Source organism: Hemibagrus wyckioides, linkage group LG14 (genome assembly GCF_019097595.1).
Source record: "Hemibagrus wyckioides isolate EC202008001 linkage group LG14, SWU_Hwy_1.0, whole genome shotgun sequence".
NCBI lineage: Eukaryota > Metazoa > Chordata > Actinopteri > Siluriformes > Bagridae > Hemibagrus > Hemibagrus wyckioides.
Window position 1 is genome coordinate 9,558,206 of NC_080723.1, and position 64,877 is coordinate 9,623,082.

At 39.8% G+C, this 64,877-nt stretch overlaps 1 protein-coding gene and 1 long non-coding RNA gene across 2 annotated transcripts; one reads left to right on the forward strand and one right to left on the reverse strand.

Moving 5' to 3' along the window:
- Nucleotides 1-5,422: 5,422 nt before the first annotated feature.
- Nucleotides 5,423-12,984, reverse strand: pthlha (parathyroid hormone-like hormone a). The gene is made up of 4 exons (XM_058407642.1): nucleotides 12,532-12,984; nucleotides 12,028-12,143; nucleotides 6,692-7,222; nucleotides 5,423-5,653 (listed from the first exon to the last, which is right to left on the reverse strand). The coding sequence occupies exons 2-3, from the start codon at nucleotides 12,132-12,134 to the stop codon at nucleotides 6,715-6,717; spliced, it is 615 nt and encodes a 204-aa protein (XP_058263625.1). The 5' UTR covers nucleotides 12,135-12,143; nucleotides 12,532-12,984; the 3' UTR covers nucleotides 5,423-5,653; nucleotides 6,692-6,714.
- Nucleotides 12,985-20,182: 7,198 nt separating this feature from the next.
- Nucleotides 20,183-29,642, forward strand: LOC131364506 (uncharacterized). The gene is made up of 3 exons (XR_009206483.1): nucleotides 20,183-20,400; nucleotides 23,256-23,403; nucleotides 26,754-29,642. It is a non-coding gene; the product is annotated as an uncharacterized LOC131364506 (long non-coding RNA).
- The last annotated feature ends 35,235 nt before the right edge of the window (nucleotides 29,643-64,877 follow it).

Below are 64,877 nucleotides of genomic sequence, written 5' to 3' on the forward strand. Positions count from 1 at the left end.
TGTGAAACCTCAAACTATATAACCCAGGATACTGTCAGAACTATTTGAAGCGTTAAAAGCTCAATTCCAAAAAGCTCAAATTATTATTTAACCCATTATTGCATTAACTTTTACTTCAGCATTAAGTACTTTATCTGTTATCACTTTCTTAATAAATAGATGCAGATTACACTCGTTACATACCCGAAAAAAGGCGAGGACAGTTTTGAGATACAGTAATGTTATAACTCTCAACCTCACACGTCGGTGTCTTGAAATGTTCTCCTCTGCCTCTAAACATAACAGTCATGAACATCAAAACTGACACACCAGTTTCATAAATCATTTAATTTATGATTATTCCTTTTTTCTCTTCCTCCAAAAGATTTTGTTGACCACAGTGTCAAAATGTTATGTTTACTATAATTATTTAATTATATAAATAATTTATTCTTTTGTTATTGTTGTATTGAGTCCCTGTGTTTTACATGTAAGTATACAGTATATGTCGTTTGTTAAATAGATCCCATTCTGAGATGCTTTTTTGCTCACTACAGTCGTAAAGAGTGATTATTTGAGATCCTATAGACTTCCAGGCAGCTCGGATCAGTCAGCTCATTTCCTCTCATCTCTCTCACCAGTAAAGTGACCACCACCAACAGAACTGTTTTTTGTTTTTCGCACCACTTGTCACAGGAGATCAACAGTTTCTGAAATACTTCATATCATCACATCTGGTACCAACAACCATGGGACATTTAAAGTCACACAGATCAGACATTTTCTTCATTCTAATGATTGATATGTACTTTATCTGAAGTGCTTCACCTGATTTTGACATGACTTTATTCACTGTGCTGCAGCAACATGACTGTCTGATTAGATCAATGAGGAGGTGTTCCTATTAAACAGGATAGTGTGTGTGTGTGTGTGTGTGTAATAAGTGTCATGTGTGTTTAGCCATGCTGTGTGTCAATGTCAAGTGATATGATTTTTAAAAAATTATATTTCTAACCTCTGAGTCTGATTTCAGATATCTGTAGCTCATAATAATTTATGGGTGGATTTTAATTTTATACCGTTTATATATTCATCTATCTTCTTCAAAGAAGAGAAGTGGAATAACTGAGATGTCTAAAATGGATTACTTCCTGCTTATCTTTCCACCTTTTTTTTTTACTCAACAAAAACTGGGCTGTGAAATCACTTATCCTCTCAGTTACCAACAGCATGAATTATTTTAATGTGTCAGAGGGTCTAAACGGTTCTTCTCCCAGAGATGGTGATCATGTGATGAGAGTTCACAGTGGGATTTTAATAATTGTGTGTGTGTGTGTGTGTGTTTTCTGCTGTAGTCAGTTTGCCTGAAGCTGATATGACATCTTGCCAAGCCACCTACATGCTATAAAACTAAAGCTGAATCATTTAGATAACTGGTTAAAAAGATTTGATTAGGTTAATTTTGTATTAATTTTTTGTCCTCTATATTATTTGCTATTCTCAGTGCAGCATGTCTCTGCTATATATTTACCAAATAAATAAATAAACAAACAAACAAACAAACAAACAAATAAATAAATAATTATTTACATTTTTAATTTTAAAAAATAAAATAAAATTAAGTGCAGATTTACCTCCACAATCAGCTGCATCATTCAACAGTCTTAAAGTGTATCTATCTATCTATCTATCTATCTATCTATCTATCTATCTATCTATCTATCTATCTATCTATCTATCTATCTATCTATCTGTCTGTCTGTCTGTCTGTCTGTCTGTCTATCTATTTACTTACTTATATTTTGTAAATAATTTATACATTAAACAATTTAAAAGCGATTGATGTTCTGAAATTCAGGACGATTTGTACTGAATCTATACTGATGTTGCAGTTTGACTAAAATCTACTGCCTGTATCGGGTTTTACTGACCAAACAAATCCATAATGTAATGCTGTATAACATCAGCAGATATCTGCTCATCCAGATGTAATAATAATAATAATAATCATGTGTAAAGCATGGGGTTTACTCAGTTTAAACCAGTCACAATTGTTGACATTTTCTACATTTTGTTCCATCTTTTGTGTGTACACTTTATTTCCCACATCCTACAGATCTCCCTCTGTCTTCCTTGCACCTCAGACAGGGGGCGACGCCTCCCAACACTGCCACTGCTGGTGTAATGAAGTCATGTTTGGTTTTGATGTGAAACTAATTTCGTTTACGTAAACCACATTTCTGACTGACCACATGCTTGTTCCCACTTCTTTACTGCATCTGTTTGGGAAGCTGTGGTCCGAGGAAAGGGTCAGCTATGTTACAACACCTTGGGACAGACCGTAAGAGTTAAGAGCCTTGTTTAGCCTTTTCTATACCAGTATACCAAGTCTGATATAAAATTTGTCAGGACACTATTAGTTTTAGAGACACAGTGTTTCACAGTTTTTTTGATTGATGCAGACAAAAAATATTTGATTTTATTTTTTGTAGAAAACTTGAATTGTTGAAAAAGCAAGCCCAGGATTCTTCTTTTAAACTCCTACCAGTGAAGACAGGTAATATGTAATGACTTTCTATGAGAGCTGTACTTACGTTCCATAGACGTGAACAGTACAGGCTGAATGTGTGTTATGACATGTCTCAACCTGAATCTGCAGAAAATCTGAAACATTCAAGCTCTTACGAATAGTTTGCTTCATTCTGCATTAATTTCAGTGGAGGGACTGAAAAGTCAGAGTGCTTTCAAAAGCTCATAATAATCTATTAATGGTCAGAAGAATCATACACAGATCAGCCATAACATTATGATCACCTGCCTAATATTGTGTTGGTCCCCCTTTTGCTGCCAAAACAGCCCTGACCCACCTAGGCATGGACTCCACTAGATCCCTGAAGGTGTGCTGTGGTATCTGGCACCAAGATGTTAGCAGCAGATCCTTCAAGTCCTGTAAGTTGTGGGTTGGGGCCTCCATGGATCAGACTTGTTTGTTCAACACATCCCACAGATGCTGGATTTGATTCAGATCTGGGGAATTTGGAGGCCAAGTCAACATCTCAAACTTGTTGTTGTGCTCATCAAACCATTCCTGAACCATTTTTGTTTCGTGGCACAGCACATTATGCTGCTATGCAGCCATCAGCGAATACCATTTCCATGAAAGGGTGTACATGGTCTGCAACAATGCTTAGGTAGGTGGTACGTGTCAAAGTAACATCCACATGGATGGCAGAACCCAAGGTTTCCCAGCCGAACATTGTCCAAAGCATGACACTGCCTCCGCCGGCTTGCCTTCTTCCCATAGTGCATCCTGTTGCCATGTGTTCCCCAGGTAAGTGACACACACGAACCCAGCCATCCATGTGATTTAAAAGAAAGTGTGATTCATCAGACCAGGCCACCTTCTTCCATTGCTCCATGGTCCAGTTCTAATGCTCACGTGCTCATTGTTGGAGCTTGTGAACACTCCACAAGAGCTGCAGTTTTGGAGATGCTCTGATCCAGTCGTCTATCCATCACAATTTGGCCCAAACTCGCTCAAATCCTTATGCTTGCCAATTTTTTCTGCGTTTAACACATCAACTTTGAGGACAAATGTTTACTTGCTGCTTAATATATCCCACCCACTAACAGGTGCCATGATGAGGAGATCAGTGTCATTCACTTCACCTGTCAGTGGTCAAAATGTTATGGCTGACCAGTGTATACATTACACTTTATGTCCAAAAGTATGCGCACCCCTGAACATCACACCCATATTCGGTTCTTCCCCAAATTGTTTCCACAAGTTTCAGAAGCACACAATTTCATAGAATGTCTTTGTATTCTTCACTGGAACTAAGAGACTCAAACCTTGTTCCAGCATGACGATGCCCTTGTGCACAAAACACAGAGCTCCATGAAGACATGGAGGTTATGGAGGTTAAGGTTGGAGTGGAAGAACTCAAGCTTCCTGTACAGAGTCCTAACACTGACTCAACCCCACTGAACACTGACTGCACCCCAGACCTCCTTAATCTTACAACATCAGTTTCTGATCCCACTAATGCTCTTAATGATCACAAGCCACAATCTAACATCTAGTGGAAAAGGGGAATAAATCTGGAATGAGATGTACAAGCGCATATGCTTAAGTGCGATGTTCAGGGGTGCAGATACTTTTGGCCATACAGTGTCCATGAGGATCAAATTCTTGTTGTTGTAAATACAGTTGGTGCAATCTTGCAGGAATACGTGTGTATGAGTGAGTGTGGCCAGAGAAAACAGTATAATGCTGCTCTGTGTTGATTGTACACGCCAGTTAATACACCTCCGCTGTTTTCACTGGGTCGTGAGGTCCATTCACCTCACACAAACTTTTCTTTCCACTTCACTTCTCACACACACCCACTTTGCTTTCTCAAGCACATACTTTCATGTGGCTTGAGACAGCGATAGAGACAAGCAGTCTGGAGGTAGGTTGGATGAAAGGCAGGACTGTAACCCAAGCTTGAATCTTCAGTTTGCACTTATCTCTGTTTATTCTTACTCCATATTCTGTTCATTGGTAAGAGTTTTTTTGTGTGTTTAGTAGTTTATCAGTGTTACTCAGATTTCGCATTGTTAGACTTGAAGAATTCATTAAATTATGTAAACTAGGCATTTTTAGCTTTGGAAGTAAGTGTTGTATATATTTCTTACCCACATGTATACACATCAAGTTCTCTCATATACACAGTGTTTTGGTTTCATGCTTTATGTGGATACAAATGATCACATCTGACGGTAAGAATTGTAAATTCCCCTCTAGACACACACACACACACTCACACAGAGGACAGGACTCAGGGCAATGCGTGGTGACTGTCAGATGTTTAATCCATTTAATACAGGATTGTTTAGTCAGTGCAAGTGCCAAGGAACATGAGTTCAGTGAAGAGCATGTGTGCTGTTTATGTACAACTTTTACATGTACTGTGTAAATGAAAATAAATCATATACATTAGTGTTCTTTAGGACTGAATCTGTGGATGACATGTGCGACATCCAGGTCAGCAGCAAAGAAAATGAAACAGTAAATTAATAAAAACAAAAACAAATGAATGCCAAAGCGAGAAGACAAACAACTAAAACAGAGAAATGGCTTTAAAAAAATAAAAGAGGAAGGCTGTTGTTTTCTTCATTCAAATAACCACAAAATAAGTCAATTAATGGCATTACTTGTATATAGATTTATATTTATATATCTAAAGTGCATTATGGTACAAAAATATAAAAGGTCAGCAGCACCTTGATACCTTTACAAAATAAATACACCATTCAAACAAAATAAAAAATAAATTACTGCAAAAATCTGACATTGATAATTGGTATAGTTATATATATATATATATATATATATATATATATATATATATATATATATATATATATATATATATATATATATATATATATACACAAGAGAAAAAGAAAAAAGCGAAGTATTCACAAAGATGAAACTCTATAGCCCCACAGAGCAATGGGATAATGTTTCCCCATTATCTGCATTACTCATTTATCACTAATTGAAAATATTTACACACAATAAATATATATTTTTTTCGCCAGCGACTCTTCTGACTCACAATTACAGTGAATACTGCAACATGAGCATTTTGGCGTCCATGTATAATGTACAATGTCCTTAGGAATTCTGAAAGACAAAACAGAAGGAGAACGATGTCAGCATCAGAGTTTCAGAGCTCTGGAGTGTCGGAGTTTAAGAGAGTTTATTAACCTTACAGATCACTAACACAGTCTGGAATTTGTTTTATGTGTGTATGTGATTGGTATATTGACAAGTTCTAACTTTTCTAAGCAGACTAAGGAGATTTTTCAGGGTGTCAACATCTGTACAGGTGTTTGCAATTATGCAAAGAAAACGCGAAAAGCCTGAGTGATCCCGAACCCTCTAGTCAACATCAAACAGTGTGCAGTTCCTCCGTGCGGAAGCATGGAAATGGAAGAAGAGAACTATTGCCAAACTATTTGTATGTGTGTGTGTGTGTGTGTGTGTATGAATGGATAGACTTGAAAGCCAAAGCCGTAGGATTCTAAGAATCAGAAATCAACAGTGATTCCCAGCAGTATTTACACTTAAATGACCCGTTTTCACTTGATTTTAGAAAATGATTTTAACTGAATGAAATTTACATGCTTGGCATTAAAAAACTTTAAAACTACACAACGTTTGTTATTGTCTGTTTTTTTTCTTTGCTTTTTTTTTTGAAAGTGTAAACAGCAAGGTTTTTTGTGAAACTGAGGAAAAATGATGATTTTAGTCTCTGCCACATGATCCTCGTCTCTTATTTGACACCTGAGCAAGGTCAAATACCTTGAATATTGTAACATTTAGCTAAAATTAGAATTGTAATTGTTGAGTTAGTTCTAGCCACATGCATTACTTTCAAGCTTGAAATAGTTTTCAGATCATTTTGGCAGAACATTTTGCTCCTTTTCTTATTTAGAAAGAAGCAAAATGATCTGTTAAAAGAATAAGAAATAATGTCTAGAAATAAATATAAATATATTTGGTTGGCTGTAATCTAATAATAGAAATACTACCTATTTTTGACATTATTCAAGGTTAGGTTATGTGTATGTTCTCACACACACACACACACACACACACAGTCAGGCCACAACATGCACTCAGTGCTCTTATGATAGTGGTAAGACAAGGTTGCTTTACCGTTGTCAGAGACTGACAGTGTTCTAGTGCACCGCTGCTTGCTGGGCCATGTGTATCCGCTGCTCCAGATGGAAGCCATTGTCCGGTTCGATAGCCGTTGGCCATTTCAGCGAACGGGTTCTCCGTTTCCTCTTCTCTCCTTCCCTCCGCTTTCCTGCTTTTCCTTTCTTCTTCTTCTTCATCCCAGCCTTGGGCACACCATCTTTGTATATCTGTGACTTGTTGGTCTCCTGTGGTAGGTTTGTGCCCTCCTCGTCTTCTGGGCTGAAGCTGATTGGCAGGTTCTTGGTTCCTCCAGCGGGTTTAGGGTTAGCTGTGCCTGGGCTCAGACTGATCCCCATGCCCACTCCCATGGGAACTCCAACACTGATCCCTCCACCTCCACCACTGACTCCACCACGCTGCTGCACTTCACGGAGCTCGGCTGTGTGCACTTCATGCAGCAACTCCTGCAGCCACATCCGCCGCTTGAAGTCCTGCAGCGTTCGGCCTTTGTCATGCATCAGCTGGGCATGCGTCACTGACCGCTTCCTGAGAGTCAGACAGATAGAGAGAGAGAGAGAGAGAGAGAGAGAGAGAGAAGAAGGGGAAATTAAATAATTTCTTACTTTCATCACAAGCACTAACTGTATAAACATTCTCCTGAGGTCAGGTGTGAGTTTCATTAAAAGATAGAAATACCATGACACTTGTTACGCTCAACTGGGTATAAAATTCAATATATTAAATATAGAACATGTAACTAAAGAAACTGAGCCAAGTACTTCATACCATCATTTTACTGCAACATCATTTTACTAACCAGCTTTAAAAAGAGATTTTGACCCGATGTGGTTTTGTTTGCAATTCTACGTGGATTTATTTTGCAGTGATCCATGACATGTAAGCAGATGTTATGTGTGTGTGTGTGTGTGTGTGTCTGGTTTTAATCATTATAATCATAATCCAAACCCCAAATCCAACCCACAACATGATGCATTTTAACTTGAATCCCACAATGAGGACCAACACTGTGCCAAATCGTCTCTCTCTTGGTTCCGGCCCTTGTGAAACTCGGTCCTTGGCCTTGGGCCTTGTTCGGTCTTTCCCCAAAAGACTCAACAGTTCCAGATCCCTTCATCTAACTATAATAAATCACTGAGTGATGATGTGAAACACCTTCAAATTCCATGGTAGGATCTGCTGGGGGTGTGGAGGTTTTTAACTGTTTTGAGACGCCCTGAACATAGTAAACTCTGAATTTTAAACATTGTACATCAGAGCTGTCTCGAGCTACACATTCCTGTGCAATGGCAAAAGCCAATAATCACACTGAAATTTCTTTAGAGGAAACGTGATTGAAAATGTTGACAGGCAGCCTAAACTTGTTTAGCATTAATTCTAATTAACACTCTAATTTGCGCCTCACTTAAAACAGTTCCCAAGTCCAGGTTCCTGTACCTCTGACAATTGCTTCTGCAGTTGAAAAAGCTCTCTGCTATCGTATGCACTTTTGGATACTGGGCACCCTGTCCAAATGTCTTGAAACAATTACACATATCACAGAGCTGGTGCTTTCAATGTGCCAAAGTAAAGCATAATTCGGGGCTATTTCAAAATATTCACTCTTTCGTTTGCGAGAGAACGGCGGTGGGTCCGACACCCGCAGCTCTCCTGCAGCTGTACAGGAGCCGGCAGGCGTGGAGCAGAGTCGCCAGCAGGTGGCAATAAAGTAACAACTGAACTATTACACGGAATGAATGGACTGGTCATATCAGGACAATTTCAGTCATGTCTTAGCACAGTCCAAAAGAAACAAGCACTGTATCCGTCATAGGAACATTCCTCTTTTATACCTGTTCAGCTTTCTTTTTTTTTTTTGTCTTTTTGGTCTCATCACCTTTATATATAACCATCCAACACTTCTGACGATCAGTTGACGGATGAATCCTATGTGGCCCCTTAATGTACTCAAATAGGCCCAGTGTGAAATAATGGCTTATCACATACATACACGACTGAGCACAATGATTTTTCATGAAAAATAGAATAAGAATGGAAATTCTATATTATATACTATATGTATAGTTAAATTTATTTAACTATACACAGGTAGAAAAAAGAAATAAATAGAAAATATTAAAAATATAATATATGAATGTATATGTAAATGGATCTTGTATAGAATTATTCGCCAGGCGTTTTTCAGATGTATATATATATATATATATATATATATATATATATCAGAAATTACAGAGGCATAAATATAGCTTATTTCTCCACCAATCTGTTAAATGGATCTTGTATAGAATTATTCGCCAGGCGTTTTTCAGATGACTTTCCCCTACTTTGGAAAAAAACAGTTTATCATCCCCAACACGTGTCCTAAATAGTTTATGAGAGAGAACTTTCCTGAAAGCATTAAGCACTACTTTAGTGATCTGTAAGCCAAATTCGAGTTGTTCCGTGTGTTTAACTGATGGGAATAAAATGACAAGGATCTAAATGCTGAATCCCAGCGTGCACACACACACAAACACACACACACACACACACACCTTGAAGACCTTGTTTTTGGCTTCATAGGCTTCGAGCACAAGCATGAGAGCACTGCATTAAGCACAAGACCAATGACCTTATGTCACATTTGATGTTTTATTTTTTGTTTTGTTTGCTTGGCATCTAAATTTTTTTTTTTTTTAATTTTGCTTTGTGTCACCTACATAATAAAATTAAATGAAGATCTAAATGAAATGACACCTGTTCTGCTATTAAAAATATCCAACAGTATAAAAGCACCAAGTCAGCAGTCCATGCACAGTTATCATGTCATCATATAGCCTGTGGGATTAGAGAATACATCATCTGTTTATTGAGAATCTGGATCTGAGTCAGCCCAGAGGAGAAATGGCCAAATAAATAAGCTCCACTTCATTATTTCCCAAACATTATTACTTCAGTCCATTAGAAATGTACTTTCAAACAAAAAAAAATTTCTTCTAACATCATTCATACACTCACATTTACATTTACATCATTTATCAGACAGCTTATCTGGAGAAATTCTGAGTTTTTTTACTGAAAGTAATTGCTCAAAGCTTTCTTTGTTCAGCTCTGTGAAGTCTACAGAATAGCTGTAGGTTTGAATAGGTGTGTAAAATAACAGCTAATTCACAATATCAGATTAAGTGACAATAAATGTTTTCAGTACAACAGATTTTTCTCTTTAACCATTTTAAAAAATAAATAAATAGGAGTCTCCCTTCATGAGCTTCTGAGACAAAAAGTCTTCACTTGGAAACTGTCAAGCAGCTTTTTTTGCTCCTCCTGAAGATGTGAAGATATTTATCTGTGTTATTTTAAAAAAAAAAATCAAGCAGTGGTGGGATTGTCCTGTAATTGGCCCTGTAACGTAACGCGTGTTCTTTCAGAAAATCTTTCTGCCGCATGTGTGTTTGATCTTCTCTGGCTGACTTGGGATGAGGCCAGTTTAAACTCCAGTAGGAGGCATTGTGCTCAATGGCAGATTGTCAACTCAGCCGAGCTTGTCAGCATAAGCTTGTTATATACAGTAAACGCCCTTTTGAGTGTTTTTTCGAGCCCCTACAAAGATAAAAGATCTTGAGTGGATCCTGATGAAAGACCTGCGCTATTCAGATCCAGCAGCCTCTACATGATACTTTAATATCCTCCACTCTGGCCAGAGTTTAGTCTATTAGAGATTGTTATCAGGACTAAAATTGAATGAGACTGCATTAGTACATGTTCTGACATTTTGCTTAAAAAAGGTTTTAATTGTCCTGGCTGTGGGCTGTGGATTATTGCTGATTAATAGATCCAAGCAGGAACTGTTTGTGGAGTGTTTCCAGTCAGTGTAGGTGGCGATGAGAAAAGTCTGACTATTAGACTACAAGGTCAAAGGTGAAATGACGCATCACAGTCTTAGGCGAAGAGACACACATCATTAAAGTGAGTCGTGAATGGCCAAGCCCGTCTCATCCAACAAGCAGTCACCACCTTCCACCAGCAACAAACAAACATGCTTGGAACTTGCTTGTATGGGAGTAGAGACCACACACACACACGCACACACACACACACAGACATATGAATCAGCCCAGAGCTCGATCCTGCATCAACACGACAGCTCCAACAGATCCTCCCTGTAATGCTAAAACTATGAAAACGAGCTCAGTCAGAGCGCATGGCGGATTTTAGACAGCAGCAGTTGCACAGTTCGAGCATGTCTCTGCTCCTTCATGCAGAAAGTTGACCATACTATCCCTACAAATATTGAAAGGAAATTTACGTATGTAAATGTACGTTTATTACATTAACACTTGAGCACAACTCAAGAAAACAGGATTGGTGAAGAACTCACGCAAAGACAAACATCCTTCTCTCTCTCTCTCTCTCTCTCTCAGCACACACATTTGATTTTCCACCAAATACATGAATCATGACCTATACCCACTGTCTCTCTCTCTCTCCCTCTCTCTCTCTCACACACACACACACACACACACCCTCATTCTGTTTCTCTCGAATGCTTCATTAAAAGATGATTGGAAGGTTAAGCCACCACAGGCAGGGCCAATAAGTGCATGAGCATTATGGGAGATTAGCCGTCCAAAGCAAATGGCTCTGCAGAACTATGTTTTGCATCCTGGGCCCTGGTCAGGGTTGTGCCGGACATGAAAGCACATTTCCTCGGCTCGGCATAATGTACTCCAGCAGGAGAGTGCGTTTAGCTTGGGTCGCCGCCTAGTCCAGCATCAGCACTCTCAGCAACTCTCTTTCTCTTTTTTGCTCCTCACCTCTGCTGCTCCTTCCTCTCTCTAAGCTCCCTCTCTATCAGACAGCGAGCCCCTTGTGGCGCAGGCTCGAGGAGGGTAGACCTGCCAGAGAAACGGATGGCAGCAGGCAACTGGCATGGTAAGAAATTGAGTCATGGCCCAACAAGCTGAGAAGGGAGTGATCTAAGAAGGCGGGAAAGGTGGAGAGGTGGAGGGTGTCAGAGTGCTCCATCGGAGCGAGCGTTCACCCCCCTCTAAGTAAACACACAGGTGGGCGCTAGCAATAAAAACAACTCCTAGCACGATCTCCAAATGAGCACATTTTCCATCCTGGTACAACCACCCACTTCACACTCCCAGTGTTCGACAGGTGATCGAAGTAAAATAGCACTCACAACGAGTCCCCACAACAACTTTTTTTTCCCATTTGCTTTGCTTTTTCATGGACACCTAAAGACGGAGGTGACTAAAGATCTCTCTCTCTTTCTCTCTCTCACACACACACACACACACACACATACACACACAGCATCAAGTTTTAAAAGGACATTGACTTACATTCTGTTGCTGAGGGCGTCGATGGGCCTGCCGTAGTGCAGCACAGGAGAACACAATAAAAACACAGCCAAAAACCACTGCTGCAGTATCCTCCTTGAACACAACATCCTTGTAATCTACAAAAAAAACCCACAAAACACACAGACACACATGCACATGAGATAAAGATCAGAGCCCACATGCTGAAGGACACATCATTTCTCAGTATCTGAATCATCTGTAAACTTGGCATGGTAAACGGAAATGTAACTTCTGGCCACGGTTGTTCATTGTGTTGCTATATTGGGTGTATAAATGCAAACAGACAATGGAAGAATTTATTTTAAACCACAGAATAAATGTCTGTCCTCTTTTCTTGAAAATGAGTTGAGGAGAAAAGGCTGACAGGCTACAGGACGTGTTTTAACTTAAACCAGTCCTTCAGGCCACAACAAAACTTAGTAAAACCCTCAGCTGAGAGACAATACACACACACATACACACAGACACACACACAGAACTTACTCTCCAACAACGATGTCTTTTTCTCAGACTGGCCTCTTGCTTCTGTCCTCCCAGAAATTAAAGACTGACAAAGTTTCAGTGTCCAAACTGAAATAAAACCAAACAACAGCCAAGCAACATCAATCAGTGACCCCAAGATGCTGACGTCTTCTTTTCCTTTCGTTTAAAAATTTCCCTAAATCAGCTCTGTCACCTCCCTACAAAAAAAAAAAAAAATCCTCGTCTTCTCTCTTCTGATCTCCACCGAACTCATTTAAAGTTTCTGAATCAACCAGAATTGAGGCAAAAGGAAGCCAGAAAAGGCTACGTGATGTGAGATGTGTGAGTGTTCTCCAGGTGATCTGAGCTAGGCAGTGTCTCTTCTTCTTCTGCTGCCTGAGGCTGTGCTCCAGACTGTTATAGAGGAGGCTGTGGACCAGCGCAGTGATGGGAAAGTTTAAGCACAACTGTCTGAGTGCAGGTTGAGGGAGTGAAGGAGGGGAGAGAGAGAGAGAGAGGGAGGGAGGGAAGAGAGACAGAGAGAAAGGGGGGGTGGAAAGGAAGAGAGGAGGAGTGGGAGGGGAGGTTATGACTTGGGGAGCCCTCACAAAGAGTCAATCCTTGTGTAGAAGTGTGTGTGTGTGTTAGGAAGAAGAAGAAGCAGAAAAAGAAGAAAGAGAGGCCAGATGTGGCAAGAAGGTGGCGCCCAAGGAGCGTTTCAGCTAGACATATATGATAAATATGTTTTATGTTTCACACAAGAAGAAGAGACCTATTTCTGTGTGTGTGTGTGTGTGTGTGTGATTACATAGGAAGGCATGAGACGCTGACATATCAGCCAGACGTGCTTGCCGAATTTCTGAAGACACACTTTAAAGGAAATTCACAACATTCTTTACACCCCAAAGAGCCAATTAAGTGCATGTGATAAACGGTGGAAGCAGCCCAGAGACACAGCAGAGCTCATTAGAAACCAGCGTGTTGGGCTTGTTGGGTTGTATTTCTTTACGCATGCCACTGACTTATACGACGGACCAGAGAGCTATTAACTATGTGATATTTCTTTGGCACACATGTTTGAGCCATTTTTTGTTTCTCATTTCAGGAAGAAGTATGAATTAGCAACCTGGAGGAGGAACTGTTACTGAGCACTGGATCACAGAGGAGTACAGATGATCATTTTATACCATTATTTATAGTTTAATATCTTCGACTGGGACACGGGACACAAGGCTGCTGGAATGTTAAACATCTATCTATCTATCTATCTATCTATCTATCTATCTATCTATCTATCTATCTATCTATCTATCTATCTATCTATCTATCTATCTATCTATCTATCTATCTATCTATCTGTCTATCTGTCTGTCAGTCTTGCCCACCTGTTTATCTATCTATCTATCTAACCCCTGAAGCACAAGGAGAAAACTCCACACACACACACACACACATGCACACACAGAAACAAAATTAGCCTGAAATGAGTAAAGAATAAGACAGAAACTAACAGAAAGATTTGATTATATTTATCGTTCCACTCGCTAAGATGCCATTTTTTTTTCCTTTTTCTAAAGTCTTCTTGTGCGTGTCTACAGTTTCAGAAGCAGAAAAGTCTCTGTCTATGTGTATCTCTTCACCAGCAGGTAAAGGTGTAATAGATAAGACTCTGATGTTCTCCGAATCAAAATGTTGTTCCACTAGCATAAGCAGTAAGGATTAACCTGTTCAATTTTTCATTTTTGCTACCAGGAAGTTAGCTTTGTCCAAAACTTCTTAATGCAGCACTACATTTGAATTACCTCAGAAGTGAGAACTCGGAATTACATCATTTTTGACTTCTGTATATCCAAGCTACAAAGCTATGAAGAAACATGGATGCCGGTGTGTTCATTTTTGAAAACCACAAGCTAACTGTACTGGTGTAAAAGGTGTGAAAAAGAAAACGGTGAACGTGTAAAAGGTGCTGCTGTCTTTACTGTTCATGCTGTGAGCAGCCATGTTGATTTGACATCACTTGTTGAAATCCGAGTTCTCGTATAGAAAATTCAGAGATTTGGTTTTCAGTCAGAGGTCAGAAATGACAACCTAAATTGACCACAATGCTCAACATGAGTTGTCAACATAAAAGGCAACAGGGAGAAAAAAAAATCCATTTTTTTTTAAACTTTTGTGTCATCAGAGCAGTCATCCTTGGAAAATTTCATTTATAGCGACCCACACAGCTTCATACGTTTGGCTTTAACTCCCACATAGTAAATTGCTACAGTGAGCTGGACACGCAGCTTTGAATTTGGAGACTGTTTATAGGAAACATTCCTGCTTCTCACTGTAACTCAGCTGGAGAGATACCTAAGTGCTCTCTTAAGGAAATCTGGCTCTTGAACTGTCTTCAATACAGAAAGGGACATTTCAAAGCCCCTAGATGCTATGCAGGAGGGAAGCCTTTCTGTCATTCAGGGCACCAATGATCATTCTTCCCATGATCACACCCACTTCACATGTCATTTCCTGCATTTTGTAGAAAAAAACTCTCAAAAAAACAAACAAAACAAAACAAAACAAAATAATCCAACAAACTGGGGCTATACCCAGCATCCTTCCATTTCGTCGTTTCCCCCCTTATCCTTCTCCAGCTTTAATCAGGAGGGTAGAAATAACCGATCTGACCCACCCATCATCAGGCCGAATAATCCAGTGAACACTCAAGTGCTGAACGCTCATCCAGGATTAGAGCAATGCCTTCTTATGAATGTTTGGCGCATGTTCTGGAGCGCCTCCAGGACTCCGCAAGAGCAAAATATTCCCCAAAACAGCTCTTACGTGCCATGAAAAAACTCCATGTCTGCTGTGTAAAAGCCTTTGCTCAGGGATTTTCATGATTGTTAAGCAGCACTAATGCCCTCTTGCCAACACAAAGTGTTGAAACTGTTTGTTTTTTTTTATTTTACATCTAATTTAAAGGAATTTCCAGTTCATTACACTTCACGAGATGTAAACTTGGTGAGAATGCTATCATAATCATACTCATTGAATTCCGACGATAATTGCATGCCGCTGAGTTAAGCCGATCGAATCGTTATTCAGATCTGACCTATTTTTTCCAGAAATGTGAGACAGTTTGATGTTCTACAGATTGTTAAACCCAAGTCCATTGATTTTTCATGGCGAATGTTTGTGTTAGCATCCCACCCACAGACACATCAAGGGAATTCTAGGAATTCCTCCATGCTGGACTTGCCAGCGCACACAGCAGACATGCTCATTCAGCACTGCCATCGGCGCCTTTAAACCATTAGAGAGGCTTCAGTCACACACTTAGATGCAACTTGACTTCTTGGTAGAAGTGATTTTCGTTTTAGGTGCATGACCTTTAGGTTTGACCTAAGAACCTGATGCTAGATTCACACATGAAGTCTTCAGTCGCTGTACTATGAAGTCACCCGTGAGCATTATTACAACTGGTTGCTATAGTAATGCCACATTGTTTAACAGTGGGTCAGTTTCTAGAGGGAGACTTGTGTTTGTGTATAAAATCCAGCGGTGTTTATTACCTGCATCAAAAAGTTTTTGCTGAAGGAGAAGCATTGCACGCTCTACTGTCTCTTGCTGTACCGAGTTGCTCACTTTATTGCGTCACTGGACACACACACATCTAGCTCCCAACTGTTGCTCTTAGCTTTGTCACTGAGAGTCTCTGTATGTGTGAATGTAACATTAGAGATGGATTCTGTCTTATTTGTAGTATTTTGTGAGTTTATTATATACTTTAAGTCTTGTGCTGTTCTTGTGTTAAGTCTGTGACATTAAATTTCCCTTTGGCATTTAACAAAGTACTCTACTTTAATCTAATATACAATACTTTACCCTACTCTAATCTAATCTATACTACTCTAATCTGATGTACAATACTTTACCCTAATCTACTCTTCTTTACTCTACTCTAATCTAATCTATACCCTAATCTGCTGTATTCAACTCTAATCTACTTTACTTTACTCTAATTTAATCTACTCTAATCTACACTATTCTACTTTACTCTAAGGCAGGAGTCGGCAAGTTTATTTGCCCTCGGGCCATTTTTTTTCTGTCAATAGATAACCAGCCAGAAAATATATGGATTAATGGCCATTAAATATATGACCTATGGATTAATGAAATTAAATTTAAATAGAGGGAGTCCAGTACTGGTATCTTGTGAGCATCCAAATTCAGTAAATAAATACACATATGCACACACAATCTGCAACGTTGTTTACTATTTCATTTTTGAGTGAGGCAAGATTTGAGATGGAGTTAACTGATTTGCAAGCGTCCTTGCAGGTCAGCTCTGCGCTCCGAGGCACAGAGTCTGTGTGCGCATTCTGGCTTGCGTGCTCTGAAGATTATGATACAATCAAGAAGCTCGCTTTCTATGTGCTCACAATGTTTCCTTCTACTAAAATGTGCGAGTCAACTTTCTCGTCAAGGAATGCAATAAAAACGCATGAGAGAAACCGACTGACATAAAAACCTGCAGAATTCCCTGCGCATCAAAGTAACATCTGTAACACTAGGCATCACACTGAGTAGTCATTTACCTTCCTATCAGGATATTTCTGTTACTCAAGCAGTATTTTACTTTGTTGGTTATTTTCATTTTGAGCCACGTCATCTTTTTCTCAAATGAGTTATAGATAAGCTTCATTCTGTTTATAATAAAGAAATTGTGCAAAATATGTGTGCTAAGCTTTTGTATCAGCTCTGTTACCACTGAGAGGCCGAGACAGAGAGGACAGAAAGGAGCTGTGCAGAGTGGCTTGCGTGTCTGAATGAATGTGTGTCAAAGTAAGACTCAGATATTAAATCGCATATAATAAACATTTATAGGTAGAGATTCCCAGCTTTGCATGTATGTTATCAATGTGACTCACAGCCATGTCATTTAAACAGTCAATTTTCAAAATCATCTGGTGGGCCAGAAATTATTGGCTGGGGGCCAGAATTTTCCCGGGGGGCCAGATGTTGCTGACCCCTGCTCTAAGGTACTCTAATCTTCTCTACTCTAATCAACTTGACTGTCCTTTAATCTAATCTAATTTACTCTAAAATAATAATTGTAACTGCACACTCCCTAAAAACATCCCTATTCTCCCTATTCTTAATCATGCTTCAGGCCTTAAAATATGTCGTGAGCTCCAGCTTTTAAGATAATGATTCACATGCACTGGTCCATGTGGAGCCACGTTTTAGCTCCTTACAAACGTATTTTAGGAAATTACAGTCACTAGCTTCTGGACAACATGTGTCCTGTTTATTTATTTATCTATTTTTTTTGCAATGCAACAGACCTGATTTTCTTTTACACACTCGCTCATTAGTGTATAATAGCAAACAGACTGCCTTCCTTACCCAGAAGCTCTTTTAATTAAAGACTCTTTTTCTCTTGATAAACTATTTGCCCCCAAGCAAAGCAGCAGAGTGCAAATTAGTGTGTCTCTGGCATTTTATGACTTCTTTCCCCCCTGTAGCAGGTTTCCTTTAAGATCTTTTGGTGTTGACCTACTTGATCTTCTTAAACTCATCCTGTTACATCCAACCTGTTTCTCTCATCTGGTCCTTTCACTGCTCACTTTTCACATTTGCAGATGGAAAAAAAAACTTATTCGAGGTCAATAAAAAGTCTACATTATTCGCATATAAACAGGTGAAAAAAAGTCTTTCCTGGCAGGTAGAAAGTGGTGGGGAACAAACCAACAAGCAAGGAAAGCTGTTTTAGCTTCATTAAAATTTTCGGCCATTCTGTAACAAACTGGCTTTTAATCCATCTTTTAATACACAGTCTTTTCTACTCTATTAATCCATTTTCATCCTGCTCATTGCAAAGAAAAAAAAGGCATTATGTGAGGGGAAAAATTTCTTAAATATAGTCAAATTTAATTGTTATTGTTATATATAAGCAAATCTAAGATTATTAAACCTATTTCTAGTTTTTTTTTCAAGCTTGAAATAGTTACATTCTGATCATTTTGCAATTTTATTTTTAGAAAGAAGTAAAATTAAAAAAAGAAAAAAAAAACTTAGATCTGACTATCGTCAACATATTTTGTCTCTATAAGATGACAATCAAAACACATGTTACAATAACCATTTCCAAGCCCCTTTTTTGTCTAATTTGTTGCTGTTGTTTTTCATTTTGCTGCTGTAGTTATTTTTGTTATTGCTCCTGTTGTATGTGTTGTAGCTGTTGTTTTTGTTGCTACTGCTCTTGTTGTCATTGTTTATGTTGGTACTGCTCTTGTAGTTGTTCTTATTGTTGTTGTAATTATTGTTGTTGCTGCTGTTGTATTTGTTGTATCTGTTGTTATTATTATTACTGCTGTTGTATTTGTTGCTGTTATTGTTGTGGTTGTTGTTGTTGTTGTTCCTGCTGATGATATTGTTATTATTGTTGTGGCTATTTTATTTTCACTGCATTTTCATACACCTGGAGTCTATCCCAGGAGACTCGCGGCATAAGGTGGTGGACACCCTGGACGGTGTTCCAACCCATCGCAGGACACACACACACACACACACACACGTGTGCTCTGTTTCTAATACATTCATATATTCAAGATATTTTCTTATCCAGAATCCAAATGCAATGAAAACTAGCCTTCTAGCTAAATCCCAACCCCGTTGATCACCTGTGAGGTGCCATGCCTCAAATTTGCTTTATGTTAAGTGAATCATAATACATAACTGTTGGTATTGCAGTTGGTTCTTTTAAAGGAAGCAGTTAAATTTGTTCATCTCAATTTCAGTGACACTGAAATTTCAGTCCAGCCAAAAAAAAAAAAACTTCTTCAGAAATCTTTCTGTCCTAAAGTCTCATACTGAACTAGTCTAAAATAACTATCAATGTTAAATATTTTAATGTAAATGTGTGCCTGGCTGTTGATGCATTCCTCTGGCAGACTTGTCTCACTGAGTGTGGGTTGAGTAACAGACCAGCACAGCCTATAGTATCTGAATCGAACAAACGCACGGCTCTGCACTCAATTAGAGAAAACCGGAGCTGCCTTTCAGCACACACTACATGAGAGGGGAATTTGGTCTGGACTGGAACATGAATAATGGTTTTTTGCTGCTCACTGACATGATGTGAAGCTCCTGTGTGTGATTCAGTAAGCTGTTTGTCTGCTTGGCCTCATCACTGATAGATCAGAGACGGAAGCGTGTTAATTTAGGATCATCACTATCGCAACTGCATTCAAACACGGAACAACAATATCTTCTCAAACTATTGAAACTGGCAGAGAGAGAGAGAGAGAGAGAGAGAGAGAGAGAGAGACAGAGAGAGAGAGAGAGAGAGAGAGAGAGTCGTTATGCCTCCACTCATTGTGGAGTTAAAAGAAATCACAGCTAAAATTTCTTAAACAAAATCACAGCTGAAATCAAATTATTCAGCATTAACACTTTTGAAAAATCCATCTAGCATACCATTTGTTTGTTTGTTTTTTTGGGAAGCAAAGAGATAAGACCTGTGATAAACCCCTTACTCTGAGACTGCACACATCTGAAACACCTCCAGTCTCAAACATAGCTATCTTCTCCTTCATCACATAGCTGATACTGTACGTAATATTTAAGATTGGTAGCCTCTGGGAAGATTCCTAGAACATAGGAAGATTCTTATACTCACTGTAGTGATGAAGAACAGATGCTTCTCCCTGAAAAATGTCTTAGCAATCCAGACGGATAGTTTCGGAGTTCTTTAGAGGAAAAAACCCCGATGGAGTTCTTGTATTTTCTTGTTTCTTGCAGTTGCCGTTCCACAGACGTGTCTTTGTGGTAACTTACAGCCAGATGATGAAGATGTGACAGTTTTAACTTCTACAGAGGATTCTTCCTCCGAGTGCTTCCAAGGTGAATTTTCAATATACGAATATATATACACACACATATACAGGGTTAAACCCCACTGCTGACATCATTAGGAAAGCATCATCATTGAGTCACAGGAAAACAAGCCATGCTAGATATGCAATTAGAGGATGAACACACACACACACACACACATGCACATACACACACACACACACACACAGATGCACATACACACGCATCACACACACACACACACACACAGATGCACATACACACATCACACACACACACACACACATTACTCTGCCTCCACACACACACACAATCATATATTGTGTTTTTTAATGACATAGTAGTAAACATAAAAAAACTAATAATGTAATAAACATTCAAGACATGTTCACACACACACAAACTATTCTGCTTCAATACACACACATACATACACACACACACACACACACTATTCTGCCTCAATACACACACACACACACACACATATATATATATATATTGTGTTGTTTTTTATTTTTTTGTAATCATATAGTAGTAAACATAAAAAGTTAATAATGTAACATTCAAGACATGTTCACATACACACACACACACACACTATTCTGCCTCAATACAAGCACACACTTACACACACTTTTAAATCTTATAGTAATAAACAAAAAAAACATAAATAACATTCATTTACTAAGATGACTTTTTTCTCTTTTAAATATTTTGTCTTTTTCCTATTTTTAAAACAAACAAAGATTGCACACAAATGCACACACACACACACACACAAATGCACACACACACACACACACACACAAATGCACACACACACACAGACACACACACACAATTTTACACACAAATGCACTTTTCCAGTGTAAGTTGTATCTAATGATGTGTCAAATGCAATCTCTTTAATTCAGTAACTGATCTCTTACTTACCCAAATAAAAATATTAAATAGTGAATAATAAAAAATATTTTTAGATGCTTTTTACTTATTTGAAGCTTGACATTTTCCTATTGTACGTTAATCATGATATTTTGCTAAGATGCCTAAGATACAGACAGACAGACACACACACACACACACATGTGTTTTTTACACATGCCAGCTCCACCACATCACCTCCAGTGCTCCAGTGTGAACCCCTGCGGCTTAGACTTGATATTCTACACGACAAATGACTGTTATTACGTGGGCTTGAATACTACACACAACTATTTCAGGGACATTAATATTATCATTTAAAGCCAAATATAAAAACAGGCCGATGAGACAGCGCTTAGTACTTCTGTTTTGTCTGTTGGAGACGTGAAACAGTTGTGCTGCCATGCTGGGAATTAAGAGACAAGCCCACGTGGGAAAGATTTTTTTTTTTTTACTAAGCAGCAGTAAAAGAGCTGGGGGGCTGTGTTACATTCGAAGAAAGAGTGCACTCTGGTTCCTAGTTGAAATTGGCTTCTTACTTGTCTTGTCTGGCCTGGAGTTTGCGCTATGTTTAGCTGTGGACGATGCCGGTGGTTTGGGCTCTACGCTCAGCTGCAGCTCTGGTGCACAGAAGCGCCCACCTTTACCGTGACCGTACTGTCCTTCTGCGTGTGCGTCTCCTGGAGTAACCATTGTTTTGGCCACTTTTAAACATAGGAAAAAAAAAATAAAAAAATAAAAGGACTGAAGCTAAAAATATGCTTTTGCTTCAAAATATCACTGACAAAAAAAAAAAAATCAGTGGTTCAGTATATACAGTATTACAAACATAAACTGGTCATTTTTTATTTATACTCCAAAAATGTAAATGATTAGAATCACTTACATAGGTTCTGTATTAAATTACTTCACGGAATATATATTTAAATTTTAAGATGATTGAAACTGAACCGATCAGAAAAGAAGAGAATCAGGAGCTTGCTGTGGTGCCTTCTGTTTCCTTCCTTCATTCTTTCCCAAAGCTGAAAGCCAGATAGAATTAAAATGAAAAGTCCTCAGGGATTTTTACAATTCCAAATTCCAGGTAAACAGAATCCTGCGTTATCTTGTTTGACATTTCACACTGCTCATACTGTACCTGATAAACAATTAACAAATAATCCTGTTATTCATAATCAATCATTTTTACACTGTACAGAGGAACGAAACACAAAAGAGAGCCTCATCCTCACCTCATGGATGACACCAGAGAGCATGATTATAAATACCACCCTTACTACAGCTGTATTGTCAAGTGGAGTTGTGTAACGAGGACAAAACAAAACAAATTGTGTTGCTGTAACTCATTAAAAAAATAAAATAAAAAAAAAAAACACTCAGCTTTTCAAGAATTTCCCTAATGGGATCAATAAAGTATATCTATCTATCCATATACGGAACCAACGCATGCATTAGAATGAAATACACTGAATTAGAGTTACTGTGTTCCATAGTCATGTTGTTACTGCCATGGAGCAGTGAAGATGATAAATGATGTGCAGAATGAGACACAGGAACAAGAAAGGATTTTCAGATCAACTTTTACAGGCTTTTAATAAATATTTAAATAATAAGTATTTTAATAAACAATTTAATAGAACAGCACAAATATATAGACGTATGGACAAAATTGTTGGTAAACTTCCATTTAGTAAAGAAAAACCCACAATGGTCACTGAAATAACTTGAAACTGATAATAATAAGTAATAATATATTACAAATGTATTGAAATTTGACTAATGAAAACCAGACATTGCTTTTCGATTGTGATTCAACAGAAGAATTTTAAAAAACAAACTAATGAAACTGGCCTGGACAAAAATGATGGTAAAATTAAATTAATATTTTGCTGGACAACCTTGAGGCAATCACTGCAGTCACAATGCAGTCTCACTGAGACTTCTGCACCTGTCCACAGGTATTTTGGCTTGAAAAGCTTGAAGAATATTCAAGTCAGCTTCCAGAAGTGGTTGTCCCAAGTTCAAGTCCCAGGACCACCAAGCTGCCTCTGTTGGGCCCTTGAGCAAGACCCTGAAACTGCTGAGTTGTATAAAATGAGATAAAATGTATGTTTGTTTCTAAATGAGACCGAATATCTTCTTCTTCTTCTTCTTCTTCTTCTTCTTCTTCTCAAACACATTTAAATATGCAGTTCCATCACCTGACAATAGCAACTGTAGGTTAATTTTCTGTAGCGCTTCTCCAGTCTATCTAGTTTTAATGTGAAGCCTCTTTGTTATCAACTGCTCAAGTATGGAGTGCAAAACTGTTTCTAGCAATTACAGTCCTACGGTTATTCATGGAAGGGCTTAAATGCGAAGGGTTCTCTCAGTGTTTGGAATTTGTTAACATATTTGATGCACTTCCAAGATTTGAGTAGAGAGCTCCAAGAGGGAAATGTTTCTCTAATATTTGTATCTTATGTCTGAAAGCAATTGATTGGCAAGCAATAATGGGTATATTTCTAGTTTTCTATTAGTCAGTACAGAAAATTGGCATGGATATAAGATAATATGTTTCTGGTGCCCACGAGCCAGCGACTCTCTCAGTGTGAGCTCAGAGCTGCTTGAGCTCAGTGCTGTGTGGTCCTCATGCAGTGCCAAGCATTCTCCACCTCTGCTTTCACATCAGCTCTCCCTTTAGCTTGGAGCTGCCCATCTCTAAAAACTTCCTACTTTGATCTGAAGTTTTGACGACTTCTTTTGCTTCCTGGCATCCGTTTCCTACTATAAAAAAAGAGATGATTTTGCAGTCTTGCTTCGTGATGATTTTGCAGTCTTGCTGTAAATAAATTCACCTGGCAAAAGTGCATGGATTTTGCAGCCAAGGCATATACAGTGCTCTACACTCACCTGTTTGTTTTACAGATGAAGACCTGAGAGCGATTTTGACCTGCAGGTCATTTGAATGTCTGAGACCTTTTTTCCTACTCGGTGGTAAATGACTGCGGTTTCTCTAGTGCGCAGGTATTTTTCTACTCATACCAGTCGTCGTACCTCAAACACGTTGTGCCTCTTTGAAGGGCTTAAAAAAGAAGATGGATGGCATGAGGTCAGCCTGGTGCCTGGCCTCACATATTCCGCTTCTCAGTTGTCCAACAGAAACGCTGGACACTCTGCACTCGTCCCTATAAATCATCCAGTTACAGGAAAATTGTGTGTGTGTGTTGTGGGTTTGCTTTGGCTTCCAACATATGACACCCAACTTAAGCTTTCTTTAGGGATAATCTGGCACTATTCGCACCCTCTTGTTTTTTGTTTTTTTTCTGTTTTAACACTTAATTGAACACCATCGCTCACAACATTGCAAATGTGTGTGCAGGTTACCATGGCGATCTGTAGGTGTAAGGAGTTTTGGTTGGTGGCATTCAGGAGTGTTGTAAGCTATTCCGTCAGACACAAAGCAGACCCGGCTCGCGTTTATGCGATTACATAATCATGTTGAAAGACTGAGTGAGTGACAGAATATATGAAGAGAACGTTAATCAGAGGCGTGAGAGACGTTTGCAGTGCTGTGTGGTGAGTTACCTCCGGTTGGGTTGTTTACAAGAGACAGATTCTATAAATTAAAAAGTAAGGAAGATATCTGGGTAGAAGTTGTCTGTGTGTGTGTGTGTGTCAGTATTAGCAGGGAGGGGTCATGGAGACCACCTGGTGTGGGCCTATTGGATGTGACTCCCCTCAGGCTGGCCAGCAGCTGTGTGTTGTTCCAGTTTCCTTTTCTCCAGATTAATGTTAGACTCCATGTTACTGAGGTTCCCTTGTTCAGTCGGCGCTGAGGCGCTGGGTGGGTCTACTCCCTCTGCCAATCTATGAGTATGACAGGGAAACTACAGCAATAATAAAAACATATTGACCTAGTTCTGGAGAGGAAGCACAGAAACAACTCTCTTGGACACCACATCCAGGATCATGCTTCATGCAAGCATGCTGAATGCACTCCATGTCGTGTTTTCACATGCATTTTATCTAGCCATGATTTATTATTATTATTAATATTATTATTATTATTAATATTATTATGAATCATTTCCTGATGTAGGAGCAGAGAATTGTACCAGATTATTCTTAGAGCTACATGTGTAACTCTAAACGAAATCATGAGAGATAAAGAGCGTCCATGTCCGAGTGAATGAGGACAGACATGAAGTTTGTTAGCTAAAGTCGGTGACTCTCATCAAAGCCGTACAAACGGCTAAGCGAAGATGCAATCTGTTCTTTATTTAAAGAATCCTGCCTTTATTAAGGAATCATAAAAGCTGAGTTGTACTGTAAAAAAAACGCTTCCACATGTGTGCATAGTTTGTTGGGAAGACTGAGAGTTGAGCTTGACAGATATGGAAAAGATTTGAGCGAATATACAATAAGGCTCTTTTAAGCAGACTGTTTGAAGCCTAGAATTAATTCTGGTTTTGCTAATCGAATTAAAACCCGAGATGTTCCTAATTATTCCTTGCCCACTTCAAAGAGGAAGTTGTCACTTCATATGTGTTTAAATCCCTGTGAAATGCAAATTACAGTGTAGTGGGAGAAAAAAAAGAAACTTTTTTTGGACGAGTTACTGCTCGGTGTGTGGCACAATGCGGGATCACTTTATTTCTTAAAGTTATATTTATTTTAAGATCTGTTCATAATTACTTTGTATTTATGCATTGTTCATGCATATGAGCAGATTTTTCTCAAATTCTCTTTCCTCTACACGGCATGATTTAGTGGATTCTCTGCTCTTTGCAGGTAAATTTCTAATTTCTAGAGCACTTAATGCCTGCTACACAGGGCTGACACTGGAGACTCCTTCCATAAATGTTTGTTAAATATCTCCTTTCAGAAAGCTTCAGTATTATACTAATCAACATTTCCATCATTACATTATGTGGCGCATCCTCTAAATACGTCCATGTAAACGAGCTGTTACTATAGAAACTAATCCCATTTCCTGAGATCTGATTTCTAGTAAGCGGTCACAATTTATAGAAAATGAATCACCACATTCTGACAACTGGGAATTCGACATACGTAAGTGATAACACATGATAGACCTGCAGTTATATGAAACAGGTGGTGTGATAGGATGCAACACACAAGCAGAGTGCTGCGCTCGTCCAAAGTGTATTTTTAGTAAATATATAACTGGATCTGGAGTATGTTATTCCACTTATACTACAGCAATTTGCCAAATATTATAATGTTTCATTTATTAATCTAGTAATTTTGCACATTTTAATAGTTTAAGGTTTAATTTATTGAAAAAATTAGTTCCCATTCTCGCTTATGCTATAGCCATATAATTTCTTACTGTTACAGTCAATCTAATTTCTTACTGTAACAGCCTCTTTCTGTTTTCTCTCTTGTTTTGTTTCACTTGACTGGATGTCTCTCTCTCTCTCTCTCTCTCTCTCTCTCTCGCTCTCTCACAGAGAAACCGGAAACTTCTCTGTTCTGAAGCTGATAAACTTCACATGGCGCTGTTCCTGCTGTTATGAGGCACTTACAAATTGCATAACCACATGAACAGAGTATATAACATATACTTTGTTTCATCAACACTTTTAAAAGTTTCTTTATTATCAGTCTTATTAGATGTGGAAAATGTGCTGTGAAGGTCCCTGGGTGTGAGCTGTTACTCCAAAAAGAAACAATACCACATTTTGAACTAGCGCATTAATATGAATTTATGCTAATTATGTTATTATCTTCATGTCCTCCATGTTACAGCCCAGATTAGCAAACCATGCAGACCATCTGACCAATCAGATTCAAGAATTCCATCCTGCTGTACTAATTTGTTCCATTTTTGAACTGTGTCTATACATTTAAACTTGTCAGGTTCCAGCTGATGTGATTCATTAAGTAAACAGTCTATGTTTAATCTTCTTTTGGTGACTCGAATACGTCTATATTCCATTTCATGGATACCGCAGTAATCCCTCAGACTAATTTGAATAACTTTCAAATATGTGTGTGTGTGTGTTTTTTTTTAAATGTTCGTAGTTTATTGCTGATTCCTGGTATCCTATATCCCTCCTGAGCCAGTGGATTTAAGAGAAACCTTACAGTTGATCCTTCTCTGTCAAGTCTCATAGCACTTTTGGAAAAGTGTGTAATTCTGGACACAGTGTGAGAGTTCTGCTCTATATTTAGTGTATTCTTCAATTTTGGAGACTGTTGAAATGACAGGTTCAACTTTTGATGATTTTACTTTGCATGCAGAGCAAGAAATGACTAAAATCTTTGTACAGATGTGATAACCTGCAGACATCATTATCATCATTGATAGAGACGATCTGGGTCTGTATCTGTTTAGTGCTTCAAAGATCTGTGCTTGTGTTTGGAGTGGGCGTGGCCTATACAGAACAAGCTTTAAAAAAGATTTCTATTATCTGCCCATCCGATTTCTGTGCTGTGTATCCTACACAGGTAACCTGGAGTCTAACCAAAAGGACTCGGGTCACAAGGTGGTTGACATCCTGGATGGGTTGCCAGTCCATTGCAGGGAACAATCACACACACCCACACACACAAACAGACACACACACTATAGACAATTTAGAGAAAGCAATCAGTCTATGCATATTTTTGGGCTTGGGGAGGAAACCAGAGTATCTGGAGGAAACCCCCATCCCTGTATTATTATTATTATTATTATTATTATTATTATTATTATTATTATTATTATTATTATACGAATGCTACGACAATTGCCCAGGAAAAAAACACTGTGAAAAATCCCTCATATTCAGATATGTATTCACGTCTGTTTAGAACGCATTAACTGTTCAATAATAACATATCCATATTCGGTTCCATCTCTAATAGAGATAAAGGGAAATGAATCTTAAATTAAGTTGCGGTTTAACCTCTGCTATTAGTAGTTATGTGTGGCTTTGGAGCATGAGTCCAAAAGAAGCTTTTTCATGTTTAGCCAGACTTTTGGCTCCAGCAGCTTCAAATTGTACATTTCATTGGGTTTCTCTCTCTCTCTCTCTCTGTCTCATATAGCAAGAAGCTAATTTAAATCTCAGCACCATAAAACAGTGGCTTTACAAGCAACTTTACATGTTGTTTTTTTGTAAAAGAAACTGATTCCTTCTCTAACGCTGGAAAGGCTCCTCATGTTGCTCTAGTCCTCTCTCTTTCTTTTTTTTTTAAGTCTGATTTCCCTGGTAAAACTGATGCGTCGCTTGGCCCACTGTGTGTTGTACTGTTGTATGGTGCTGTGTTCTTTGCCACTCTCCTATTCCCTTTTCAGAGCAGCACAGCTTTCTTAGTGGCCCCTTAAGTCCCAATTTTGACTGGAAAACTCTGTGTGTGCCTGGCGCCTTCCTCTGTGGCCCAGCTCCTGCTTGGCTGTCCCCTGAAGAGTGGAACAAAGAGGCTGGAATTACAGCACGCTGCCGGAGCCTAATCTCCTAGGACACCTCCATGCATGGAAACTAGTGTACACTAGTGCAAGAAAAACAGCACCTTACACTGTAAAACACGACAAACTCTAATAACCAAGTTTGTGTCTTAATTCCATTGAGTTTGGCTTCGTTTTTAATTCTTAAAAAGTGTGTGATGACTTCTTAAGCTTTAAAGCAAGTTGTATGGTGATATGCAGTTATCTGTTTGATACCGAGACCTTTTAATATTACATGTTGTTTTAATTGAATTATTTATTATTGCTTGTAAAAGCACACTCTGTAATTGATTGATGTTGTATATTATTTTAATTTCAACCTCATAAAATGTTTCGATCCTGAGCATTTTTTATTTTTTTTCATTTTCTCAAAGAAAACAAACATGTACCATACCACCAATGTCATAACTGTACAAGCTTAGATTACTCTTCAAAGCACTCTATGTGTACAATATAATTAAAAGAGACATGAATCAGATTATTATGAAGACTTGTTTAAGGGAAAAAAGTGTGATGGAATCTAAACATTTCAGTCTTTCTGTAAGAATAGCCTTATTGGTTTCCAACTCTTGTTAAAAGTGGGTAATTTATCCTTTAATATAAATCTCAGTTCTTTCAGGTGCAACATGTTTCCCAGTTCCCTAGCCCACATCTCAAAAGTGGTGACAGCATCTGCTTTCCACATCTGTAAAATAAGTCTTTATACAGAATGAGTTGATCCTGAGCATTTTCCTAAATTACCCATCACCCAACCCCTACAACATGTCACATGATCACGACATTCATGCCCCAGTCACCATCATTTGTGTCCTGGTATTTCAGTGTTTCTTTGTCTAGCTTTACTTTATTGTTTTTTTGTGAATAAAAGTTTGCACTTGTCTCAGTCATACATCATTCTATGACCACTTTTTCTTTTCTTTTTCTTATTTCTATTCGTTTCAAACTTTAGATTATTTATATGCACAATCTAGTAGAAGTGGCCAGGTTTTTATTTCACTGAAAGTTGTTTGCTCTATAGGATAACGTGACAAATAAAAATCTTTTTTTGAATCTTTTAATTTTTTATGAATAAAAAGTAATTTTGTATCTTGAAATCTCTAACTGGTTTCAAATGGATTTGAGGGTGTTTGTGTTTAGGTGCATGATTAACTGTATTTGATTGTATGTATGTGCCTGGGTGGGTGTGTGTATATGTAAAAACATGCAATGTAACACACAGATACACTGATCAGGCATAATATTATGACCACCTGTCTAATATTGTGTTGTTCACCCTTTTGCTGCCAAAACAGCCCTGACCCACCGAGACATGGACTCCACTAGATCCCTGAAGGTGTGCTGTGGTATCTGGCACCAAGAAGTTAGCTGCAGATCCTTCAAGCTCTGTAAGTTGCGAGGTGGGCCCTCCATGGATTGGACTTGTCCAGCGTATCCCACAGATGCTCGATTGGATTGAGATGTGGGGAATTTGGAGGCTAAGTCAACACCTCAAACTCGTTGTTGTGCTCATCAAACCATTCCTGAACCATTTTTGCTTTGTGGCATGGCGCATTATCCTGCTGAAAGAGGCCACAGCCATCATCTGCAACAATGCTTAGGTAGGTGGTACGTGTCAAAGTAACATCCACATGGATGGCAGAACCCAAGGTTTCCCAACAGAACCCAAAGCATGACACTGCCTCTGCCAGCTTGCCTTTCCTTCCATAGTGCATCCTGGTGCCTTGTGCTCCCCAGGTAAGTGACACACACACACCCAGCCATTCACGTGATTTAAAAGAAAATGTGATTCATCAGACCAGGCCACCTTCTTCCATTGCTCCGTGGTCCAGTTTTGATGCTCAAGTGCCCATTGTTGGCAAAAGGGGTCAGCATGGGCACCCTGACAGATCTGCAGCTATGCAGCCCCATAGACAACAAACTGTGATGCACTGTGTGTTCTGACACCTTTCTATCAGAACCAGCATTAACTTCTTCAGCAATCTGAGCAACAGTAGCTCATCTGTTGAATCAAACCACATGGGCCAGCCTTCACTCCCCACGTGCATCAGTGAGCCTTTGGCCGCCCATGGCCCTGTCGCCGGTTCACCACTGTTCCTTCCTTGACTTTTGATAGATACTTACCACTGCAAACTAGGAACACCCCACAAGAGCTGCAGTTTTGGAGATGCTCTGATCCAGTGGTCTAGCCATCACAATTTGGCCCTTGTCAAACTCACTCAAATCCTTACGCTTGCCCATTTTTCCTGCTTCTAACACAACAACTTTGAGGACAAAATGTTCACTTGCTGCCTAATATATCCCACCCACTAACAGGTGCCATGATGAGGAGATAATCAGTGCTGCCAGTGCTCATAATGTTATGCCTGATCAGTGTGTACTCAAACAGGTATTAATATTGGGTGTGTGTTCGAGTATATTTAAGTGTGTGTGTTTTGTGTGTGTTTGAGTATATGTGTGTGTTTCATTGCATGTTTGCGTGTATGTGTTTGGTTCAGTATATGTGTGTGTGTGTTTGACTGTGTGCGTGTTTGAGTGTGTGTTGTCTTTGAGTATATGTGTTTGTGTTTGAGTGTGTGTTTTTTGTGTGTGTGTGTGTTTGAGCATATGTGTGTGTTTGAGTATTTGTATGTGTGTGTGTGTGTGTGTCGCAGGTTGTCACTCAACATCAACATATTTTCCAGGCACAAACTTTATCTTGTGCCCCAAAAAATTCCCAGTATTGAATTCATGCATAAAATGTTAAGCTTTCAGACTCATCTAACCACCGCAAGTGTGAGTTTAACATTTAACACTTTGTATCAACCACACAGCAAACTATTTCTATGTTTTTTTTTAAATGTTATATACTTAACTAAAATATAACTATTAATATCCTTATTCTGAAAATGTAATATAAGCAGAATGTCTCGAAAAAAAAGACATGACAAAAACAAAACTCAGGAATCAGGATCTGCCGAATGAGTTACATTTAAAATTAATCAACATCAAGTTGCTATGCAGGACAACACTGTCTGATTTACACCGATGGTGACGTCGATGTAATGCTAATGGCAATTTGTGCAGATGTTATTACAGTGTAGCTGGGGGCATGCAGACAGTGGTAAGGGTGTGGTCATCAGTGTGTGTAACAGACGTTATTAATGCTGGCGCAGTGTATGTGTGTGTGTGTGTGAGCAAGAATGAGAGAGAATCTTTTCACCGTATCTGGTGCTTGTCTGATGAGTTTTAGATGATGCGTAAAGAAAAGAGGGGATTCCCTAAGGGCCAGACAGGCTGTATTGGATAATACCATAATGACAGAGTAAACTCTCCATGAAGCCAAGAGAACACCACAAATGCCAAGCCCAGACCAGCCGCTATCTGCACGTATGTGTTTGTGTGTGTTGTGGCTGATGTTTCACAGCTCGTCGTGTTTTTCACCGCGGTGTGTTTCCACAGTAAGGCAGCATGCCCCCTCACTGACGCACACAAACTCCTTCCTCCTGGCTTGAGCACTCTGATTACTCTTTCACTGCACTGCTGGAGGAGGACTTTCTCTACCGTAAATGTCAACCCTGCTGAAATCCTGTGGAGTAGATGATTCACACACCCAAATTTAACCACCGACTCCTAAAACGTACTGCAAGATAAGTTTAAATTTAGTTCTGTGCTCCACTTTTATCTGCGGCTCTGATTTTCTCCTCGCTGGCTTGTTTGACAAGGCAGAATGGTAGACATTAAGGTGTCTCAGCGTCCAGATGAATGCAGATTAGAGAGAAGAAGCAGGATGTGCCAAGTCAGGAAGCCAGTCTCCCTGGCTCCTTTAATGGAGTAACAGTATAACATCAAAATTTTACATCTTAAAATTTACAGCATATGTTTAAAACAAAATCAAATAAAAAATCACTGGATTTTTATTTTTTTAAACATACGCTGTAAAAAAAAGGTTTTCCATCATCCAAAATCTAAACATGTATAAATTTCTATAATTAGTTATCTTATAAATTTTCATTCTTGTAATAATACATATTCACTATATTTTTACTTGCTAGATTTTTTTTGCAGTAGTTCACAATATTCTGTTTTCATGCTGTATATTTTCATGCAGTAGTCAGTGATTAGCTGGGTTTTAAAATAAAATCCAAAGATGTTTGTTAGCATGTTGTGTGTTAATTTGCCAACAATGAGACCATGTATTTGTCACACAACACCAGGAATAGAGACCAGAGCAGCAGGTGAGTCAGGAGAATGTGTCTTTTAGCATTAGCTGTGTATCTAGTCATAATACTAGCCGTTGACTCTGGTGCGTGAGGGGTTTAAATAGGAACCGGGTAATTGGGTGCAGGTGATGTGGTTAGTATTCCGGTGATTGGAGGTGTGGTAGTGTGGCTGAGGTAGGCATGCCCGTGACAGTATTGTTGTGATTAAAGTGACAGGTTTGAAAAATCCTTCCCATGGAATAAAGAAAGCGCTTGAACGGAGAGCAAGCTAAAATATGCTGTGGTACCTCACTCTGGTCTCCTGATTCTAATCTACCATCTCTATTTAAAAGAATTAAAAGCTAAATAATTTTGGTGGCATCTTTTACCCCATAAAACAGTTTTAAGAAAATTAAAGCTCATTTATGTTCCTGGTTCCTGGTTATGACCTGGTAGACGGTGCTGTCCGCGTCAACCTCGGGCGGCGGCAACACTTCGGGCTCTGTGGAAGGAGGGAGAACAGGGTTAGTGTAAGGTTTCAGGAGAGAAACGTGAAAGGTCGGTGAGATGCGGTAGTGATCTGGGAGGTTGAGCTCGTAGTTCACTTCATTGATCGCTCTTCGGATGGTGAAGGGACCTATGTAGCGGGGGCTGAGCTTTTTACTGGGGAGTTTGAGGTGGATGTGCCGTGTGGAGAGCCAGACTTGGTCGCCCGGATGGTACAGGGGTGTGTCCCTTCGGTGGGTGTCTGCCTGGCTTTTCTGGCGGTGTACCGCGCGGCGCAGGTGGACGTGAGCTGACTCCCAGACCCTCTCACTCTCCCTGAACCAGTGGTCGACTGCTGGTACCTGATGGTTCTCCCGACCACGGGAACAGAGGTGGCTGGTAACCGAGTATGCATTGGAAGGGCGTAAGACCGGTGGCTTCCTGGCGCAGCGAGTTTTAGGCATACTCGGCCCAAGGGAGGTATTGGCTCCAATTGTGCTGGTGTAACTGGTTTAACTCAGACCGCTGTTACAATCTGCGTTGTGTTATCCTCAATGAACTGAACTGGTTTGTTGCTGATCTGGAGAGTTATTGTCACAGCTGCACGGAATAAACAGAATACCCGCAATTCCTTTACCTCCTCTCGGCGCACTCAAATGTGGTCTCTTTGAACATTACAATAACATTCAATTGAAAAAACAATATGATACAATACTCAAATTATCTGAACAAATGAAAATACATCAGGTACTTATCCAGTCAATTTAGCCTCTCAGATCATAACATGAGCAAATTAAAAATGTATTAAATTAAATTAGAAATAAGGGAATTTGACAATATAAAACAACACCTAGGAAAATAAAATATTCATGAACCATACCTGCACAGAATAAACAGAATACAGCATTGGGTTCTGTGCATTTGTTCTCCCGCAATTCCTTTACCTGCACAAATTGGAAACCAATAAATTAACTAGCCAGAGCTAGCACTTTTCTGGGAGCACACTCATAGGCTAACACTGCTGTTTTCAGTAATAAACTACTAAAAAGTATCCATCCGTGTCCGAAAAGCTTTCTAACCTATACCGAACACTTAACAGTAATATTTTTTATATATCATACACTTAATCCAACTTTTATAACTTTTAAACACTTTAAGAAATCAGCGCCGCTATTAGCTTACCTCCTCTCACCGCACTCAAACGCGGTCTGAGGAAGCAGCGCGGGCTGACCGCAAATGACGTCACCGCATATTAAACATGAAACTACTGCTATACCACAACTAATATAGTTCAAACCAAATTTAAAAATTAACGGACACAAAATAATGTAAAATAAACATACAGATAGGAGGGATTTTAGTGGAATACATTAATTTATAATATTAATTATACATTAAGAATATTAACATCTGCTACATTCTCCCCTCCTGAATTTCACAAAAATCCTGATCATATGACATACTCAACCCAATTAGAACCAGACTTTCAGTGAATCTCATTCGCAGTTCAACATATTAAGTTACCTACTTTTCAGGTTAAGAAAAACCCAAGGTTGATCAAGTCTTAGACATTCTTATAACAGCATGCTGCCTTGTACAACATACAATAATCTGGTCTGTATCACGCACTGTGAAATTCACATCATTTATATTCCTTTTCACAATACACTCACAAAACCAAATCTTTTCTCAAAACAAAGAAAGAAATGACCCTGACCTTTTTGCTCGGGGTAACCCTACACCTTGAACATGGAATGGTTTCTGTGCCAGTGATTCAATTAAACGGCTAACTTTCTTAACTACCCTTCCCGCACGTGTCCCAACACCCTGAATGTCAGCTGGAACCTGTGCTTGTGTATTAGCGTTACTGCTGGCGTTCAAAGTTTCTGTTTGCACATCAGGGTTGCCAAAAGAAGATTCAACCTCTATAGCAGCAGCTTGGTCGGTACAACCCAAGACATTCACACCTTCACTCTGATTTAAGTCACCAGCATTTCCTCGACCCTGGACTGAATGCTTAGGTTCTGGATCATAATCGATTTCGATGCACCACCTTCAAATTTCCTTCATCATCAATCAGTTTGTATATGTTTGTCTGAACGTTCCGGTCCTTTACGGTGTAGACAGTAGGGTCCCACTTATCAGCAAGCTTTCTCTTCCCTCTCTCACTCTTGTTTGCAATAAGCACTCGATCACCAATATTCAAACATGTTCCCTTTACTCTCTCGTTATATCCCTTGGCCTGCTTTCCTTGTTCCACTGCAGTGTGTTTTTGAGCAATGCTTGTGGCTTCATGAAGGTAAGACATAAGTGTCTTCACATAACCACCATGGTCGCGTAACACCTGCCCAAACATGATGTCGACGGGAAGCCTTGGAATGCGGCCAAACATGAGTTGGAATGGAGCATATCCAGTGGTCTCGTGTACTGTGGCATTATAAGCAAACGTCAGGGTCTGTATCTGCTCAGGCCACTTGTGCTTTTCCTTGAGGGGTAATGAACGAAGCATGTTGCCCAGAGTTCGATTGAATCGTTCAATTCCACCATTTCCCATTGGGTGGTACGCTGTGGTGTGTGACTTCTCAATGCCCGCCAATCTGAACAATTCGGCTATTATTGCACTTTCAAAGTTTGCTCCTTGGTCAGTATGGATGCGCATTGGGAAGCCATAAACGCAACTTTTTGGCAATTTGTTTAGCTGTCTGATTTGCACATGGAAAGGCATGAGCAAGCTTTGTGAAGTGATCTGTCACAACCAGTACATCAGCAGACCGCTGTTTGCTGTCTTCAGCACTCCAAAAATCTAAACACACTAACTCCATAGGGGCAGTAGTCTTAATGCTCTCAAGAGGGGCACATGCAGATGGTTCTGGTGTCTTACCCAATATACATCGCTGACAACACTTAACGTACTCTCTCACATCCTGCTCCATTTTTGGCCAGAAAAAGCATTGTCTAGCTAAGTGAAGAGTTCTGGATTGTCCCTGATGACCAGCCATGTCATGTACACCATTCAGAGCCTTAGTCTTGAGACTTGAGGGCAGTACAAGTTGGAAACGCTTATGGTTGCTTAATTGATCCTTAGAGCTACGACACACTACTCCATCTAGAATCTTCAACCGATCCCACTGCTTGAGAAAAACCAAAGCTCTTGCACCCATCCTAGTCCTCTCTCGCCTTGATGGTAATTTCCTTTGACTCAGGTAAGGTATGATCTGTGAGATTTCTGGATCTGATTCTTGCTTCTGTCTAATCTCCTCAAGAGGAATCATAGTCGGGCGTGGGAGTGTTTTGAATAGATTGGACCGCTTGAACAGCTCTTACCGCAGTTGCAGCCTCCCACTGATTATGAAGTGTTAATTGAGTGCCGACTACCATGTGGTCGCAAGGCACCATAGGGTTTGACTGAGGTGACACTGAGGCTGTTCACTTTCAAACGGAAAGTGTCCTGAATCCCACTTTCACTGACACCTTTAGCCTCAGTGAGTAGACTGCCATAATGCTCCATGATAAGTCTGTTGCCGACTGTTTTTGTGAAAGGGTCACGACTCAAAGCGTCCGCTACAGTGTTCTTCCTCCCGGTAATATGTTTCAGATCGAAAGTGTATGCCGCAAGCTTAGACACCCAGCGCTGCTCACAAGCGTCAAGCTTAGCCTTTGTCAGAAGATCTGTAAGCGGGTTATTGTCTGTCCATACAGTGAAGGTATGGCCCTTCAGCCAGTGACTAAATTTTTCACACACACTCCATTTTAGAGCTAAAAACTCAAGCTTGTGTGCTGGGTATCTCCTTTGAGAAGTACTTAGCGTCTTGCTTGCAAAAGCGATTGGGCGAGCTTTACCCTTGCCTGCCGGTACTTGTGACAACACAGCTCCCAGCCCATCTAGGGAAGCGTCGATCGACAGGATTAAAGGAAGTGAAAAGTCTGGACGTACTAAGATGACACTATGCAATAATTTCTCTTTCAGTTTAGAAAGTGCTTCATCACACTCTGAAGTCCAATCAGTAGGCTTGAGCTTTCTGTATGTCCCTGCCCTAACATTGATTCCAGCTTTGGCTCTTCTCTTCTGTCCAGCTGTTAGAGAAAAAAGCGGTTTGGCTACAGAAGAGCAATTTGGTATAAAGTGCTGGTAGTACAGAACCATGCCCAGCACAGACTTGATTCTCCGTACAGATGGAGTAAGCCCATCCTCTTCCATGAGATCAGCCTTTGACAACTTAGCGATTGCTTCCACCTTTGAAGGGTCTACAGAGACTCCATTTTCATCAACAATATGGCCCAGAAATCTAACAGATGTTTGCATCAAATGACACTTCTTTGGGCTTAACTTGAGATTATGCAGCCTCACTCATTGGAATACTACCTCTAACCGCTCCAAAGCTGCATTTTCATTTGGTGCAAACACTAATAGGTCATCTAAATAACAGAGCAAACTGCTGAAATTTAGGTCTCCAAAGATACTTAGCATCATCCGCATGAAACATGCTGGACTATTACACAGACCTTGGGGCATCCGGATGTACTCATAGAGTCCTGCTGGGGTTGTAAACGTGGTGTACTTCTAATCTTCTTCAGCCATGGGGATATTATAGAATCCAGATGTTAGATCCATAGTACTGAAGAGAGTATTCCCTCCTAAACCAACAAGACAGTCAGACTGGTGTGGCAGTGGGTGTGCATCCTTAAGAGTCCTGGCATTCAACCATCAAAAATCCGTACAAATTCTTAAGCTGCCATCCTTTTTCCATGCCAAAACCAGACGTGATGCGTATTCACTCACTGATTTCTGAATTATGCCCTGCTCTTCCATCTCTGACAAAACTTGCCATAATATTTGGTAGTGAGCGGGTGGTACCCTCCGATGTGGTGAACAAAGCCCTTGACCTTCCCACAATCTAGAGCATGTTTTGAAAATACGTCATTGTAATTCTCAAGTAACTGAACAAGCTTTTCCCTTGCTGTATCACTGACAGAACTCAAGTCGATGTCAACATCACTGAGACCCACAGTCTTTAATCTCTGTTCAAGATCGGATGTAGTACAGGGTTGAGAACTTTGCTCAGACACAAGCACCTGAGTGTGATTGAAATTCTGCAGCAGCTCAAAATCTTCTACAGCAAGGCACAGGAACACATCTGCCAGCTTACGATTTCTTTTGAGGGTGACAGGCTTGTCAGAAAGGTTGGTAACTTTTAAGGGAACCCAGCAATCTCCCCACAAAGGTGTAACGACACGGCCAACGAGAATGTCCCGCAGCATGGACTTGGAGAAAGTAGCCTCTACAACTACAGCACTCCCTGGTGACATAGGAGCATTACTGGGTAGCCTTCCCCAGACAAGGTGTTCTTGTTTTGCCATAAGAGTGACTGAACGTTGGAGTTTAACGGTTCCTACCTTCTCTGGTAAACTTTCACCTCTCCAGCGGCATGTATTTGCCATAAGGTCCAAGAACTGTTCACAGGGTGATGCCAACTTTCTGCAGAGTCAATCGCTACAGACCTCCAAACTTCATGTGGCCTTCAGATTAGCTCAAGAACAGTGCGCAGAGAGCTTCATGGAATGGGTTTCCATGGCTGAGCAGCTGCATCCAAGCCATACATCACCAAGTGCAATGCAAAGCGTCGGATGCAGTGGTGTAAAGCACGCCGCCACTGGACTCTAGAGCAGTGGAGATGCGTTCTCTGGAGTGACGAATCGCACTTCTCCATAGATTACTAATCCATAATCTCTATGGATTAGGAATGGGATGTCACTTAAGTCCATATGCGAGTCAAGGCAGGTGAGCGAATACTTTTGGCAATATAGTGTAGGTCTTCTCTTCTGGACCTCCCAGCGGAGTGGGTTCTGTGGTAGTGGCGGCACAGATTTCTTTGTCAAGAGACCAGATGAGAGGACAGACGAAGAGGTCTGGAGGGTGGAAGTGCGCATGCTGAAGACCGCCTTGAAGTGGGCTACGAAGGTGTCCACGGAGTCGAGTGCTGGGCTCTTAGATGTCCATAGCGACAGGATGAAGGCGATCTTTGTGCGGTTGCTGTGAAACCGGTGGGGGAGCGCGTCAAAGTGTAACTGGCACTGCATTATGAAGCCTGGACACTCAGCTTCCTCACCCGCGTACGCCGCTGGTACCGCTATGGGACACGCCGAGGTGGATGCTGACTGCACCACCTCCCGCAGGGAAGTAACCAGCTCAGAAACCAGATCTAGTGCGGGAGGTGTTCCTTCTTCCATCTCGGAAGTTCGTCTTTTGAGGGCTAGTATTTCTGTCACACAACACCAGGAATAGCGACCAGAGCAGCAGGTGAGTCAGGAGAATGTGTCTTTTAATTGAAAAGCAAAGAAGCAGAGTCAAAAGGTGCAGTGAATGAAACGTAACTTAAATAGTTCTTATCTGGTTCTCCTGAAGATGATCACAGTCCTTATATTCCACTTGGAAATGCACGGCGGAAATAACAGAGTAATCCGATCAAGGACGGGACCGAAGGGCATGCACCGCATTAGCTGTGTATCTAGTCATAATACTAGCCGTTGAATCTGGCGTGAGGGGTTTAAATAGGAACCGGGTAATTGGGTGCAGGTGATGTGGTTAGTATTCCGGTGATTGGAGGTGTGGTAGTGTGGCTGAGGTAGGCATGCCCGTGACAGTATTGTTGTGATTAAAGTGACGGGTTTGAAAAATCCTTCCCATGGAGTAAAGAAAGCGCTTGAACGGAGAGCAAGCTAAAATATGCTGTGGTACCTCACTCTGGTCTCCTGATTCTAATCTACCATCTCTATTTAAAAGAATTAAAAGCTAAATAATTTTGGTGGCATCTTTTACCCCATAAAACAGTTTTAAGAAAATTAAAGCTCATTTATGTTCCCTAATGTGAAAGAGCAATGATGGGACATCAGGTGGACTTTTCTACCTGGCAGTTCTCTCACCCGTCTCACAAGTCTGTCACACTCTGTCTTTCTGCCTTTCTCTCTCTTTAACACATTCTGTATGTTTCTCTCTCTCTCTCTCTCTCTCTCGCACACACACACACACACTGTCTTTCTGTCTTTTTTCTCTCTTTAACACATTCTGTATGCCCCCCCTCTCTCACACACACACATTCACACTGTCTCTCTTTAACACATTCTGTATGTTTCTCTCTCTCTCTCTCTCTCTCTCTCTCTCTCTCTCTGTCACACACACACACACACACACACACACAGACACACACACACACACACTTAACGAAGGAGCCAGCTGTTAAATTTCCTGATTGGTCATGCAGTAGATAGCAATATATGTCAGCACTCAGTGGTTAACTTAACAACTGCTAACTCCAGTAAAATCCAGAATATTCATTGATTTTCTATGAATAACAAATTCGCAATAAAAGTAGAGATATTCTCTCTCTCTCTCTCTCTTTCTCTCTCTTTCTCTCTCTCTCTCGCTCTCTCTCTCTCAGAACTAAGACAATGGCTGTAGTCAGAGTAGTCTCTATCACACATCACACATAGATAGAGCAGAACTATATTACAGATTAATCACCACCATGACTCCAGATCATTGTTTTCCTTGTGTACTTTTACTTATATTACTCACAACACAGTAAAAACAACACTCTGCGGTCATTCAAAAGTCAAATTCCAGGTCAGGAGCAACATCCACCTTGCCTGATTTCACAACAATATGGTGGCGTATAGTCCCCAGGAAACAGATTTCCCTTTGCGCTATTTTATTTTCTTATTGATAAACCCTGATAGGAAACTTGTGAAGACAAACTGACCACATCAAACATTCTAACTAATATTTCTTCATTAGTTACACAGATTGCACAGAATTCCTTCTTAAAAAGATCAAATTCAGACACACGGATATCATCTTCATCCAGGCTACTTGGCTCTTCTGAGCTGAAGCACTGTAAAGCTTTTAGATTGGATCTCTGAATTGTGGGTTCTGAATTCGATACAGCTTTGTAGCTGTCAAATAACTCTGAACAGCAAAAGAAGAAGCCTTTATTTTATTTTTGTCACATATACATTACAGCAGAGTGAAATTCTTTCTTCACATTTCCCAGCTTTGGAAATTGGGAACACAGAACACAGGGTCAGGGTCATGATACAGCACCCCTGAATCCGGATGGATTAAAGGTCTTGCTCAGGGGCCCAACAGTGGCAGCTTTGCAGTGCTGGGATTTGAACCCTTGAGGTTTGGCTACTTGAGCTACCACTGCTCCTCTAAAAGAACTGACAGTGTGTTGTGTGTTTGTGTAAGAAGCCAATACAATTTCTAATTTTCTACCTATACGTGTACTTTAGTTTTCCTTTGGTTTGTCATTCCGTCTCAGATTATTTCCACATGTTTCTGCCAGGGCTGTTGAATGCTGCATTACGGATCCTAGGCAGTAAACATGGCTCCCGGTGAACATTAACAGCTTTTGCTTCAGACTTTCACCTGTTGCTTTTGTTATGATGAATTGGTTCATCCTAACCTGCATCGTGTGTTTTTGGATGCACAGGACACCTGGGATCTATTTCCACTTGCTGTTTAAATGAATGAATCATTGCTGTGCTGCTCCTCCACAGGCGAGACAGTAAGATCAAATCTAAACAAAACATTCTGGTGCATTGTAATTTGAAAGCTCAGTAACATCCATTACGTATACATCCACCCAAAGCTAACACACGAAAGTTAGGCCAAGTTGTTGTTTAAGAAGCCACAGGAAGGAGTGATGTGTGTGACCCTGTGTGTGTGTGTTTTGTGGATGCCACTATATATTAGTGAGTCTAGAGGCTGCTGGGGTCAATAGTCTGCTGCCCCGACCACACTTTCTCCCCTTCTCTCTCTTTCTCTCTCTCTCTCTCTGACTCTCCAGTGCTCTAAACCTCAGCCATCACCACAAATAGTCTCCGCTGTGCCAACACACACAGGGCATAACTCACAGTCTGCTCCTTATTTTTGCCATGCTGCACACTCTGTGGGGGTGACACTCCACCCGACGAGGGCGGGATTCCATGTGCGGCTAAAACCGGTTACACTTGTGGTGTTTTTGAGGTGGTGCTGATGTCACAACCATGCTGTCACCCCGGGATAAAGCCTCCAATAGGACAGTGGGAGGAAGAGGAGGCTTATGACAGGTCTGTGTACAAAAAACGGACAATTCAGATGCAACGCCGTGGCAGCCTGTGATTCACTGGCTACACAAAGACCATGCAGTGTGTTGTTGTAGAGAAAGCACTTTTTTTGGCTTCTGTATTTGTGTGTGTGTGTGTGTGTGTGTGAGACAGTACAAGCGTCTGCTCTATTATTAGCAGTAGTGGGCACTCTTGTGCCTTAGCCTATGTGTATGTTTGGTATTTGTGGTGGCGGTCTGAAACCAGTAGTTTTCACTTGTTACTAGACCAAAGAGAGAAGAAAAAAAATCACATCTGACTCATTAGTATTGGCACTGGTTTTCTTAGTGCTGTCTTTTTCTCTCTTTGTGTTTTTTTTTGTCATTGTGGCAGAATTAAAAGTAATTTATTGATGACTTCCTTTTAAAAACTTGTTGGTTAATATTTAGAAAGTATATAGACAGGACTGAGGAAAGCTACTTCACTGCAACATTACATACATGGACTGGATTTATGAATTCAGTGGATGTTTTATTGATACAAAGTTTTTAGACATACACATTTATTCCATTTTATTTTATTTTCAGTCTTATAACTGAAGCTGACTAAAGGGGGTTACTTCATATTTATTAATGACATGTTACACCTTATGGGGCTACGCTGCCTTAATTGCCTCGCATCTCTGAAGTTGGGGGTTCGCTCCAGGTTCCCTGTGACCCTGTTTAGGATCATTTCTGTGTTTGGAAAACATGTTATATGAATAGATATAAAACTCAGGACTAATTTCGTGTTATTAACTGAATCCAAACTCAATACACTGTAGCTAGTATGAAGAAGGTGGCCTTATGAGAGAGTGTAATTTTTTTCCCTCTCTTTTAGAGACCCCCTCGAGACTGAGGCATAAATGCAGCTGGCTTCAATTGCAGCTCAGAGACGAAAAAAAGACAAAACAAGACCCCACAAAGTTTAAAGGAAAAAATTCAGGCTCGTGTTATTGGAGTCAAGAGTATAGTACCAAGAGTTGGCATTTTCTACAGACAGTCTACACATATAAAGTACACAGAAACACACATAACCACCCAAAAACTGTCCAATCATTATGTTTTGGTTATTATCGTATCGTACTAGTACCATTGTAGGGAAATTAGTGAATGGGATTTTGGACATAGAAAAGAAATACAAAAACAGTTATACAGTTGTTTGACTTTTCCTAAAAAATAAAAATAAAATACTGACACCATGTTGACTAACATGACTTCACTCATTCCATAGGATATATATAAACATTGCATATAATCATAACTATTCAATAAAATATTCTATAATGATTTATAGGCATTCCTGTCATAGTTGTAACTATTAATTATCTACATCATATGAATAATCATTTCAAAACATGGGCATACAACTGAAATTTGTTAATGAATGTCTAATTATCACTCTTCCTACTCACAGTATTTTCATCATTCCTTGTCTCACATTATGCATCATGCCAGGACTGGACATCAGGCAAACACTCAACACATGGCTATTGAAAGAGATCAGTGTCTCTTCTAACATTTTATGAATGTCTTCAACCAAATCTGTCTTCCATGGTTGGTCTTTGTTCTTCCACAAGATCTCTAGATCTCAAGATCTCTGGTTTCAGGAATGACTCCTCCACCCTGTCAACAAGACATTCCAGTAAGTTGTCAGTTCTTATAATGCCAAATTAATCTTCAGTATTAATGGAATTTTGTTTTTGCCATCGCAGAAATGTATCTCATCTAGGCACAAGTAGTTGTAGCAATATCAGTTGACAGAATGGTAACTGGATTACCTCAGGATCTGTGCTATTCATCTCTTCCCTCATTCTTGCTTCACTGACTTGTCCTTCCCATGGGTCTTAGCATACATTCCAACTTGCCTTACAAATATCTTAACCTGGATCAAGCTCTTATCTTCTTGTCATTTAAAGAAGTCCATTGATCCAACAAGCATGAAGTTGGGTTCATTGTCATTACTACAGTCAAGATCTGCTTGGGGTTGAACCAATATGGTGCAGTGATGGCTCAGGTGTTAAGGTTGTTGATCAGAAGGTTGGTGTTCAAGCCCCAGCACTGCCATTCTTGGGCAGTTGAGCAAGGCCATTAGCCCTCACTGCTTCAGGGGTGCTGTAGTGTCTCCTGTGCTCTGACCCCAACTTCCTCAGCTGGGATATGTGAAGAAAAGAATTCCACTGTGCTGTAATGTGTGTGAGGTGATAACAAAGACTTCTATCTCCCCAGGGCTTTTCACCCTGTGATAATGTCATAACAAACCCTGCTTCTAACCCCAGATAGCGGAACATTTTACACTTGTAATATAGAAGCGGGGTTAGCACAGCATTTTCCCCGGGCTTATGAACCCCTGCTCTGATGGGTAATGGTTTTGACCTCACATTACGGCAAATGTGCACGGTGTGAAAAGATGGTGGTGTTACAATGGTATGGCTTGATGCTTAGCAACAGTTGTACAGTCACTGAAACCCTGCATGTTGTGCAAATTGTAGTTTTCTTTTGTCGTTTTTCTTCTTGCATTTGTGTGTTTAAAGAAGTTTAAAGCAGCCACGAAGAAATATATACGTGGCAACATTGTTTACTCTCTGATGTAAAAGTGTGAGACAAGCTGTTAAGTTAAAGGATTATGAATGTACAGTGTGAAACATCAGATTATTAAGAGCCAGGATTAATTGTTAATCCTGGGTTGAGTATTAGCAGTGTGAAACCTCAAACTACACAACCCAGGATTCTGTTTAGCTGGAGTATATAAGCACACAGGGGAATATTTCACATGTGAAAAGCCCTCTTGTAGGTTCTTGTAATTACTGCTAATTGTGATGATTGTAGGTCTTTATAACAAAGCTTTTGTTTCTTATGTGTATTTCTGTGTTCCCTGATTTCACTTCCCAAGTGACTGTTGTGTTGTGACTGATATAACTACATATAGCAGTACAGGGAAAATCCTTAAACCACCTAAGAATATTGTATTTCAATGTAAATAAAATTGAAGGCAGGACTTTTAATCAAAGTTATTAGCCAATACTCAAGTTATACTGAGTTCATCAATTTTTTTAATACAGTAATTTTTTTTTGCATTTGAAAAAACCTAGTAATGGTTCCTTCATCTTAATCAGCTTGTTTAAAATACAGACTACGTTTTGACGCCAGTCTTATTCATGTGGAGTGTTCAACCCAGTAAAGGATTTCCTCTGCAGGCTTTAATAGAGGAAATCAAACTCCTCTTTGCTCGAGCCACATTTCTCCACCGAGCTTAATTAACCTAATTGTGTTCATTTTCCCCCTTCAATGTTAAACAGTCATTGTGGAGTTGTATTCATTATCTGCCACCTCCGTTCGAGCTACTGCTCTGTCTAGTCCTGTGCAGAGAAAAAACACCCCGCACACCAAATAAAAAAGAAAGAAAGCCCAATTAAACCTCAATTAAACTGCACTGTCATTTTATTCGTACAGTTTTGTTATGATGTTGTCAGACACTAAACCACTCTCGAGACACTTTGGTTTTTAATGTGATTACCACAGAGTCCAAAGTTTCATTTCCAGTTCCTGTAAACACCACATTCAGCAGCACACACTCAGCACAAACACACATTTACAACTTGATAACACTAAAAAAAAGTGCAAGCTAATTTACTAAAGTCTATAGAAGATTGTGTTTTTCATAGAAACAAAATGTTTATGTGAGATACAGGGTAACATGGGTGGAATTGGTAGCCCAGTGTCATTTAAGACTGAAAGCCACTCTGTGAAAAGCGAATAATAATACCACCTTTCCATTTCATATCTTTCTTCCATTATTTTATTGTCACTGGCTCTATTATCAGGTCTGTCATGATAGCATCGTTACAGCTCTGGACTGTAGCTTTAGTACCCATTAGCCACAATAGTTCATACTAGCTACAGTGACTTATAATTCTTATCTCTTTTTGCTCTTCCAACTGAGGGTAAAGGGCCTTGCTCAGGGGCAGCGGATGGACCTGAGATTCAAACTCATAATCTTCTGATCAATAGTCCAACACCTTAACCACTAAGCTACCACCTCATTATCAAAGATCATTAAGACATGTATTGTTTAGCACCTTCTGTTAGTCTTTAGTCGCTGACGCCATTCTCTAAATCTTTTGTCATTTGACTTATTATTAATATTATTATGTACATTTTTATATCTGTGTTCTGCACAGATATCATTTTTCTGTGCAGGAGCATCAACAACTAAGAACACTTTCATCCAGGTCACTGTGACTTATGGCCAAAATGTTTGAGTTGGGATCATGCCAATCTTTCCCTCCTTTCTGTGACACAGTGGTTAGTTTTAGTTTAAAAAAAAAACTGCAGGAGTATGCTGCAGACACCTAGGAGTAGATACAATATTACACTATTTAATGGCCCATTTGTATCAGCCAGGTCTTTTCAATGTCCTCTTCCAAGCTGAGATCCATTTTGAAAGATTTGGTATAGATCTGCTCAGACCTTTGGGTTGAATGGGTGCAAGTTTGTGATCCAGGAGGTGCCTAGGCTTCCCTCCACTCAAATTATTATGTGGGAATAAGCACATGGTTGTGCTAGGCACAATTAAAGAAAGCTTTGTAGATCATACAACACCAAGACTTAAATCCATTAAAACACTGATCACTGATGGGGAAGAATTTTGCCCCAGGCCTAGGAAAGTCAAATGGCTCAATGATGGACACAGACAATTTGTACTGGGATATGAACTGGCATTCTCATCACTTCTAGCATTAGATTACTCACCAACTAACAAGAATCCGTTGAGGTCATGGCAGGTTGAGGAAGATGACTATAAGGTATCAAAAACCCACAGCAGATGTAGAACCTCAGTTACCTGGAACAGTGGCCAAAACAGGTTGTGCTTGTTGCTCTGGTGATGAGTTATATTGCATTTAAATGGTTTACACCAGGGGTATCCAATCTTATCCGCAATGGGCTGGTGTGGGTGCAGGTTTACATACCAATGAAGCAGGAGACACACCTGATTCCACCTGTTAAATCAGTTGATCTTGGCTTTCAATAGCCCTAGGTGTGGATTCTGCTTGGTTGGAATGAAAATCTGCACCCACACTGGCCGTTTCCAGATAAGATTGGACACCCCTGGTTTACACAATAGAGTCTCATTGCTAAGCCGATACTTGGAGGGATGTGTTTGGTTCCGAAACTTGAGCTGTGAAATGTTATTAGGCTTCAGTGCAAGCTTTGATTTTTAATAAGTTGCTCATAAGTGTACTTGGTACAAGAGCACCTTGGGTCAAAGCTCAACAACAGATCGACAGACTTGAAGAAATATATTCTGGACAATTGGGTAAAGAGTGAGATACAACTGATCTCTTCAAGATAGGTTGGTTTTGTTACACAAGACATCGGTTACTTTGCAGGTTGCATGGAAGCATCTGGCACCTTAGTAAGAGAGGAATTTAACTCCCATTTCTGAAAGGGGTTTCTTTTTTTGTGCAAAATGGGGTTTGGGTTCACAGAGTTTGAATGGACCATGTCCACTTCCTCAATCATAGAAGCAGCTACAAGAAGGCGGGAAAAGAAGCAGTTGCAGAAGTGAAATTTCAGGCACTGGAGGAGTTCATGGAAAAGACTTAAATGGCCTCTCCTGTGCATATTGTTGAGTAATTGAAGGAGCACTTTGAGCAATTTATTAACATTCAGTGGGCAGTGCCAGAAATCTTTGGTGTTTTGTAGTGGCTGAGGTTACAATGTTGGGTAGAAACCTTCAAAGCAAGACTACAGGGGATGATGAGATGTGGTTTCAAAGGTTGAAGCACTGGGCAAGGATGGGATTATGTGGTTAACACGTTTCCAGGTTTGCATGGAGATCTGGGGAAAGAGCTTTGGACTGGAAAAATGGCCCGTTTTTAAAAAGAAGACCACGTGTCAGCATCCTATTCAATAAATGAAGGAATGAAATTATGCCAAAGTTTATATGCATTATATGTAATATAATTTGTATTTGGTTGTTTCCTTTGTATATACAAACACCAATAACCAACTTTTGGGAGTAATTGTTTTTTTTTTTTTAGTTTAGTTAGTACACTGTGTATAGTTAGAGGAGATGTTGTCTATTATTTTGGCCAGTTTGGCTTTTGAAGTTTAAACCACTTTTGTGAAAAAAAAATCAAATGTAATCTTGGTCTTTCCACACCTTTCTTCCTTCAAATGTGCTGCCTGACCTAGACCGGGTCATAACAATACACATAAGGTTCCTCATATTCAGTGTTATTTCATTGTTTGCAAAATGTATGCGGTTAGCCAAATTTAAAAACCTCATATGTTGTGATCAAAGGGCTGGAAATAATTTCTTCATCTTGGTGATAGCTGGGTTCTTGGGGTTTCCGTTAACTAACAGCTTGGTAAGAAGTCACGTTCTATTAAAGCCACCTTGATCCTATCCAACCTGATAATGCTTTCCAGAGTTCTGGAAGGAAGCTCAAGGTTACCTTTTGGCTTGGAAATGAGCTTTGATTGAGTGCTTACAACAGTGCGTGCAAGATTTGCTGTTTCACACCATCAACATTCCTGAACTGACACAGTAATGACTCTGTAGCCATATTGTCCAAGGTTAAAAATACTTATCCAAAGCAGAAGCTGAGAAAAGCACTTATTTCCAAATTTCAACACTTTATGCATCCTGAATAAATTTACAAACAATATGCTGTCAGTGGTCTAGTACTGACCTGGTTCTGGTAAGCAGTATCCTGACTTTGCCTACTACAATGATTTTCTGTTTAGTGTCATTATACTGTAATTATTAATCTTAGACTAGGACTAATACTGTAGTATCCTGTAAGGAGTAAATAATAATAATAATAATAATAATAATAATAATAATAATAATAATAATAATGAACTCATATACATATTCATTCTTCTTGCTACTGAGGCGCCACAGCTGACAGGTTTCTGAATGTCCCAGATGTTAAATACATTTAAGTCCTTTACAGAAGTCTAACACTTCATAAAACAGGATACAAACTCTGTTTTCAGGAAAGATTTGTCCATTGCACAGAACAAAATTCCAACTTTCCATGAAAACCCCAAATGAACACTTTGCTTTACATCAGTGGGAGAAATTACTTACTTCTTCTCAATCAGTCACCATGTGATAGACTGCTTCTAACATACCAAGCCTGTCTATTTTACTTTAATCATCCATCACGTTTGGAGACGCAGCTTGATTGTTTTGTTTTCCCCTGGTTTGTGCAAATACATTAAATTTTGGGAGAAAGTGTTGACATTGCAAAATTTTGTGGTTTTATATACACCCTTTAAAAACACCACCTTTAATGCGGCTCCGCCCATGATTACTTGCAAGGAAATTTAAATATTGATGCACAAGAAAGTAATTGGATGCAGCTTTTTTGGATTCAACATGAAAGCTCTGTAGGGAAACTCTCTGTAGAAGCTGTCAGAAGGGAATATCACACACAGGCTGACATGATATGCTGTGGAAAGCTTTTTAACCAAGGCCATCATTTTACTGCGACGTGTCCCATTTTGGCAAATATAGGAGTTCAAATCACTGGCTCATCATCTGGCATCAGCCCCCAGATTAGTATAAATACTTCAACGGTAGCCAGGTTCAAGACACAAAATGACAATAAAGTATGTTCCTAAAGTATGATCTACATTATATAAAACACACAGATACTCCCTACTTACACACACAGACAGTATGTTAAACTAAGTTAGTAGGTTACTAAATTTCTAACATGCCTTGTAAATGGCATGTCGCATGGGGTCTCCATGAATCAGACTTGTTTGTGCAGTAGACAACACCAATAACACTTGGTCATGCTTCTCAAACCATTCCTGAACAATTCCTGATTCTTTGCAGTATTGCAGGACGCATTATCCAGCTGAAAGAGGACACTGCCTTTAGGGAATATTGTTGCCATGAAGTGGTGTACTTGTTCTGCAGCAATATTTAGGTTGGTGTTATGTTTTACAGTAACATTCACAGGGCTGAAGGTTTCCCAGCTGCCCAGAGCATCACACTGCCTCCGCAAGCTTGCCATCTTCCCATAGTGCATCCTGGTGCCATTTCTTCTCCAGGTAAGATCCAAACATGTACCTGTCCGTCCACATGATATAAAAGGAAACATAATTCATCAGACCAGGCCTCCTTCTTCCACTGCTTCTAGGTGGAAGTCTGATGCTCACATGCCCATTGTAGGTGCTTTTGGTGGTGGACAGGAGACGGCATGGACACTCTGATTGGTCTATATGCAGCAAGCTGTGATGCTCTGTGTGTTCTGATTGTTTTTTTTTTTTTTTTTTAGCAATTTGTGCTATAGCTTGAACCAGATGGGCTAGCCTTTGCTTTTACACACATCAGTGAGCAGTCATGACCCTGTTTCTGGTCACAAGTGTCCTTCTTTTGACCGCTTTTGGTAGGTACTAACCACTGCATACTATGAACCACCCACAGAACCTGCTGTATTACAGATGTTCTGACCCAGTTATCTAGCCATGACAATTTGGTCCTTGTCAAAGTCGCTCAGATCTTTATGCCTGCCCATGTTCTGTAACCCAGCATAGGCAAGCTCTGTTTGCCCTGTTGGCAAATATAGTGCTGCTGCAATTAGCTAAATGAGTGCAGGCAATGTGAGCTCTGCCTCACACACTCCAGACACAACTGTTTACCCAAACCAGCCTGCCAGGGATTTCATCAAGAGGTCATTACAGGAGTTCCTCCCCCCTCCCTTCTGCTCCACTGTAATCCTCTGTGCCTCGTTGGTGAATCTTTTTTGCAGACTGCACATGCTACAGCTGAGACTTCAAATGAATTCCAGTGTCAAAACAAAACGGTTCTTTTGCTATAAATTCACTAGAGAATATTTAAATGAAAAGGCACTGCTTGCACAAGTTTCATTTTTACCTGGATTTTCAGAGAGTACTCGGCACAATGGGCAAGAATCTGCATATTTTTATAGGAGCCCTATTTCATGGGCAAACTTAAAGAGCAATGTTTTAAAATTGTCTGTTAGGAGCAATTCAATCTTTAATCCAAGGACTCTTGCTTCTCTGACCGCTCAGAGTGCTGAGCTCACACCTAAATTGATATCTCACACTGGGAAATCTGCCCAAACAGATTTCCATCTATGGCCTTGACAAACCATTGGCAGTTGTGTGCAAGTATGCAAGTAGTGCTGAGGTCAAAGATTAAAAGTAGGAAACACAGATTATATGTATGCATCTAAAGGCATTAAGTCCACTGGCGTGTATGAGACAAATCTTTTGCATGAGCTCTAAATGCCATTTGATGGCTGTAGTGTTTATTGATACAGTATTTGCATGTGATTCCAAGTCATGCTCCAAACCTTGGTGTAGTGCCTTGCCTTGCATGTGCATGCTCAAACCACAGACTGTGTGCTGGTTTATTTTGTCCAGCACAGACCATGGCTTTGCGGCTGCACTTGAGCACTCAAACTCCTTCTCTGACTACATAATTGGATTGGCCAGAAGTATTTGATTGGATACAGTTAGCCTATTTCCTCTCCCTCTTCTTTCTGTGGCAGCATGTTAAGCCTTGGAGAGTTCTTCTGCTGCTGCAGCCTGAAGTGGAAAGGCAAATGTTAGTGAAAACAATGCTATTACATTTGATTGACCATCAGCTTTTAAAAGTCCCTGCTTGCAGATTTCAGCCTGGGTTGCGGTTCTCCTCTAAACATGTGTGTGTGTGTATGCATGTGTGTATGTGTGTGTGTGAAGAGCTGCCACTCAGAAGCTGGATGGTGGAGTGGCTCAGTCTACACTGCACAAAAATTAAAACCCAAGGATGGTCATTGGAACTGAGGGAATGGTATTCTAAATAGGATCTGCAGATTTTGGCTTTTATGATTATTATAATTTGCTTAATTGATTGTTTTAGTGAGAGATACATTGGCTTAGTGGTCTGTCTCACATGTACAGGATTGGGGGTGTTTGACTCCATTATGTGCACATGAAGTTTGAATGTTCTTCCCATGCTTCAGGTTTTTTCTCCAGGTACTCCAGTTTCATAAGACATGCATTGATTGACTGATTGACTTCTGATTGACCTCTCTAAATTGTCTGTAGTGTGCATATGTGCCCTACAATTGATTGACACCTTGGCCAGCGTGTCAACCAGCTTGTGTCTTTGAGTCCCTTGGGATAGACTCCAGGTTCCCTGTGATCCTGGAAATCCATGGATAGATTGTTTTAGTATTTATAGTGTTTTGTAGTAAGCTGTGTTATGTGCTATATTTAGTAGTCCATAATGGATAGTGCTGTGTGTATAACTGGGGAGTTAATTACTTAATAATTGGTGGTTGGGGTCAGACCACAGGGTCAGCCATGATGCAGCACCCCTGGAGACGGTTAAGGGCCTTTCTCAGGGGCCCAACAGTGGTGTTGGGACTTGAACCCCAATCCACCAATCAAAAACCACTTGAGCTCCCACTGCCACATGCACAGTATGAACATGGTGCTAATTAATTGTGTGTAGGTGGATGAGGTGAGTATTAGTGAGTGTGTGTGTCTACTTCTCATGCAAGAAGCTCTCACTCAGGGTAGGTTAATCACATCTCTCTCTTTCTATGTGTACTGTAGTATACCCTACACATGCACCTGTGAGTTTGCTTATGTAAATGTTTGTATGTGGGTGTGTGTTTATATGCGTGAGGTCTAAGTGGTAGACCAGCAATTACAGCTGAGTTGTTTACTCATAACTGAAGGAGACAGAGATGCCCTACAAGGCTGGAAAGTCCGCTGTGGTCTCTCTCTCTCTCTCTCTCTCTCTCTCTAACTGCTCATTTCACTCCTTCATTCATAGCTTACTGCCTTCTCTCTCTCTCTCTCTCTCTCTCTCATTATTTTCTTTCACCATCATCTTTATCATGTTCTTCTTTCTCTCTCTCTCACTCTTTCACCAGCCCATCCCCTCTGTCTACCTTCTCTGAATACCTTCTCTCAGTGTGCAGTCTATGATATATAATGGATGGCTGCAGAGTAAATGGAGCATGTTCTGCTATAGGAACCCTTCTGAAGGAAATAGTCTTAGTGCCCCTTTCACACCTACTCTGACATCATAATGCCTGAGGACACACACACACACACACACAATTTCACAAACCCTTCCACACATTACTCGTACTTTCATGTTAATGTTAATGTTGATGTACGAATGTTTACATATTTGATCCCAACCTTAACCCCTATTTCATAAAATGGCTGGAACAACTTGAACACAGTGGTTGCATAGAGCAGATGTTTGCTATGTCACAGACACAGCTTTGTATACATTCAATATCTTGTGCCTTTGTATGATGAAATGCTACAGGAAGTAAAAGAAATATAGTGCTTACATATAGTACTGGCCATTCCGTGTGTAAGAGTGTGTGTCTTTTATAGGCTTGAACAGCGACTGATCAAAATATCAATGAGGTCACAGTCAATTGCAATTGCAATTTCAGTTATTGCAATAACTGAATCTTTAGTACTCACACATAATTATATTGATTACTTTTTTTTACTTCATCTTACCCCATTCCTTACTCTAACCTTAAACCTGTGTACCTGTAGAGTTTTTATTACTTCTTAACCAGTACAGAAGGCATTCACATCCATCCATCCCTCCATCCATTCATTCTTTTTCCTTGCACTTTTCTAGTGGTGGGCATTATGGCAACAGACTAATGAGGTCAGTCCAGACTTCTCTATCACCAGCTACAACTAGAGATTCACAGATTTTCTCAAGCTAACTGTGAGATATAAACTGTCCAGTGGGTCCTGGGTTTCTCTTCCATGGGACATGCCTGAGACAGGTCTAGTAGGCATCCTTGAAGGTGCCCAGACCACTTAATTTCAATACATTTTTGAGAGTAAGCCCAGAAACCTAATTTTTGCCACCTGTACACTTGATTCTCTTTTTATTTCAGATGCTACATGAGATCTTGTACATTTGATAAAGGCACTTGTGTAGTTAAGTCAACCTCATGTTTTTGTAAAAAGATATCAGTTACTCCCTTGTTTGTCTTGGCTTTGTTATTCCAAATTACTCCGCTTGGATGTCATCATAAATAGCAGACTCAAGCTCTCAGCAAATGAGGTGTTAAGATATTGGTCAAAATAAGGGCCTGGCTTTATTGCTCAAAGTGTCAGTCTAGACGCCATCCTAATATGCACCAATTTTCTCATGCCATTAAATTCTGCTTTTACAGGGACGGTTTGCAGCACTAGTCCCGACTGTAACATTTATTTTGACTGTAGTTGTGTGGAGGCTGTGGTGAGACTGCAGCTCATTGACTAGTGAAGTGATTTTTAATTGCTCATGAATGAGGCAGTTGGCCTTCACTGTGGCTGGCTGATCGCTCTGTGTGGGTTTTGGGGTTGAGGTTTGGGGGCCAGTGTTGGGCTGCGAGAACAACTAAAGTAGTATACCGTAATACTCAAATGGACAATCACTGGTTTTGACTATCACTACCTTAAATATTCTTTCTGTCAATACAACAGTAATATGAGGTCAAAAGGCTGTTAAGTAGAGACATGCAGCCGTGCCAAAAAATCACTGTGAATTCAAATGTATTTACAGCGAGGGGAAATACATATTTGGACCTAATTGTTTTATTATTTAATATACAGAGGTTTGACATTGAAACTGAAACACATGGTTTTAGACCACAGTGATTTATTACTATAGTGTAGGCCTCCTTTTGCAGCCAAAACAGCCTCAATTTGTCTTGGGAATGACAGATACACAGATGCTAATTAGCCAGAGGGGTTTTGAGCCATTGCTCTTGCAGAACAGTGGCCAGGTCACTATGTGATGCTGGAGCAGGATACGTTTCCTGACTTTCTAGTGATCTGGTGACTGTGCAGGCCATAGGGGATGTTTAACTTCACTTTCATATGCATCAACCACTCTGTCACCAGTCTTGCTGTGTGTATTGGTGCATTATTATCCTGATACACAGGACTACACCTTCAGAGTACAATGTTTGAACCACTGGGTGAACCATACCTCCAAAATGGTTCAGAAGTCCTTGGCGCATCTAGTGCAAGAAGTGGGCCTAGGGAATACCATGATATTGCAGCCCAAACCATCAGTGGCATCAGTGACATAGGAGCTTTCAGGTCATCCTGCAACTTTTTTGAGTGACTGCTAGATTCTGTCTTATTATGAAATCTTGTCTTGATACGCTCCATGAAATTTCCACCTGCATTTTATCAAAGCAATCATACTGACTTTTAAGAGCGGGATAGCATGTTGAGAAATCTTGCTTTGGAGACGATTAGCTCCAGTTCCATGAAACTTCAACCTGGATATAGACTATCAAACTCGCTGTAGTAAAAGAGACTATAAGGGAATTTAAGACCTTTGCTATGGCTTTGATGCTTTTCAATTTGAGTGGTGGTTATTAATGTTGTCCCTGAGAACATTTACCTTTTTGTTTACTGTACCTTCACCCTTGATTGCTACTTGTGGACTGAAATCTTCCCAATATTTTTCCTTTACAAGGTCACCAGGTTCAATTAGCCATTTTAAAAACATGTCCTAATTTTTACTGTTATGTAAATATATCTTTATTTATTATTATGAATATACATTTTGTTCACATTTAAAAGTCAAAAGAGATTTAAATTACAAGTGCATATAGGCATATTAAATAACAAAAACAAAAGTGACTTACTTCCCCTCACTGTATATTTCATATATTTTGGTTCTTAAAGATTTTGTCATGAAAAGCCCAGATAAAATACACATCAGACCATTTTGGCTTGTATTAAATACAGTATTCTGACTCCATGAAGAGAATACATTGAATTTAAAGAAAGTGGTGACAATATGATTGATTAAGTTTTAATTTCCAAGCACACCTTTACGTCTTAAGTAAAGGATCGGCGGTCCTTAATTCCACCAATTATTTTGTTTTCTATCAGCCACAATTAGTCAAGAGCTGCATAGAAAGATATTCATGTCTCCTGAATGTATTCATAACAAGGTACATTAAGAAATACAAAGAAAGCTATTAATTCACCCACGGCTCAGCAGCTCCAACCTCTCTGTGGTTCTCTGAGTGATGTAAACATCATCCAACACCACCCCTGGTTAACCAAACTTTCCACTGGCCACACACACTCAACCACAGTCACTACAGTGCCCATCTCCATGTACCCTCAGGGTCTAACAATGAGGAGTGCTTAACTGACCTTGTGTACATTTCTTCCCATGTGCATACTCCTACACCCCACAACACTCTAATGAAATCCCTAATTTTGTTTACTTTAGCAGAGTGATTATAAAAGTCTTGAATGTGGGCTTGTTTTCACCACACCACTGTGTAGATGTGGCTTTTCAGTGTGCTGCTGCTTGTCCTGATCAAACCAGTGGCCCAGACAAATCCAGCCAATGATTTGGACTGAAATCCTAAAACCACATTAAACTACATTCTTTAAGTGACTTTAGGAAGAAAATAATTACAAATAAGATAGATGAGATTTAGAACTACCTGGCTGAGATATTTAAAAATGGACTTTACATTTAAAAAAGTACATTTTCTTCCATTAATAGGTTAAGAAAAGACCAATATGACATCATTAAATTAATTATATATTTTGGTTTAGCTCCAGACCTGTTCTGTTCCTCTTATGGATCCTACTGTTCTTATTTGTTTCCAGTCAGCGTCCGCTGTCAGTCGGAATGATTTCATAGCTGTCTGGCTCCCTAAACTCACTTTTAAGGGCCCACACACTTACTGTGTATAACACTTGTACCCTTTTAATGGCCAAAAAGCACAAGACAGAGTACAGCACTAAGCTTTCCTGAGCTGAGCAAGAGAGAGAGAGAGAGAGAGAGAGAGAGAGAGAGGTACTTAATTGAAAAGTACATTTTTGTAAGGTGGACGAAGTTCTATGTAGACATTTATTTGACATGTCACGTCATGCTGATCCATGCCAAGGCGGCTAGCCACCCTCCTCTCCAGAAGGCTATGTTTGAACTCGGTGCAATGCCTACACTGCTCTTATTCATTTGCAGAATAATTACCCTAACCTTTGCAGGTTTTCTTTGGCCTACCTCAAAATATATATTTTTTCTTTTCAACCTTAGTGCTAATAATCTTGAATATAAACAATATACTACTGAAAAAAACCCTCCACTATATTATTTTTTGTTTTGTTTTGTGAGCTTCTCTATTTCCATCCTCTGTATGATAAGTTAGGAGATTCACTGTTTATACTGTATGTCTACATGCATGTGTATAAAGACATGACAAATCTCATTTTTAGAATTGATTGTTTTATGTTTTATGAATTGAAGCTCTATAGAGATCTTTATCCATTCATCTATATTTTACCTAAATGTAAATTTAATTTAAATGTGAATTGCATCTGCTGCAAAAATTTGTTTCTAATGCAGGGAAATCTTCCAAGTTTCAAAATTCCTTGAAATCCAATTCCTTGAATTCCTGTATGAAGTTTGTAGTAGGAATCAGCTCTACTGTTCAACCTGGTATTCATTGATATAGAACTGGGTTAAACTGGACAGTATTTAAATGGTCTGCTCCTGAATGACCAAACAGTCCATTCCATTTTCTCAGTGCGTTAGTATCGTTGGAATGTTCTCATTTGGTTTATTTTTTTAAATTAGAAAATAAAAACACAGGAAGTAAAGTAACACAGTTCTATTTCTGTGTCTTGGGGGAAAATATTCTTTGAACAAGATTTCAGTGAAGTGACATGGTATAAATAATGAATGAAAACAACAGGATTCCTTAAAGTACATTACAGTATATTCAATTATTTTTGTGCTTTTACTAGACACACTGGAAACAAAAAACTCAACCTGTCATTCTATTTTTATCTTTGAATAAATAATCCCATAACCAGTCAATCTACATGGGTCATCCAAGTGTACAGCAGAATTTAGACTTTGGTCTCTCTCAGTCAAAACATGGTCTCCTCTCTGGCAGAAGAAGGTTCTAGAAATGCCAACTTCACATGTGTATCCTGACCAATTTCATTTTAACTCAGACTTTATTTATTTACCATTTCAGCTATTTTTAAACCTTTCATTGTGGACAGTATCTGAACGCATTGTCCCTTCTGCACCTATTTCCAGAGAGAGAGAGAGAGAGAGAAAGAGAGAGAGAGAAAGAGAGAGAGAGATTTCTGTACTACACCAATGCTTCATAGCCATTTCCAGTTGGCCCTCACTGATTTAAAGTTCACTAATAAAAGCAGATGAACCATCAACGTCTGCTCGACCATCCAAGCTGGACACAAGTTATGTGAGGCACTAGTCAGAAACAGCTGGCTGCAACATTGGCCTACAGTATAAAAGTAGTTAGAGACCACAGCCAAACCAAAGAATATAAAAATGGCTAAATTGGTGGTCATATAAATATGTGCCTTACCCCATAAATACTCCCATGTCCACACCTTGTGAAAAACAGCCTAGTTTAAAGATAATGTGCAGCAAAATCAACTGGTTCGTTCTGCTGAACTGCTCTCAAACTTACATTATCAACGGCAATACTTACTCTATATATCAACTGTAAATTTCACAGACTATGCGAGACATGAGTATAGCATCCATACTTTTCCAACCTCATAATACAGCACCTTATGTGGCAGGTTTTTAGGCACATTAATTGCATAGCATGTGGCCATAGTGGTAGAGATCCAGACTACAGAACAAGTGGCAGTAAATGTTCAGTCAGTGTTACTGTATAGCCTTACCCTATTAAATTTAGTCTAGTTCCTAAGGAATGGTTTGAATTACTGTACCACACAGTAAAAAGTCAAGGGGCCAGATATTTGCAAGGTGGTTGTTGCTGCAAAAGCCCCCAGGAGACATGTGTCTTGTGGAGACCTGTTGACTGCTCTGTGGAGTAGAGCCTGGCTGGAATGAAGACATTAAACTGTCTTTAAGGGAGTGGCTATGCTTTTGATGAGGGGTGTGCAAAGTCTCGCTCACTATGAACAGGATCGAAGATACAGCTAGAGTGCCCAGTGTGGAAAATATGAATCATTATTCTGACTGTCTTCCCATAATGCCCTTGTTTGTAAATTTGAAAGGCTGACACACACACACACACACATCTGTCTATCTATCTTCACACACACCTGACTGTGCAGAGTCAATGCAGCTGTGTAATTCTGCAAGATCATTAACAGCATGTAACCTATACCATGAATGGCAACATTTTCCTCTTCAATGAGAGCTAGCTAGCTGGTTGCCTCAGGGGTTTCCTCTGGGTACTCCAGTTTCCTTCCCAAATCCAAAGACATATAGGCTGATTGGCATCTCTAAATTATCTGCAGTGTATGAATTGGTGTGTACAGTAAGTGTGTGTGATTGTGCCTTGAGATAAACTGGCATACTGTCCAGGGTGTACCCTGCCTTGTTCCCTGGTACATGCTCCAGGTTCCCCATAACCCAGTTGGATAAGCGGTGTACATAATAGATGGATAGTCAATAGTCAACACACAGGCACAGTTCACCGTTCTTCTTCCTGACCAAGACAGTCCTGAAGAGGTTGATAACTTGATAAAACCCTGCTTTAGTGCTTCCTTGGTGCATCTCTTTTTGTGAAAGGCTAGACCTCAAAGCATGGAGTTGTATTTCAGGACTGTCATTTGGTGACATAGTGCTGCAGTCTATGTGGGGGTAACTTGGTCGATTTGGTTTCGTGAAACATCTCTGTTAAGTAGAATGATTTGGAATGAGGGGACCAAACAGGATCTCAAACGACATGGACCTAGAGACAAAATAGAAACACAATAGAGACAGTGTAAAGGGGATCAATCTATCACGTCTCTCTGGTTCAGAGGTCATGAAGTTTAGGAATCAAAGTACTACAACAGAAAAGGAGGACACAGATGTTTGAATATGGAAAGCACCAGAGCAGATACCCACACTCTTCTTTTCCCACTAAAATGGAAAAACAGACACATCTTTTCATTCTTTAAAATTGTGCAGTGTACCATCACAATGTTCAGGCTTCAGTACTACTTTCTGCAGGACTACTGGCTTTCCCCAGCTTTGCCTCCATGGAGGATGCAAATGAGGAAGTCGCCAGTTACTGCAGGAGCTCACTGATGGCTGGATTTAGCTGCAGGATGTCATGTGTTCATTCCAGGACCTGTTTTTGCTGCTGAAATCCCAAAGTTTTTCAACTTTATTCATAAATCTACACACTCTTATTTCTGCACTTAGAGAATAAATGACAAATTCTAACATATAAATAAATGAGAATATGTTCTCCATGTATTCACATGGGCTTCCTCCAGGTTCTCTGATTTCTTCTCACTGTCCAGGAAGAAGGACTGGTTATACCGAATTATCCATTGCTGGAAGTGATTGTATGTGTGTGCAATGGAGTGGAATTCCATCCAGGGTAATTTTTCCCACCTTGTGTGGGATTGGCTTCAGAGCTACCTCGACCCTGAGCAGGATAAAGCAATTACTGAAAATGAATGAATGAAGGAATATACACACAAGATAAGATGAAAACCAGTGAACATAAAATATGGCATGGGATCAGAAGTTTTGGGAAGTGGAAGGTAAGTAAGTATGTAAGTATGTTGAGAGGATGTGCACATTACACTACCCCAACAGTTTAGGTAGTTTTAGTTCAGGGCTATGTTTTCTGTACTGTAGTTATATAGAAATATATAACATTCACAATTTTTTAGTTTTAATCCAGGTATGAAAAGATGAAAAGTACACGAATTTACCATTATTTATTTATTTATATTTTTTAATGGTTTATTGAAAAGAAATGCTTTCTTGCTGTTGGAGTTTTATATTAATTAATCTTTTTATTTTTATTTGTAGTTCCAGAAAGAATTTTTTTAATTTTAATATTTTTTATTCAGACCTTCACAGTTACCTTTTGAGAGTTTTGATGCTCTATTCTGCTCTCCGCCAGCTAATAGCTGAACACTAAACATACTTAGAATGTCATATTTTATTATCATTTTAAAGCATCCAATTAAATTCTTCAAGGTAGAAAATATCAAGAATCATGCCGATTTTTTATTCAGCTATATCCTGGGATTGCTAGCTCAGAGGTTAAGGATTAAGGCTAAGCTACTATTCAGAAGGTTATGAGTTTAAATCCCATAACTACCAAGTCCTTCCTTGACCCTGGAGCAATGCCCTTAACCCTTGGTTGTATAAATGAGATATGTTACTTGCTTTGGGTAAATTTGCCAGAAATAAAATATAACCTTTTTAAATAAAAAAAAATAAATAACTTTTAATAATTGAGTGCATTTAAAGATAGCAACTTTTTGAATAGATCACACACACTTTTAGCTGAATTTTAACTGTGAGGGTTCGACACATCCGCAGTGGAAAAGGTACTTAGAAATGTTATGAGTAAAGCCAGTTTTAAATGAAATCAGTATGTCTTTTCCTCCAAGGTTCTAGCTAATCCCAGGGGCATCTCACTAATGTGTATGTGTTATACTCATTCTATCTAACATTTACATAAGTTTCCTTTAAAAAATCTAATTACCAGAACCATTTTAGCAGAAATCAAATCCACATGTCTTTCCTCTCAGTGGTTCAGAGTGCCACCAATTACTCACGTAGAGCCAAGTTTGGTTGTTTATACAAATCAGTGGCATGAACCAGCCACAGGTTGTCAATAATTATATTAGGAGTTCTTATATCAGCTCCCCTTAAGACTATTAAAGCCAGATTTTATTCTTTCTGTAGCTACTGCTTCATTCAGCCATCTTTTCATTTGCATGAATGTACTGTTTCCTGTTTTTAGGACTTCATGTGTCCGATAACCACCAAATTTGGTTCCCTATTCAATTAAATTGAATTAAATTTTATCTGTATAGCACTTTCAACAATAGCTATTGTCTCAAAGTAGCTTTACAGAAATATGTAGAATAAAAATGACAAAGTTTCAAATTAAATTAATATTTATCACTAATGAGAAACCTGAAGCAATGCTGGCAAGAAAAAAACGCCACGGGGGCGGTGTCGGCCCCATGGGCAGGCTTAAGGAGAGACATGTGGAAAGACGGTGCTATTCAACATGTGGGTGGGAGCACTAGATGATATGTCACTGGGTTGATCTGCCTTACAATCTTGAAAGGTCCTATGTAGTGGAGGTGGAGATTCTTTGTGGACAGGTTACCATTTGCCCAGGTTGATAATCTCGGTGAGGACAGTGTTGTCGGTTGGTCTGTATCCACTGCTGTTGTACTGCCTTCTGTAGCCACAGGTTGGCACCTTCCCAAAAGTTTCTTTTGTGCTGGAACCACTCATCCACTGTGGGGACATTTGACAGTTCCCCAGACCATGGGAACAGATGAGCTAGAAAACAAGCACACATACAAACGGGGTTAAACCTGTGGATGAGTGTATCAAGGAATTTGGCCCAGGGGAGAAACTCACTCTACCTATTTTGTTCACGGCTAGAGTAGGAGCAAAAGTGCCGACCAATTTCTTGGTTGAGCCATTCGACCTGGCCATTGGATTGAGGATGGTATCCGGAAGTGAGACTGATGTTAATATTTAGAAGATTGCAGAAAGCTTTCCACACTCTTGACGTGAACTGGACTCCCCTGTCGGGGACAATGTCTTCAGGGAGGCCATAGACTCTGAACACATAACTCTGAGTTCAGTCCGACTCTGAGCTGCGAAACACCTCATTGACAAAAGATTGGAAAACTGGTGGAGCGTTGGGTAGCCCATAAGGCATAACCAGATATTCATAGTGCCCCCTAATGGTAATAAAGGCCATCTTCCACTAGTCCCTTTCTTTGACTCTGATGAGATTGTATGCACTTCTGAGGTCAAGCTTTGTGAAGATCCGTGCTTCCGATAACTGTTCAAGTGCTGAGGGGAGCATAGGATAGGGGTGTTTTACCGTGATGGCATTTAACCCTTGATAATCTATACAAGGATGTAATTCACCATCTTTCTTTTCAATGAAAAAGAATCCTGCTGCTGTGGGAGAGGGACGTATAAAAGCGTTTGCCAAGGCTTCTTCTATGTAATCCTACAGGCTTGGATCTCTGGGATGGACAAGGGGTAGGCCCGACAATTAGGAGGGGAGGTATTAGGTAACAGATTGATAGTACAGTCCCACAGTGGTAGTGGTTCAACATGGCAGTGAAAGGTTTGTCTTGAAGCATTGTTCTTGACACCGGGGGGACCAGTGGAGAAATTCCTTTAATTGCCATGAGATAAGAGGGTCATGTAGGTGAAGCCAAGGGTATCTGAGAATAACTGGATTCAACGATGATGAGGTGACAAATAAGATGACTGTCTCGGTATGAAAAAGTCCTACTCGAAGTTCAAGAGTTACCATCTGATGTGTGACTTGGGAGTCATTGCCCCACACTGCCGATGCCCAATTGAATGCTTTTCCGGTAAGCAGAGACATTACAAAGGTTCATTGAATCACTTCGTTACCAAACGCCTCAGCTTGTTGATCAAAGTAAATACTGTATTGATGTAAAAATCCCTTACATTTTTCCACAGATCCATCACACTTGTCAGGAAGTGCCATCTTGGCCGTGTCAGGCTGCAGCTGGAGTCCTCAAGCGACATTCAGCAGTTGTTTTTTGCAGTTGTTGTGAAGCGTGGTGATCTGCTGGTGATATGTGGTTAGCATTTCCCCCGGCGTTTAGCCATATACTGTAGCCTGTAGAGTTCAGTAAAACAGTAAAGCAGTCAGCGAGGCAAACAAATCCAAACAGACAGAAACCAGAAGCACAAAACCAAAACTAACAGAAACTAGGTCAAACAAAAAAGCAATCAGAAAAGCACTAGAACAATACGGCTTGGTACACAGAATTACTAATGATACTTCGCATCGTGTAAGTGGTGTATGATTAAGAGTAGATGGGAAGTGAAATCGAGTATCCCGGAAGTGCTAGTATTCAGGTGAGGGCGTCCTCTTTTGGCGAAGGGGGGGAGGCATGCCTGATGATGTAACACTCATACTCATCTGGGTGACACCGGAGAATGTGATTATAAACAAACCTTGCTCTGAAATAGGTCAGCATAATTTCTGAATTCATTATAGACTATTAATGCCGGCGGTCACCTTTGTGTTTGGGTCTTCATCAATGAACAGAAGATTTCAGCAGGAATTAGCATTAAGTCTATAATGAACTCAGAAATTATGCTGTTTGCACAATTCCACATAAATATAAACTGTTGAAGAAAGGACATAAATGGTTAATTAGGAATAAATATTAATTTAGTTTTAATAATTATAATTTTTCTTCTAAGTTTTGTTTTGTGTTGTAAAAAGCGTATACAAATAAATTACACTGAATTCAATTAACACTAATTTTTTCCTGCCGAAGTCTTCAAATGTTTACTGATGAGCA

Coding starts and splice junctions, on each gene's coding strand:
- pthlha (XM_058407642.1), bottom strand. CDS start 12,134: ATGTTGTGTTCAAGGAGGATACTGCAGCAGTGGTTTTTGGCTGTGTTT. Junction 7,223..12,027: donor GACGCCCTCAGCAACAGAAT/GTAAGTCAATGT, acceptor TCTGACTCTCAG/GAAGCGGTCAGTGACGCATG.